At 36.2% G+C, this 72,089-nt stretch overlaps 3 protein-coding genes, 1 long non-coding RNA gene, 1 other non-coding gene and 1 pseudogene across 7 annotated transcripts; 4 read left to right on the forward strand and 2 right to left on the reverse strand.

Annotated features, from left to right (window-relative positions):
• Positions 1 to 8,401: 8,401 nt before the first annotated feature.
• Positions 8,402 to 29,446, forward strand: LOC132609495 (protein KAKU4). 3 transcript variants are annotated; one of them, XM_060323502.1, is made up of 11 exons: positions 8,402 to 8,774; positions 15,358 to 15,413; positions 16,512 to 16,588; positions 22,281 to 22,381; positions 22,476 to 22,591; positions 23,551 to 23,730; positions 26,437 to 26,686; positions 26,805 to 26,884; positions 26,994 to 27,096; positions 28,428 to 28,515; positions 28,592 to 29,446. In XM_060323502.1, the coding sequence occupies exons 1-11, from the start codon at positions 8,537 to 8,539 to the stop codon at positions 28,896 to 28,898; spliced, it is 1,596 nt and encodes a 531-aa protein (XP_060179485.1). In that variant the 5' UTR covers positions 8,402 to 8,536; the 3' UTR covers positions 28,899 to 29,446. The 3 variants fall into 3 exon arrangements, with proteins under 3 accessions (XP_060179485.1, XP_060179483.1, XP_060179484.1); XM_060323500.1 differs by lacking the exon at positions 8,402 to 8,774 and adding an exon at positions 10,750 to 11,212; XM_060323501.1 differs by lacking the exon at positions 8,402 to 8,774 and adding an exon at positions 10,760 to 11,212 and having other exon boundaries at positions 27,009 to 27,096.
• LOC132612491 (small nucleolar RNA Z279/snoR105/snoR108) lies at positions 17,570 to 17,677 on the reverse strand. The gene has a single exon (XR_009571846.1). It is a non-coding gene; the product is annotated as a small nucleolar RNA Z279/snoR105/snoR108 (small nucleolar RNA).
• A 250-nt stretch (positions 29,447 to 29,696) lies between the features above and the next one.
• On the reverse strand, positions 29,697 to 31,160 carry LOC132612196 (cytoplasmic 60S subunit biogenesis factor REI1 homolog 1-like; annotated as a pseudogene).
• A 5,672-nt stretch (positions 31,161 to 36,832) lies between these two features.
• LOC132612197 (uncharacterized) lies at positions 36,833 to 39,197 on the forward strand. The gene is made up of 2 exons (XM_060326517.1): positions 36,833 to 37,317; positions 37,400 to 39,197. Exons 1-2 carry the CDS (start codon positions 36,833 to 36,835, stop codon positions 39,195 to 39,197), a joined length of 2,283 nt encoding a protein of 760 aa, XP_060182500.1.
• Positions 39,198 to 58,213: 19,016 nt separating this feature from the next.
• Positions 58,214 to 61,425, forward strand: LOC132609496 (LEAF RUST 10 DISEASE-RESISTANCE LOCUS RECEPTOR-LIKE PROTEIN KINASE-like 2.1). Its single transcript, XM_060323503.1, has 3 exons — positions 58,214 to 58,853; positions 58,956 to 59,410; positions 59,523 to 61,425. The coding sequence occupies exons 1-3, from the start codon at positions 58,429 to 58,431 to the stop codon at positions 60,683 to 60,685; spliced, it is 2,043 nt and encodes a 680-aa protein (XP_060179486.1). The 5' UTR covers positions 58,214 to 58,428; the 3' UTR covers positions 60,686 to 61,425.
• Positions 61,426 to 70,356: 8,931 nt separating this feature from the next.
• Positions 70,357 to 71,251, forward strand: LOC132611490 (uncharacterized). The gene is made up of 2 exons (XR_009571696.1): positions 70,357 to 70,737; positions 71,064 to 71,251. It is a non-coding gene; the product is annotated as an uncharacterized LOC132611490 (long non-coding RNA).
• The last annotated feature ends 838 nt before the right edge of the window (positions 71,252 to 72,089 follow it).

The raw sequence follows: 72,089 nt of genomic DNA on the forward strand, positions 1-72,089 counted from the left end.
ATGATCCATGAAAAGTGTTACAGATTTGGGGATCAAAGTTTCAAATACTGTTTTTGGTCTTCTCCAGGAAGTTGGCACGCTGGTGTATCAAAGCAGAAATCTGCTAATTTTTCCAGTGATTGGCAAATCCTTTTAATTATAATAAAATAAAATAAAGGGAAGGATAATTTTGATGGGGCTGATGTTTTGATTTTGCTGGACCACTTGTGTTGATCTTGTGCGAAATGTTGGAATTCTAATTTCTTATGGTGGCAGAATCCTTTTTCACCATCAAGTCTTTTTTAATATTTCTTTTGTTTCTTGATTAAAATATTAAAAGGAATAGAATTGCGAAAGTTCTATGGTTTCAGCTTTTGTGTGCATATTAAAAGTAGACGACAGACTATTATGATGCTAACTAATTTGTCTTTTTCATAGAGACGAGAAGGTTGCAATTAGTACTACGGTAATGCTTTGGAACAAAGAAATTTTAGAAGACAAAACATTTGAAATCGTCTCTTTGACAGTTTCTTCTTTTATTTCAATTTTATTTTCCTCTATTTTTTTCAAAAGGATGGTTAGTTTAAGAGGGTGGCCGAGTGTTCAAAGTGGAGAACACCACGGTTCACTCGCTGCATTATGTTGCATTATGTTCTTTTGGTATAATTTGTGTGTACATCCATTTCTGCATATTTGTTTTAAGTTTATGCAATTTTAAAGTGTTATTTTAATTTAAGTTATTAATCTTTATTTGACGGGTTTTTTTAGATTAATATTTTAAAGGGCAAACAAAAATATATTAAAGGATAATTTAGTATCAATTTTTCTAGATTTAATCACATTTAGGACTTAGGAGTAGCCAAAGCACTCTAAGACCATAAAGTACTAAGGTCAGAAGATTTCATATGGTGCATGACGTTACATTTTGTGCATTTTTGCACCGTTTTCAGTAATTTTTGGCACATTATTCTGCAGAACTTTACGTAGATTTTTGTTATGCTTTTCGAATTTTCTAAAGCATTCTTGCATAAAGCGAATATTGATCTGCATTTTGAGATGTCGTTTTTGTTATTTTTTCGCTACGCATAAAAGAAATAGTTATTTGTACTAGAAATGGAATTATACCATGTGTGCTTCTTGTTTCAATGGAATAGATCAGTCTAATATGTTGCCAAAGTAACCTCTATTAGATAAAATTTATTTATTTTGAACATTAAACATGTTTTGTCTATACGAAATAATTATCCCAAAGGAAGATTATTTTGGCCAGATTATAGATAGTCATGAATATGTGATACATTTAGTAAGATCATGCTGGTAATGTGTCAGTCCAAAGAAAGACATATGACTATGCCGTTTTGGTAGTCATTATTCATGAACTATGTATAAGAGTACCACTTACAAGTTATTATTTACGTCCAAAGACTAAATAATAATGTTGTGTTAGGTATCTTGAGATGAGCCCTTTTAGGATATATATGTATTTGGAATATGTATATCCGAAGTTCGTCAAAACTTATACACATTAAATTTCATATTGTGTGAAGGAAAGAGTTCGGAGTCTTCTTGTGTCAGTAGAGTATATTAGTAAAATTCCATTGTAGCAGATCCGCTCATTAAAGGTTGCAACCTAAAGTTTTTTTTTTTTTTTTTTGTTTTGTGGACTGTAGCTTATATGGATGTCGTTCGACTCTATGATGAGTCACTTCAGTGGGAGTCTGTTGTTTTAGTTATGCTTTTGATATGTTTAAGTATATTTTCTGTACAGATTAAAGTTTTAAGAATTTTATGTTAAAAAATTTATGGTAAACTCTGAATATAAAGATATCGAATTTCTATTGTGGTTTTGCATAAGGTATAAGAAAGTGATTTTGGACTATCCAAGTCATAAGGTAGGACCAGTTGGAAGTAGACACGATTTTGATAGTTTTACATGTAATTTTCGTGTTTGATTTATGTTATTGGTTTGTTAATACATGTGACCATTGATGGGTTTAGTTTTGAATATATGTTACGAAAACCGCTTTGATCCGATATTGGTATTACCAATGGACCAGATTGTTTGAGATATTTCAATTAAGATAGCAAAAGTTTGTGCTCACTAAAGTTTTTTCTATGTATAATTTTTGAGAAATATATGTGGTCCAAGTGGGAGATTGTTGGAAATTCTCTATTTAGTGGACTCATATATTTAATATATTTATACAAGATACGCTATCATTAAAGGAGTCCATTTTAAGATCTAATAAAGTATTAAAATATTTGGACTTATATAGTAAATATCAATTAATATGGGGGTTACTTTAAATAAGTAGAAACCCATTAACCTTTTCTTGGTGTCTGATGGAGAATTATTAAAAAGATACCGTTTAGACCTGAAAAGACACTTAAACATACTATACAATCAGACCTCTCTATAACGGCACCCGCATATAACAACACCTCTCTACAGCAGTCAACTTTTTTCTGAACCGATTTGTTATGTTATATTTTACTTATCTATAACAACATTTCACCTATAACAGCAACAACCAACTTTATAACAGTACGATCTTTGTAAAATTACCCCCCATATAACAACTATCATTTTTTTTTTGTAATATAATAATTAACCATCTTTATAAAAATAGAATATCTATGATCACCAATAATAAGTATAGAGATTTTGACCAAATATTTGATCATTTAATACACTATTACAACAAAAAAAAAATTATATTAATATATATATTTTCATCATTTTCTTTCGTTATACAAAGTGTGATTAAGCTTAGAATTTGACAATTAAAAATAAAAATTAGATTTTATGCATCTTTTTTGCTTATAACAGCGAAATATTATTTAAATGTTAATGTTGTTATAGGTGTATAACAATCATTCTGTATAACAACTGAAAAATTTCGAACCCAACGATGTTGTTATAGAGAGGTTTGACTATATAAGGAGATGGTCCCTAAGTCATACACTACATTCTTTTCTTTTCAACCCCATCTATGAGAAGACAAAATAAAGATGTCACACTCCTACCAGGAGTATGATGGGCTCCGACCCGTAGGCCGGGAACCACCTGACTTATCCGTTACTTTGAATATTATAAACCATAACTCAAGTACACCTGCACGCAGAAAAGGCCCAAAATAGAAATATCTGCTCATTCAGCACATGTGTACATATGCGGACCGACCAGGTCGCCACAACATAACGTATATCATAAAGCCGGCAAGGCTAACAGTAAAGTACCAAGAGCTCACAATAAGGCCGACAAGGCCACTAATATATATACATATTATACAACATTATGAACCGGTAGAGCTATAAAACATCTAACTGTACACACACGTCTACGAGCCTCTACATGGAATACAAATGATCATCAGAACAATACCAAGTGGGCTGCAGCTTTGAAGAAAGTGGAGTGCTCCTGAGAATCCGCTGATAGAAGACCTACGGGTCTGATCCGTTTCCCTGCCTACCTGCAGACATGAGCGCATCGTCCACAAGAAGGGACGTCAGTACGAATAATGTACTGAGTATGTAAGGCATGAATAACAACATAATATAGAAATGAAAGGTAACATGGAATATGAGAGATAACCTGTACGTCTGGATGCCTCGTAAGGCGGATGCCATGCATGCTTAGCTTTAAAAAAAATATTTTTATACATATACATAGTACCATGCCCGGCCATTAAGGCTCGGTGTCATATATATAGTATCATGCCCGACCATTGAGGATCGGTGTTATCATCATTAGCCCGCGTCCGGGCCTCCCGCATCCGGGGCAATATCATAACATGCCCACTGCAGTGGTGTGCACATCTACGTGCCATGCCCGACCGACTATAGCGCAGCGCGGTGTGAAAAAATACATACATACATATAAAGCATGCATAAGAGCCCAAGCAAAAGCCACAACTATATCGGAGTGACGTAAGGTCGGTGGCCTCCGATTGTATTATGGATCAATCATCATCGTTTATCCCACCTTGAAGGAACAAGGGTCATAAGGTGAGATTACCAACAATGAAGGAAATTAAGAAATTGTAAAGTAAGCTCAATCACCTCAGAATAATGTAAATATCATGTACATGGAAATCTCTATCTTCTAGCATTTGTGAAACCAATGATATTATGGGTATGACACAAAGGTTTATAACGAAAGGATCATGCCTTTAGAAAGAAAGGGACTAGCCTTAACATACCTGGAAGACAATTTCTCGACTTCCAACTTACTTCCTGTCTTGCAATTCACTTAAGATCATTCGTAGCCTCGTAATCTACATATACAACCATTCATACTATTGTTGGGATCATCATCATACGCTCATCTTAAGCCCTTAATTAAAATCCCTTTTTGATTTTGTCGAAGTTCGGGCAGCATCTCCCCTGTTTATATGCCTAGCCCGAAATTCTAATTCAGCAACCAACAACATCAACAACAATATCCTCAAAATTCTACAAGATAAATATATGTATTTTCATTCAAAATTCTCTTCAAACCTCAATCCATAAGCCAATACATCAACACAACAAACTATAACTTTTATTCTTGTAAATATTCCTTAATCAATGTTGACAAAGAAAGAAATTCAATGATTCATACCTTGTATTTACTAAAGTAACAAGATCTTCAATATCTACTTGTTTCCAAGCTCACTCCAACACCAAACAAAATTATAATTGCGACTACACATTGTCCGGACCTCGATTAGTATTCCGTAGCTTGAAATTTGCTCGAAATCCTCACTTCTATGTGGTGCAAAAGCCCTCTTTGTTTGCTGAATTTTCTGGAACAATTTGGAGGGATTTGATGAAGAAAAATGGGGTTTTAACCCCTTTTATAGTGGCTAAGTCGGCAGTACTGTAGCAGTACTGTAGCGGCCATGTTCTGCTTTGTCAGCTCAGTTTGTAACGCCCATAATTCTCTACTCCGATGTCCTATCGACAAGCAGTTTGTTGCATTAAAAATTAGACTCGACGAACTTCATTTTAGGATTTCGTTTCACCTTAAAACTCCTAATATACTAGGAGATATGCCCCTCCAAAGTTGACTAAAAAAAATCTGCCCAACATTTCTCAAACTTTCGTCAAACTTATTTTCTTCAATTTGCTTGATCTCGAAATCTTCCGAAACTCTCCTTACATGATATTTATCATTTATTATACTTGATATTAGCCATGTTCTTGTGTTTCAAAATAGTCTTTCCCGATTACGACTTACGAGATCGTAATTCATCCTTTACTTCATTGTTACATACTTCCCATGGCTTGTACCTTCCAAAGCATCATGGGACGTCTTCGATACTCCATTACTACGGTGATGTACGTGTCATGCTCATGCTCTGAAAGTGCGGGGTGTAACAAAAGAGCAGTATCCAGACTTAGAAGATTGTGTCTCCTTCAATCTATTCTTGCAATAGAACGAGGTTAGTGCCTTTAGTGTTCTTCATCATCGTCTATTGATTTACTTGCGATCCTTGTGTTGTTAATTAAATTTTCCAACAATAAAAACTTATACAAGGCCTCTTTTATACATAAGAGGTGTTTATACACACTTCTACTTTATATAAATTGTATAGTAATGAAGATCTGGGTACAGTGGACAGGATGAAGGAGATCTGGTGGTACAAGGGAGAGGATGAAAGAGGCGACCTCACCGATGGACATTCGATAGAGATCCAATGGTACAACAGAGAGGATGAAGGAGACGACCTCTCCGCCGGCTATAGCGAGCAAAAGAAAGTAGTGGCAAAACCGGGTAATTATTTTACCCTAATTGATATAGAGTATAAAAACTTCTTTTTTGTTTGTTGATTTTGCCACATCACAGGCATGTGTAGTTCACGTTCTATATCTGTTTCAGTGGTTAATTATGAGGGGTTTAATAAGTACATTTTCAATCAAGTTGGAGTGTCAAAAAGGAACAAACTTTTAATTGAGGTGCCAAACTAAAAAATACACCCAAGTTTAAGGGGCTGTCTATGTATTTTGGCCAACTCCATAATTTTTCATGAAACTCCATCACAATGTTTGACGAGAAAAGCTCAAACAACATACACTAGTTCACACACAGAGAGTTTCTAACTCCGGGATATTGCGTAAAATTTCACTTGTAAAAGTTTGTAATTCTAGCACAGTATAATGGAATTTTCTGTATTTTATCTTACAAAGTTTTGTTCCAGATATAATTTTTGCATTAAAAAGTGGCTATTTTTTATACTTTGAAAACACTAGCTCTATTTTAATTACAAGTTTAGAAAATCGTCAATCCGAATTACAACAACAATATATCTAGCGTAATCCCATAAATGGAGTTTGAAAATAATAGAGTCTATGCAGATATTACCCCTAGGCAATCTACATTATTTTACATATTTGCCTTGGAATGAAGTGAGTTCAAGCTTTTCTTTTTCCAAACATTAAAGAAGATCATATTTGTTCTTTAATTTGGGAACAGTTCCAATTTGTCACTCATGGTATATTCTATCCGTTCACTTTTACTTGTCCATTTTTGACTATGCACACCCCTTAAGAAATAAATGAAGTGCGTAATTTACCAATGTACCCATATTAATTGGTGCATAGTTTTATTGGATTTGAAAAATGAATTAAAGTGAGTATTTAATATTATGGGTAAAATAGAAAAAAATAAATTGTCTTTTCTTGATATGCTAAAAGTGACAAGTAAAAGTGAAAATTTATTTTTGAAATACTGGACAAGTAAAAGTAAAGATTTATTTTTGAAATATTGGACAAGTAAAAATGAACGGAGGGAATAGTTGCTAAGCGTAAAGGAACTATCCATTTTAGTCGTTTGTCGAGCAATGGCAACGAACACGGCATTTGATCTGTTTATCAACAACAAACTAATTAAATTAATCAAGATCTTTAGAAACCATTGAGTCGAGTATGTTTAGAAGCCATTAAATTTACTATTTTTCATTTATTAATGGCCAAATTCATCGATACACACTAATGGTCGTTCGGTTATTTCACTTGAACATTTTAACTAAGTTTTGTTTCATTTAAACACCTGAGGTATGGTCTGACTGTGACATTTAAACACTTTTCGTTGACTTGGCAATTTGCATGATTTGCACACCAAACTGGCGCATGAAGAGCCCAAAAAACAATTTTTTTTAAAATTCTTTTTATTTCCTTCGTCTTCTTTTTCTCTCTCTTTCTTCTCCATTTAACAAACCTTCCACCATTGCTATCTTGTTCACCGGAAAAAATCCAGTCCGCCACCACCCCCTGTCTCTCTAAGCGTTTACAGGACAAGAAAGATGATTTTTCTTTGGATAAATTTATTTAATAAACAAAAGAAAAATAAAATTCCCAAAAAGTTTTTTTTTTTTTTTTTAAACTTGTCATTAATGGAGTTTTTAGAAAGCTTGAAGGTTTAAAATGAGTTAATTGATTTGATGAAAATTTTGAGAAATTAATCTTGGATTGTCTTTAGGTCTTCGTGGAGAATCTTTAACTGAAGTTATAGCAAATTTAGAGGAGTTTCTTTTGAAAATTTGGACTAAAATCGTGGTTGTAACAAGAATAACATAAAGATGGTGAAGAACACCAAGAACGACTATTCATTTCAAAATTTTCAATTTGTCATTTTTCTTTTGTTAATAATGTATCTTGTTTTGATTGGGTGTAAATCAAGTCTTTCTTTTTCTTTTTTAGAGTGTTATTTTGAACTTGTTATTAAATATTCTAAAGTAGTTTTTTAAGTTAAAAAAGACACATGTCCTCATTTTATTCGACATTTGCCACGTCAGCAGAAAGTGTACTGCACACACTTTATAAATTTAGCTAATTTAGCAAAAAATGACTAAACGGCACAGTCGGATTCTACCTTAGGAATCTAAATGAAACAAAGTTTAGTCGACATGTTCAAGTAAAAGAACCGAACGACCACAGATATCTATTAATGGGTTTTGGCCTTTATTAATTAAGCGAGCTGAAGAGTGGATGTAGATGCAGATAGCTCCAAAACGGTAAGGTGAGATGACATATTTGTCTTATGAGAAAATAACAAAAATAGACCCTTATATTTGAGTTTATATTTAAAATAATCCCTTAAATATATTATTGTACAATTTTAATCCTTCAATTTTATCTAATGTAAAACACTTTTGGTCCCCATAAAATATATTTGTGAGCTATTTTTCATGTATTGAGAATATTTTTGACCTGATAAAAAAATAGTGTAACCTAAATTGGAACATGGAATTTCAAAATCTAATGTTCCCCTATTTTCTAAGCTTTTGTTAAATTGTTGCAGGAATTAAAATAAAAGCTTTTGTTTAACTGTATATTGTTTCTAACATAATCTAACTTCCGAAAAGACAAACAAAAGAATAAAGAATCATTACAGAAACCAGAAAAACAATAAAAAGAAAACAAGGGAAAAAAAAAAAAAACAGCAACAGATAACCTTAAAATGCAACTCCTTTTTGAATAATCCCCTTAACTTCTCTCTCTTTCTCTTTTCTCAGACAAAATAAAAACCCATCAGAAAACCAGCAAAGACCCCTTTGTTCTTCAAAATACCGCTATGGATTTACGTTCTGGTGGAAAAATTGTGACGAATAAACGAAAGAGATACGCCGTTGGTCCTTACGACCGTCCACAACAACAACCACAGGTCGAAGAAGAACCGTTTCCAAAAAGCCCTAATTGGCTAACCGGACATGTAATTCCTGCCACACGTACGATTCTTTCCGGTGCCGCTAAGATTCTGACATCTGTCTTTAATTCCGACCACTCTTCGTCTGACAGCGATTCCATGTTCGGTACTTTTTTCCAAATCTCTTTTAACTTTTCTTTTTTCATCTAGAAAGTATTAAATTACGAAAATGCCACTCATTTTAAAGTAGTGGATAGTTTAGGCGTTTATGTGTTTTAAATAATTGATGTATGCTTGAGTATTAAGTAAAAAAGTAATTAGTCGAACAAACTCAGCTATTAAGATTTCGTGTTGCTTTCTCTATTTATGTGACATAGAGTCCGTTTGGCTAAACTGATTTAAAGTAGCTGATAAGTATTAATAGTTGATAAACATTTTTAAGTGCTTAAGCTGATTTGAAAATAAACATTTGCGCGTTTGGATAAAAGTGCTGAAATTTATAATAAGCTACTGCAGTGTTTGGCAAAAAATGCTTACATACTAAGAACACTATTAAATGTTAAAATGACCTAAATACCCTTAAAGTTGTTTACACTACTAAGAACGTTATTCTTATAAGTTTTTAAATGTCAAATTAATTCAATACGCAATAATTTATGCCTCATTTTATTTTTGAAACAAAATTGATTAGATAAAATTATTTCTTATGAATATAAATTTTTTTATGATAAGCTACATTACAATCATAAGCTATAATAAAATAGTTAATAATCATACTAAAGTTCGTTAGTATAACTTACTCAAATAGTACACAAGATATTTGAATAAAAAAATAAATACATCACAAGTACATAGATATTGGTATCTGATAATTCACAAGACAGAATTAATACTACCTATATGTATAAACACAAAGTTAAACACAACACTGCACACATACTGGACATTAAGGCAGAAAAAAAAAAACATGAAAAAGGATTAGAACAAAAGCATCAAAACTTTTAAGCAAAGCAATTACGCTCTTCCTTAATAAAAGAATGTAAACAAACTTTGTAAACTAAAGAAGATGAAGAGCTTCAGATTCTCGTATGTTTTTAACTCTGGTAGAGGAGTTGCTGAGTTTTAAAGACGTAGGGTGAGGAAGTGATGCGATGAAAATAGTTTAGGGTTTTATTAGAGTAAAGGTATTTCAGGGATTACCGAATAATATTAGGGATATAGTAATAAAAGTCTTGGTCAAACTAATAGTCTGTTTGGACAAGTTTATTTTTCCCCCCAAAAGTATTTATTTTTTCAATAAGTGCTTATTTTAAAAAAAGTGAGGTGTTTGATCAAGCTTTTGGGGGAAAATAAGTGTTTTTTTGGGAAGTAACAGAAATAGTTTTTCAAGAGCTAAAAAAATAGCTTTTGCTAAAAAACACTTTTTTGAAAAGTACTTTTGAGAAAAATACACATAGAAACACTTTTTAAAAGCTTGGCCAAACACTAATTACTGCTCAAAAATACTTTTTAAATTAATTGGCCAAACACAAATTGCTTTTAGCCAAAAGTACTTTTGAAAAAATTACTTTTTAAAATAAGTTGTTTTTAGAAGCTTGGCCAAACAGACTATAAAAATGCTTATAAGCTTAAAAATAATAAGTTGGGAAAGACCAACTTATCCTTATGGCTTATTTTTGGCTTATAAGCACGTGACTTATAAGCTCTTTTATGTTTGCCAAACGCGGAGATAAGCCGAAAAGTGCTTATAAGCTGGTCAAGTCAAACACTCTCATATTTTTCTTTTCAGTCAGTCCAACAAAAATATCACTTTTATATTTAGAAGTCATACTCCCTCTGTTTCAATTTATGTGAACCCATTTGACTTTTAAACTTGTGGTGTTAAATGAGTCACATAAATTTTGTGTGGCTATAAATTATTGCATAATTATTTTCATATATAGAAAGAAGTCATTCTTTTTAGCATGAACTAATAAAAAACAGAGAAAGTATAATTTTATTAATTGATTTACAGGCACACAATATATAAAGCTTGTTGGACCATAAATTTTACAAATCACCAATTTTTTTCGTGCCTAATCAAGTGCTATGTGACCGAGTAGGGACCCAAGTAGTATTTGTTTCTTACTTCTTTTGAAAAAACAAAATCGAAAAAAACAAAACAAAGAACCAGAAGAAACCAAAAAAAAGAAAACAAAAAAAAAAAAAGAAACTGGAAAACAGATAACAAGAAAGAAAGGAACCTGAAAATGCAACTTCTTTTTGAAAAATGCCCCTAACCTCTCTCTTTTCTCAAACAAAAAACCGACACTTTCTTTTTCATAGTATTAGAGCGACACTTTAATACGGCCATGGATTCTCGTATTGGAGGAAAAATTGTAATGAATAAACGAAAGAGATACGCTGTTGGTCCTTACGACCGTCCACAACAACAACCACAGGCCGAACAGGAACCGTTTCCAAAAAGCCCTAATTGGCTAACCGGACATGTATTTCCTGCCACACGTACGATTATCTCTGGAGCTGCTAAGATTTTGACATCTGTCTTTAATTCCGATGATTCTTCCCAATCTTCATCTGAGTCTGATACCGATTCCATGTTTGGTATGGTACTCCTTTTTCCTTTTCTTTTTGTGATCTAGAAAGTGGTAAATTACGAAAATGCCACTTAATTTTCATTTTTTTTTTAAAATTGTGTGTATTTTTTCCCGCAATTTTGGTTCCTTTGATTGATTTAAGTTTCTTTTTTTTTTTTTTTACTGTAAATTATAGTTTGTGTGTAGGGTTGGTTTTTTTTTTTTTTTGGGTGCTTGGATTGATGTTTGTTTGAGTATTAAGTAATACAGTTTCTCTTTTCCTTTTTTTTTTTACTGCAAATTGTTGTTTCTCTCTTTTTTTTTTTTTGGGATCTAGAAAGTGATAAATTACGAAATGCCACTTAATTTTCATTTTTTAAAGTAGTGTGTTGTTTTACCCGCAATTTTGGTGCCTTTGATTGATTTAAGTTTCTCTTTTCATAGTTTTATTGCTGTAAATTATAGTTTTTGTGTGTGTATAGGGTTGGCTTTCATTTTAAAGTGGTGTTTTTGGGGTATTTTGGTTCTTTTGGTTGATGTTTGTTTGAGTATTAAGTTAAAAAAAAAAAAATAATCATTTTTTCTTACTGTGATCTAGAAAGTGATAAATTACGAAAATGCCAATCAATTTTTATTTTAAAATAGTGTTTTTTTTTTCCCGCAATTTTGTTCCATGGTTTTTTTTAGTGTAAATTATAGTTTGTGTGTTAGGTTGGCTTTAATTTTTGTGATTTTTGTTCAGAATACTAACTTTTCTGGAAATGTTATATATTATGCACTAGATGATTTTATTTTTATTTTATTTTATTTTTTGTGATTGAGAAAGTGATAAATTATGATAATAGCACTTATTGTTCATCTTAAAGTAGTGTTTTTTTTTTTATTGTTATTTTTTTTTTGATTAAGCACCGGGTGTCCGGGTCTCTTTGAGCCCCGGCTAATCCCGGGGGTGCACAGGCCCTCGGCAAGGAGTTTCCCGCAAGTGCACCACGGGTAATTCAGGGTTTTACCCCAGTCCGATGGCCCTCAGAAATTGTTATTTTGGTGCCTTCGTTGATGTTTGTTCGAATATTAAGTAAAATGTTTCTGTTTCCATGGGTTTTTTCTGTAAATTGTAGTTTGTGTATAGTGTTGGCTTTAATTTTTCTGATTTTTGTTCAAAATACTAAACTTATTACTTATTCATTATAACATAGTGGATTTTTTTTTTTTGGCATTTTGCATTTTGGTGACTTTGATTGATGTTTGTTTGAGTATTAAGTAAAATGTTTCTCTTTCCATAGGATTTTGTAGTGTAAATTATAGTTTGCGCGTCAGGTTGTCTTTAATTTTTGTGTTTTTTTGTTCAAAAAACTAATTTTCTGGAAATGTTATAGTATGAAGTATGAACTAGATGATTTCAGTTTGGTACGCTTCTCCAAAACTCTTTTTTTTTTTTGGTGTGTGATCTAGAAAGTGATAAGTTATGAAAATGCCACTTGTTCGTCATCTTAAAATGGTGGAATTTTATTTATTTTTTGCATTTTGGTGCTTTTGATTGATGTTTGCTTGAGTATTAAGTAAAAAGTTTCTCTTTTCATGATTTTTGTACTGTAAATTATAGTTTGTATGTCAGGTTGGCTTTACTTATAGTAAAATGCCACTTATTGTTCATCTTAAAGTTGTGAATTTTTATTTTATTTTCTGCACTTTTGGTGCCTTTGATTGATGTTTTTGTTTGAGTATTAAGTAAATTGTTTCTCTTTTCATGGTTTTTTTTACTGTAAATTATAGTTTGTATGTAGGGCTGGCTTTAATTTTGTGACATTTGTTCAAAATACTAACTTTTCTGGAAATGCCACTTATTGTTCTTCTTAAAGTAGTGGATTTTTTTTTGGGCGTTTTAGTGCTTTTGATTGATACTTGTTTGAATATGAAGTAAAAGATTTGTCTTTTCGCGGTTTTTGTAGTGTAAATTGTAGTTTGTATGTCGGGTTGGCTTTAACTTTTGTTGAAAATACTAACTTTTCTAGAAATATTAAAGTATGCACTAGATGATTTCATTTTTTTTTTGTTTTTTTGGTGTGTGTGTGCGCGTGTGGCGCTGGAGTGTAGGAGATTTTAGTTCAGTAAGACATCTTTTTGAAATTCCAGAGGCAGAGAGAGAGAGAGAGAGAGAGAGAGAGAGAGAGAGAGCGCTTGAGAATTAAAGTTGGTTTCGTGGATGTAGTCTCTGGGAGATGCTATTTAATTTATAATTATTTTTGGTAAGTACTACTCCATCTGTTTCAATTTGTTTGTCTTACTTTCCTTTTTCTGTTTAAAAAAGAATGTCACTTTCTACATTTAGTAATTCTTTACCCCTTACATCCTACATGGCATATTTACATTTAAAGGGCATTTTGAGACATTACACGCATCTTTAGTTTAAAACCACAAGATTCAAAAGTCTTCTTTATTTTCTTAAACTCCATGCCCGGTCAAACTAAGAAAATCAAATTGAAATGGAGGGCATATGGAATTGATAATTACGGTTTTGGACTATAAAGGTTCCCTAACATAATTCTAAATGGAGGCTGAGCGATGAGCCCACTCTGGCCTCGTGGGGCGGGCCCCTGTGGTTGCGAGCTGGAGCTGCCATAGCTTATGGCTATAGAAATGGGAGGGCCCCAGTTATTTCCAGTTCTCCCCATCAAGTTGAAGAAGACTCGCCCTTTCGGTTTCCCGTGGAAATGATGGAATAAGCTTTTCTTCCTCTTAGCGACTATGAGCTCCCTTTTTTGGGCTGCTTCGAGTGCCGATCTTCGCTTGGGTCGGCTCCGAGGCTCTACCCTGGCTTTTCATTGCTTTCTACATTATTGAAGTATAAGTACCTCACGTACAATTAGGAGTCAGACTAGTTATGGTGAAGATTTGTTGAGCCTGTTATTGTGTATTTAGTTCTGATATAAATTTTGAAAGACCTGAACCTGACATAACGTCTTGAGCATTGTTTATCAGAGATCCTGTAACCTAGAGGAAGATGCATGTTTATTGAAGTGGGGAAGCCAACTGAACCGTCTTTTTGGGTGGAAAAATAGTATTTACGTATGTAATTTGTTTTTGACAAATATAAATATAGTATGTGTAGTAAAGGTTATGCCCACTTGATAGTTGATGTCACTTGGTGTAGTGCTTAAGTGGTATTACATGAATGAGGCTGCTTGTTTAAAAAATCCCGCCTTTTCCTTCTAGCATTTGATTTTAGTTTATGTTATGTTTCAGAAGGAAACCCATTGCTAATTGTAAAAGGGAAAGATAAGTTCAAACATATTGCAATTCAGGGGGGTGGTTTGGTAATGTGATTTCTAAATACCACTTCAGTGTTATAAACATATTGCAATTTATTTGAGTTTGGCGGATGCACATTCACTGAAGCTGGTTCAACTGAATTGGCTTTGCTTGGAACAAATTACTAGTTGCATACGTGGATTGTATTAAAAAATAAAGTTGCATTATGTTTTAAAACAAATAAAAAATGAAACAAAGAAAAAGTTGCATTATATGTAGTAAAGGTTGTAATCTTGAAATTGATGTCTGTCTAAATTTTTGCATAAAATATTAAAATTGTGTTGTGTTCTCAGAAAAAGCATGCAGTCTTAAAAAAACGTGTTATGCCCCCCTCTCCACACACATAAAGAAAAAAGTAGTAGGCAAATCTCGCCTATCATATTTGGTGCAGCCCTTAATGTTAGTGGTGATTAATTTAAAGTCACTAGTCAGTCCAATGGCACGAGTGCAAGTTATCACTAGTCAGTCCAACTGCACGAGTGCATCACTAGTCAGTCCAACTGCATGAGTGCAAGTGAAAGTAAGGCGTAGTGTTGGAATTGCTATGTCGACATGTAGCTTATAAAATATCCGGTGCTTGTCTAGTTGCATTGCTCTTCTTTGTAGGCTTCGACACTTGGAATTTGGAAACTCCCTTGGATTCATTATGTAGTCTTGACACGTGTAGCAAGAATACCTCATTCAAGCTTTAAATAAACAAAGCTCTCTTGTACCGATGCTATTAGCTATTTCTTTGACATTTTAATATTAATTTCATCTCGGTATGAACTCAAATACCATGGTGGTTAATGAAACTATCTTGTCATGGCATGCTCTCATTTTCTCTTTGTTTTTCAACTAGCTTACATCTGGGTTTTATTGTAGAGGATGATGCTAGAGAGGAGAACGATATTTGCTCAGAAGTGGATGAGTTAAACAAGGTAATATACCTCATCTGATTATGTTATTAATTTTCAATTATTAAAAATCAAGTGATTGCCTCTCTACCTCCACGAGGTAGGGGCAAGGTCTGCGTACACTCTACCCTCCCCAAACCCCGCTTTTTGGTATTACACTGGGTTTGTTGTTGTTGTTAAAAATCAAGTAATTTTTGGGAATACCATGATTCTCCCAGTGATACGAGTTTGTTCTTCTGAATATGAAAGTTATCAGTAGCATATCAGATAGGGCTTCCCTTCTATGGGATATAATTGGTCTGTGTTAAAGGAATAAAAGTGTGGTATCTCTAGAAACTTAAGCTTTTAGATGAGATGGTCACGCGCTTTAACATGTTATCAGAGTAGACAAGATAGAAGTCCTGAGTTCAAGTCTCATTGCCACCCATTATCAAAAAAGTTCACTTGTTATAAAAAAATTCAAGCCTGCATGTAAGGGTGAGTGTTGAAGATATAATTAAGTAAATAAAAGTGTGTTATGTCTTAAAGCTTAAGTTTGTGAGATGGTCACACAATTCAACAATTTGGATGTGTTAATGGTTGACCCTGTCATCTGCCCTATCTCCAAATGAAAAGGAGAAAGGAGCACTTTTCCACTTTTTCAATTTTGAACTGTGTTTATAAGGAGATTATTATGTCTCTTTTGGAAGACGGAAAGATCATAGTCATAATCCAATATTCCGACATACAACCTTTAATTATTTTGTATTCCATCATTAGTGGCAAAGATCTGAAAAACTAGTCATATATTTGCTATATGTAAGGTCTAGATGGAGACAAGGCAAGGAAGTGTGGGATCTAGTTGCAACATGTCCTTTTTGGTGAATTGGAAAGAGAGAAGAAATAGATGGGCTTATGAAGGAGTCCAGAGCACATCATGGACACCTGAAAAGGTCCCTTTGTCATCAGTGTATTGTTGTTCAAAAGGAATAAACCACTTCGTAAAGTTGGAATAGATACTTTGGAGCTCAAAATGAAAATATTTATAGTTTTGCAGCTCCAACTTGGTGTAATATGAATAAATTACTCTTGAAGTATCAAAAAAGAAAATTCTATAATCTATTGAACTTCCTTTTTGTGTAGCATCCTCAATTAAGTGGAGAGAGAAGTCAAATCAAGCACCTAATTGAGCAGCTACTTATGCAGGAGACATTTTCAAGGTTAGTTGCAAAAGTTTCATCTATTTAATATGCTGAAATTTCTGTTTTCGTAGTGTTAAGGTGATATCTCTTGTATGTGAGGAGAGTTGTGTCTTATCCATGCTGTGATTTTTCTCTTTCCCAGATCTCCTTTCTTTGTGGAAATTTAACTAGATTATTCTTAAGTCTTAACTTTATATTTTAGCATTTGCATGCTAGTGTGATATCTGCCTTGATTTGTTTGCATTTTATCAATTCATTGCCCTTGTCTGCTCCCTTTTGCGTCCTTGGTCCTTTCTAAGTTTTGCTAACATTTGACACTCTTCATGCTGATGTACTTTGTATCATTCTCTAGGAAAAGGACAATATGAAGTTCAGATTTGGACTGTTTCAGTGATTTACACTCATCACTAAAATTTTCTAGTTAATAATATCTTTAAGTCTTCTTTAGTGTTTTTAGCTCTTCAATACTCTTTAAAAGATAGAGAGAGGGAGACCATCTGTAACTTTTTTTGAGTTTTTTGCCAAGGTCTTTTTAAAAAAAAAATGCATGCAATTTGATGAAAATGCGAGGCGTCGTTTGTCTGTTTTTGGGATTGCGTTCATTGAGGAACAACATAATTTGTTTATTGATTAGCTATTTTAAATATTCTTTTTGTAGTTGGTATATGTTTTTTAATACATAAATGGCTTGCAATGCCTCAAATTCATAGGAATCTGTCAATACAGAATGTTTAAAGCTGAGTATATGTTGTTTAAATTGTCTATGCATAACTCTTTCACTTGACACTCAAGGGATCCAGCAGTGATTGAAAAATACACACACACGCACACGCTCGCGCTCAGTCAGTTACAACCTACCATCTATTGGATTTTTTTTTTTTGTTTTTTTTTTCTTATTCTTCTTCTTCTACACGCTCGCACTCAGTCAGTTACAACCTACCATCTATTAAATGTTTTTTTTTTTTTTTTTTTTTTTTTCCCCTTTTTAATTCAAGCATAGGGATCAGATTGGTATAAGTGTGAGCTCCCAGATTGCCGTAAGGCTTTGGGCTGGAACGCCCTTCTCGCATATTTTTAAATGCGAGCAATGACCACTTATCGCATCCCCTATTGAATGTTGACATTATCATGTACTGCTAATCCCGAAAGAATGAAGAAATATTTATGATCACTTAATGAAGTCTCAAGAAAAGACTGATTTATGATCACATAATGAAGAAGTTTCGAGTCTTACCGTCACCTATTATCAAAAAGAATATTCCCGTGCTTGCTCCATGTAAAAGAATCAGCCCGCACGTGAGGAGCCGTGTTGAAGGGATAATTAAGTAAAAAATGCTCTCTCTAACAATATAAGCTTCTAAATAAGATAGTCACACATTTCAATATGAGAAGAAACTAACATTGGGCCTAATACAACCCCAAAGCTAGCTCATGAGATGAAGATCTCCCAAGACCATATGAAGAGACCAATTTTCCTTCCCATTCCTGGTGTGGGACTTCAATACCCCTCGCACGCCTAGGATTGAACATCTGGGAGTGTGGATAATAATACCCATCATTGGGTAAACCAAGAATTGAGAGGGGTCTGGCTCTGATACCATGGGAAGAAATGGACATTGGTGCTAACTTAACCCGCTCATGAGGTGAGGATCGCCAGACCATATAAAGAGACAAATTTTTTCCTCCCACAACTGAGTGGGACTTCAACAAAGGCTTTAAAGTCGTCTAGGATATTACTATTTGGATGTCAAGCATTTAGGAGAAGTTCCACATAAATTGAAGGGAGTAAATATTGACCAGAAGAAAAAAATTGCCTAGCACATTTGGGAACTATTACCAAATGATAGCTTAAGTAGTAATAAAGGGTACAGATGTACTTGAGGTCGAGTGAACAGTGAATCTTTTTTTTGGTCAAGAACAGTAAGCTACTACCTCAGGAAATTAATTCTGCCTTCTTTTATATTTGTGCAAATTCTAAGGTTATCTTCACACATGCACAGAGAGAGAGAGAGAGAGAGGGAGGGAGGGAGGGAGGGAGAGAGAGAGAGACCATGAGTTAGAAGCAGGTTTTTGCTGCTAGCAATTTGGAAGAAAAGGTCTACACTTAATACTAGTAGGTGAGATGAGGAATTCATATTCAGTACATATGACAAGCACTCCAACTAGATAAAGTGGGTAAGCCTTACTCAATAGCCAACTGTGTCCGTCATATCAGATACAGAAACTATGTTCATGTAATCAGAGGAGGGTGATCAAATCTCTAATACTCGATTGGAGGGCTGACATATATTGTTTCCAGGAAACTAAAATGGAAGGGGATTATGGGGAAGTAGTTAAGCATTTATTCAGTAATAGATGGGCAGATTACGTGGGTTTGGAGGCCAATGGTAGAAGTGGAGGGATTCTTATCATGTGGGATAAAAAGGTTTGGACAGGGGAATTAATCAATTTTGGTTTTTCCTCTATTTCCTGTAAACTCTGTTCTAGATTGGACAATTGCAGCTGGGTGTTAACTGGGGTTTATGCTCCTAATTGCAGAAAAGAAAGAAAGGAGCTTTGGATGGAACTAGCAGGAACTAGAGGGGCATGTGAAGGAGCCTGGGTAGTGTGTGGGGATTTTAACACCACCAGGTTCCCTACTGAAAGAAGGAATTGCACTGTTGTATCTAGAGCTATGAAGGATTTCTTTAGAATCATTGAAGACCTTGAACTTGTGGATCCTCCTCTGCTAGGTGGAAAATACACTTGGTTCAGGGGTGATAATTATGAATGTTCCTCAAGAATTGATAGATTTTTGCATTCTGTGGAATGGGATGAAAATTTCAGCATGATTAAACAATTTGTTTTACCAAGGATTATCTCTGATCATTCCTCTATATCATTGAAATGTGGAGAATGGGATTTCTCAAAATCATATTTTAAATTTGAGAATTGGTGGATGGAGGTTGCAGGTTTCAAGGAAAGGGTGGAGGAATGGTGGACATCTTGTGAAGAATCAGGTAGACCAGATTATATTTTGGCCTGTAAACTGAGGTTCCTGAAATCAAAACTGAAGGAGTGGAGTGCTTTAAATGGGGGGAATCTGAAGGTCAAGAAAGTAGATATCCTATACAAAATCAACTCTATGGATTCCATACAGGAGCAAAGAACCTTAACAGAAGATGAACTACTTTTGAAAGCAAGTTTACAAATGGAGTATCATGAAGTGGCAAAAAAATGAGGAAATCTCATGGAGACAAAGATCTCGAATTCTATGGCTGAAGCAAGGGGATAAGAACACTAAGTTCTTTCAGAGGATGGCTAATTGCCATAAGAGGTACAACCACATTGACAGTCTAGAAGTGGAGGGAGATACCATCACTGATCCACAAATAATTAAGGGGCAAATTGTGGATTTCTATCGGAGACTTTACACTGAGACAGAATCCTGGAGACCTAGCTTCAATCTACAAGGAGAGTTCAGAGTTACTGAAGAGGAAAATGTTTGGCTACAGAGAGACTTTGAAGAACAAGAGGTGCTCGACTGTTTGAAATCGTGTGCAGCTGACAAAGCTCCGGGTTCAGATGGCTATTCTATGGGATTTTTTCCATTGCTGCTGGGAGATTGTGAAAGAGGATCTGATGAACACTGTTAGGAATTTCCATAGAAGTGAATTCTTTGAAAAGAGCTTTAATGCAACTTATATTGCATTAATCCCTAAGAAGAATGGTGCCAAGAGACTAAAAGACTTCAGACCCATTAGCCTGATTGGGAGTGTGTATAAAATCATCTCTAAGTTGCACACAGAGAGGCTTAAGAGAGTGATCAACAAGTTGGTAAATGGACACCAAATGGCTTTCATAAGAGGCAGACAAATTATGGATGCAGCTTTGTTAGCAAATGAATGTGTTGATTCTAGACTTAAAGGACAGAAAGCAGGCATATTATGCAAACTTGATATTGAGAAGGCATATGACCACGTTAATTGGAACTATCTACTTAAAGTTCTAAAAGACATGGGTTTTGGGGTGAAGTGGATTAAATGGATTTCTTTTTGCATAAAGATAGTAAAATTTTCAGTTTTGGTGAATGGTTCACCAGAAGTTTTTTTTGCCTCAGAAAGAGGTTTGAGGCAGGGAGACCCTCTTTCACCTTTCCTCTTTCTCATTGCCATGGAGGGTATAAATCAGATGTTTCAGGTAGCAAAGGACAGGAGTTTTGTGAAGGGGTTTAGAGCTGCAGTTGGGGGGAACAATGGCACTGAGATCACACATTTACTATATGCAGATGATTCACTGGTTTTTTGTGATGCAGATATCAGCCAGGTGGAATATTTGAGGTCTATTTTGGTGATTTTTGAAGCAGTATCAGGGCTACATGTTGACTGGAATAAGAGTATGTTGTTTCCAGTCAATAAAGTGGATAATATTCAAGTGCTAGCAGAAATTCTAGGGTGTGAGGTGGGAGCCTTACCCACCATTTACCTAGGACTCTCCTTGGGTGCAAAAAGTAAAGCTCTGGAAATTTGGAATGGTGTTTTGGAAAGGTGTGAAAAGAGGCTTGCTAGTTGGAAGGGGCAGTATTTATCATTGGGCGGCAGAGTCATTTTAGTCAACAGTGTACTGGATGCCCTCCCCACATATGTCATGTCTCTGTTTCCTATCCCATCTAATGTTCTGAAAAGAATAGATTCATTGAGGAGAAATTTCATTTGGCAAGGCAACAAAGAAAGGAAAGCAATCCATTTGGTTAAATGGGACTGCCTCATCACCAGTAAGAAGGATGGAGGACTAGGCTCCATAATCAAAGCTTACTTATGAAGTGGTTGTGGAGATATAACATGGAGGCCAATGCATTATGGAGGAGGTTTGTGCATGATAAATATGGCCAAGAAGAAGAGTGGTGCTCTAATACAGTTAATAGCCCCTTTGGAGTTGGTGTTTGGAAAGCTATTAGATCATTGTGGCCATCTCTGGCTGAAAAAATCAGTATAAAAGTGGGCAATGGAAGGAAAATTCTCTTGTGGCATGACAACTGGCTTGGGCATGGATCCTTAAAAGATTTGTTTCCTGAGTTCTATAATATTGTTACTCTACCAGATGCAAAACTTGAATCAGCTAAAGGAGTACATGGATGGAATATTACTTTCAGAAGATTACTGCATGACTGGGAATTGGAAAGAGCTGTGGAATTATTCAAGACCTTGGAACAATTTCAAGGTTTTAAAGAATCCGAGGATTCTTTGTACTGGAACCATGGCAATAATGGTGTTTTTACTGTCAAATCAGCATACAATTATTAGCTTAGGCAATATACACAGTCCGATCAGTGGCCATGGAAATCCATTTGGAAGACTAAGGCCCCGTATAAGGTTTCATGTTTCTCTTGGCTGGTAGCAAGAGAAGCATGTCTCACCCAGGAAAACTTAAGGAGAAGGGGTTTTCATCTATGTACTAGATGTAAAGTGGTGCAGTTAACTTATTTTTTGTGCTTGAACACTGATGTGAATTGATGAATCTTGAATAAAAATTGAGTACGGTGTCGACTCTTTGACAGCCAGATGACATGCATGTGTTTCATAAGAGCAAAATATGATGGGTGTCTGCAAGCTCGCGCACACACACACACACCCAAAAAAAAAAAAAGTGGGGTCAAAAGAAATATGTTTTTTTTTTTTTTTTTTTTGGGTTCTAGCTTTCTCTCAACCAAATTATACTATTAACTTCGCAGGGAGGAGCGTGATCGGTTAGTAACGATCATCAACTCAAGGGTTGTGGATTCTTCTTCATTACCAGAAGGGGAAGGCAGTTTGGGTTTGCACTCCACGGATGGTAATAATTTAAAGAATCTATCATATGGTTATTGCTAGTGTTCTTCCTGCGAAGTGTTTGCTTAAAGCTGAATTGTATTCTGTGTCTCATTCAGATACATTGGACCACAGCAGTCAAGCAATTATAGAAGCGAGGAAATGGTTAGAGGAAAAGAGAGACGGATTGCGTTCAGATGTTACTCTCGGAGGTTTAAGCTCTGTGCTTAAAGATGTAAGTAGCTCCTTTTATCTGTCTGTGGAATTCTCTAATTTTTTCACATGGTTTATGTTAATTTACAACATTATAATCTTCCCAGCTTTATCTTTTGAAGTTCTGTGCATGGTATTTTTGATTGTTTTTCCCTTCCTTGGCATGAATGCCTTCTTTTAATATCTTGACCAGGTATTTCTCCTCTCTTTCACATACCTAAGTTTTTCTTTTCCTCGAGTCTCCACTTGCTTTAAAGATTGGATCTCATTGTTAATTGACCACTTATCAGAGACGTGCCACCATTAGAAACCAGCCTGTCTAGGTGATTATGTTCTCGATGCGTTTTCTCCGTTTTCTGGAGAAACTTTGCATTGTTGTCACCCTGCTTAGGCCAATTGCTTCTTGATTTTTGGCTCCAAAATATTTCGTTGAGTTTAGAAGATCCTCCTTTGTATCAATTATATCTAATTTATGGGCCAAATTTGGGCCTGCTATTATACTGGATGAACTTTTTTGAGTTCTTTTGCTGAATACATACGATGTGGGATTTCACTGGGATGTTGTTGTTGTTTGCTGAATACATAAATGTCCTTGTTAGTTTCTTCATTTATGATGTGCTGCTTCTTTTAAAAAGTCATTTTAATGTTGAGTCTAATTTGATTTTGGAAACTTGAACAATGAGAGAGTGTTTTTCCCACTTAATCTGAATTAGTTGCCTCATTTATATGGTGTTTTTCCCACTTAATCTGAATTAGTTGCCTCATTTATATGTATTTTATCTATAATATTAATTCTACCTCGAACTTCCAATCTTTCTTTTTCTACAACGAGAGCTTAGTGGTGGTACTAGTGTTTCTCATGTAATATTTTGCCTGCACACACACATACATTTTACTGCTTTCAGCTATGTGATACCAAAGTGCAGCTATATAAGAATGTTTGTTGATGCTGCTTTTGATATCTTTCTTGTGAAAATATAGGTGGATGATACTTTTGGCTCACCTGTAGAAATGGCCAAGTCATATATGAAGGTTCGTCCACCATGGGCGTCTCCTGCTGTTGATCGTGGTGGACTTAGAACCCCCTCAAAAATGAAGGCAAAGCTCTTTGACGAAGAAACACCATATACTGTCAGTGGTGATTCTCTGTCTTCCTTGAAGGTATTTGAAGATTTCAACTTTGCTTTTATTACTGCCTTTTCACCTTCAGTTCGAGCCTTGGAGGATGTACAGTCCTATTTATGGACCGGTGGTTGAACCTAGTTTTCTAACATTAGGCAACAATGTCCTACTATTAACATTAGAAGCTTTGATGAGTCAGAGCCAGAGGCGAATCCTGGATTTCAAGAGGATGGATTCACCATTAGTTGCTAAGATTTTTTTTTTTTTTTTAAAAGGACGCAAAAGTGTATTTAGTTGGGTTCGATCCTGCGACCTTAAGGAGTTAAGCCCAACACTTAACCAGTGCTCCACTCAATCTTGTTTGACCATGTGTTCCTTCAATTAATATTAGATATATTTTAAGAATTATATACATAATATACCGAGTTTAGTTGGGTAACCATGTGTTCACTAGACCCATTTTTCCTACCTAAATTCGCCCCTGGTCAGAGCACCAAAATAGCTTTCAGATAGAAAGAACTTATTTGTAAAGCAATAAATTGGAGATCAGGCTACTTTCTTGTCAAAAAAATAAAAAGGTCGAAAGGGGAATACAGAGAAGAAATGATGCCTAGATGCATATCAGCTGTTGTACTTGCTATTCTCAAACTTTTATCTTTTTTGTGCCCTTGCTGTGTTTCAATCACACGAATGTGCTTCTTGACTCCACTTAACAGTGGTGCTTAAACTGCAAAATTTCTTACACTGAACCCTATTTATACCTTTACTTTACACAGTATGTCATGAACGTTTTCCAATGTGGGACAGTAAGTGTAATACTATATATATGAACTATCTAACCCTCCCCTTCAAGCCGGTACATTTAAGTCATGTGTACCGAGCTTGTTGCAGATTTAACAAATACCGTGACCAGTAAGGGACTTGGTGAAAATATCTACAAGTTTTTCATTTGACTTCACAACTTTTGTAACAATATCTCCTGAGAGTATCTTTTCTATGATGAAGTAATACTGTGACGATCAATCTCAATGTATTTAGTCTTCTTATGGAACACCGGGTTTTATGCAATATGAAGGGCTGTTTGATTATCACACACAAGTTTCATTTGACTGATTTCTCCAAATTTCAATTCTCTGAGCAACTATTTAATCCAAACTATCTCATTGCTCGATATTCTGCTTATGTACTAGATTGAGCAACCACCTTCAGGTTCTTGCGCTTTCAAGACACCAAATCATCTCCTACTAAAACACAATATCCAAACGTACGATCTTGTGCAATCAACATCTGTGTATCCAACGATTTGCTTATATATCGAAGGTTGCGGATAAGTTGATATGTTTGATGAAGTAAGATGTTTCATTACTAGTATCAAGATGCCGTAAAGATACTTAAGTAGCCAATGTTAGCTTCATTACAATGTGTTCAATCTACCAGTTAGGGAGGATGGCCCTCGATTTGTTTGAGATGCAATGGGTGATGCCGGGCACAGTGAGGGAGGTTTTGCAAAGTTGGATGCATAAGAGGGGGAAGAAAAGCCCAAGGGCATGGAGTGTTGCCCCTTTAGCAATCATGAGGGTAAATTGGAAAAGAGAAATAGGAGGGCTTTTGAAGGGGTGGAGCAAGATTTTGGAAAAATACAAAAAAGTCTTTTGTCTCTAGTTTCTTTTTGGTGTACTTTCGAGGTCCCTATTTGTATAGAGAATTGGATCTCTTTTGTTGAGAGCCATATTTTGACGTAGGTTCTCTACTTTTGGTATACGGCTTGTATACGGGGACTCCCCAATTGTTAATAAAATTATTTACCTTACCCAAAAAAAAAAAACAAAAAAAAACAAAAACAACAATGTGTTCCAATCAAAGCAGGGAGCTAACCAAAAATAAATCAACAAAAAGATATGGCTTAAGTCAAAGTAAGTGAACTGAACTTTGGAATTTGATATGTACAATTGAGTTGGCGGATAGTTAAGAAGGGATCTCATTGCCTTGCAATGGGTTGATAAATTTAGAACTTCTGAAAAAATTAAGCTCTTGGACTTAGGATCTACTTATAAGAAGTCTTTTTACATTAGATCGAATTGTTGTCAATCAAGTATTAAACAGCATTGCCAAAAGTGTGAACCAAAGGTTGTAAGCTAAAGAAATAAAAAAACATTCTTAAAGCAGTTCATCCATGTAGTCCGATATGTGCACGCGGTTTAGAGGACATTGATATAGGATCGATCGACTTGCATCCGGTTATAAACTTAGAACTATACAAAAAACAAGCTGGTTGATGCTTTGACTTAAGATCTAACCTTATAGCAACTTATTAACTTGAAATGCTATCATTCTGATAATAAAAATGGTTAGTGTTTGTGAAATTTTGTTAGTCTCAACTTGATTAATACAACTTCATAAAGAGACTAGATATATCACAGAGTTTCCTTAGTGACTAGTCCTTATCTTTGCATGTTTAATTGTTGCATCAACAAATTTATTTTTGGTGCATATAAAAAATTTTTGTTTACTCCTTACTCTCTCGGCAATTCCTCAGAATACTGAATTAAGTATTATGTCATAGCTGTACCTTTGATCACACTTCATCATGTTAGTGATTTGAAGGAGCTCCTTATTTTTGAACTTATAAGTTAGGTATGTCATGTGGTCAAGGATGATGAAACAGCTATTAAGTAGTACTAATTCCATTTACTTTATCAACATTATTTGCTGTCTTCTGATACGTGCTTTGCAACTGGATCACAGAAAAATTCTTATGCATCTGGCTCATGGAATATTCATGAGGAAATACGAAAAGTCCGGTCAAAAGCAACTGAAGATCTTTTACGTGCCCACCCTTTCAAGGAAACTAACTACCAATTACGTTCCGTAGAACGCAAAGCAGAACCAAAATCTGCAGTTGGTGATTTGACGGGAACCAGTACGGCAGAGAAGAGAAATGACTCAAGTTCTTTGAGACTTGCTAAACTGTCAGATGTACCCATTAAGTGGTCAGGTGTGTTGTGCTCTAATCATGGCCTTTTAGACTGGTCTTATGGTCTTGTCTTGGTTTTAGTTATGTCTTCTGCTTCAAATTACTAGCCTTTTTTAGAACCTCATTTCTTCCCTTTCAGATGTGGAAATAACACAAGATGGTGGAGAAAGTGAGAGTGGGCCTTTAAATCCTGCCTCTTCTATTCAACTGCAAGATCAGGTAACCGTTTGTTTTAGGGATTTAAGTACCTTATTCAGCATTTGGATATAAAAAGATAGTATCTCATATGGACAACAAGATGTTTACTTATGTACTTTTGTCCTTGTACTGTTCAAACTTACAGGCTATTGAGGCAATTCGGGTTGGTGAGCATGCTGCTTCTGAATCTTACAGGCCTAATGGTCCAGTTGTTTCCTCAGAGCACAATGATGGTACTTGAGGCCATTCTTTATGATTTTTCTGTTGGTTTTATGTTGTGAAGCTAATTGTCAGTAATGGGTTCAAAAGTCAACTTATTCCTACTTAGCCATGCAATATATGAAGTTGCCTGAGTGGCATCTAATTCGTATTAGATCATCTGTACAAGTCGAAATTGTTGCCTTCTCTTACCTGGTCAGATAGGAGTTCAAAATTAGCTTACTAGGCATGTGGGTTTAGTTTTGTGAATGGTCTGATGGAGATGTAAACGAAGATGGAGGCATCTTATACTTCCCTAGCGTTTGCCTTTACAAAAAAAAAAAAAAAAGATACTTCCCTATCGTCTCCCCTGATGGAAGTTGGTTTCTTGGTTAGTTATCTTGTATTCAGTTTTCAGGTCAGGTCAATGGTGGATTTTATCAGGGACCTCAAAAGCCATGGTAGTGACAGTAGTCTGTTGACCCGGGCGGGTGGGGGTGGGGGGGGGGTGGGGGAGTAAGTGAGGACATGTGATACAGAACCATTGTGACTGCAATAGTGCAACCAACGGTAAGGCCCAGGATGGCTGTGGAGGAGTACAAATTTGAATTCAACTTGTATCTTAAAGGAGCTACATGCAAAGCAAGAAAACTTGGGCTTGTGACCAATGTGGTGAAATGGATTTTGATATCTGGTTTAGTTTAGAGCAAGTTTTGAACTTTAAGGCCAACAAGTAATAACAAGAGAGGATGGAACCTGCGAAGACTTTAACTTGGTAATTATCCGATGCTTGTACCAGGGTGAAGGCTGCCAGAAAATTACCTTAAAGAAAATGCTCAGCTCTTAATTGCTCACTTCCAAATATCTAAACTAAATTGAATTTACTTCAACATATTGCATCCCAACATCACATATGATGTGAGTGAAACCAGCTTGTCCTGCACTGGTCGTCAAGTTTACAAGCTGTTTGATTGGCAGGCTCCACTAGCATTTGGCTACCACTGCTGGTCTAGGCTAAGACTACAAAACTTTAGCACTGTTCACGTAGTGGGAAGTGTAGTTCCAGATTTAGTATATCCTCTTGCAAAACATGTGCATTCAATGCTAAATTAGCTTGTGTATCGTGTCCAAGAGTAGTAATTAGTCTTATTCTCATCTGTTCCTCTACTGTTCTTGTGATTATGGAAGAGTTTGTAATTGGTTAATTATAAGTCCTGAAATTTGCAATTCAGTGGCTTTTGGTATATGCATTTTTCTGTCTTTCTTTTTTCCTTATGTTCTGCAGGGTGAGCTAACTGCTGATCTCTTTTTCTCCAATATGGTCAATTTAATTTCACTTGTATTTTACCCAATTTTACAAGTTCAGGTCTTCATATAACTGGCTCTGACGCACAGGAAGAGGCTCGACCAAATTTAGCGCAAAGTTCTAATGGCTATACATCATTAGAAGCTAGGTAAAAGAATGAATGATGTAGCTCTTTAATTTTTCTGGAGCTCGAATCCCAATAATGCTAGTTCTCTTGTCGATAGTTTGTCTGCAGGTCAAACTAGGGGACAAAATGACGTGCATGTTGGTGGTGAGAAGCCGAAACCAGGAACATCAAGTCAGGACAAGTCGACTAAATCTAACCAAGTGGAAGAGAAGTGTGAGCTTCTTAGCGAATCTGCTGTGGATGTTCCTGACATGAATGAAACAACCGAGAGTCCCGCTGTTTCCATCCCTAGTGAGGATTTATCGCAGGAGGAACCGGGTTTGGTACGTGACTTGGCAAAGAATGGGAAAGTTGTGAAAAAGAGACCGGTGAGAAATGCTCGAAAGACCAGAGCAAAGAGATAAATGATGAGATAAGTAGACCAGGCAGTCTGTAGACCTGAAGCTGTTGTATATTAGCTTAAAGGAGAAATTTAAGCTACTGTAGGAGGATCCTTGAGTCATTTTTCCTTTTTTTCTTTTTTAAGACCACGTGTGTAGTATTAATCGTAAGTTCATGTAGGACTCACCATTCTCTCTCGTCTTGAATACCCATTTCTAAATAGTAGAAATTGAGGTTCTTCTTAACTCGCCTATCACTTTCTTGAGTTGATATTTAACTTGCACCCGAGGGATTCAATCTTCCGTGAGGTTTTAGCGGGAGTTCCTTTTTGATGACCATTCGCGAGTGGCTCAAGGGATAAAGAAGTCCCCTATCTGATTCTCTTCGTTGACAATTTGAGAGAGATCTGAACCAGGAGGCAAGTCTACTAATCAAATAGCGATTTTCGTTGTCTTTTTCCCCCCTTAAGAGTGTATTTGTAACTTTGTGCTTATTCAGATGTTTTAGATTTTGATTTGACGTCCCAACACAATCAAGATTTGATCATTTAATGTATCTCTAGTACCTTCAAGCAGGCGTACCAAGAAACTTTCTGGAAGTTCCCTTTTTGATCTTTGGCTATCCCTGATTTAAAAATAGAAATTTTTAATTTTACATGTAAGCTTTTTAAGTCATTGTTGCAGGAAGTGATGCAAGCGCCCGAAAAGCTACAACCTTTGTTCCATTGTATGTGACGATATTTAGTTTCACACGGTGCTTGAGTAATTTAAAAGAACTTCTAACATCAAAGTCAATTATATACTAATATCAAAACTGTTCCATAAATAAATTGGGGTGGAATTGAACCCAGCAAGTCATGTCATTAAGAATAAAACAACGGCTAAAATTTAACTGTTTCGAGTTAGAGAACGATGTTCTTTTTTCAGAGGAATGATATAAAGTTCATGAATTATAAAACTTTTACAAATAAGCACGGGTTACAAAATAAACCACTAACATAAAAAGATGGAAAGAAGACAAGAAGGCGTGATGCTGTCAAAATCCACCACTTCCAAGTCCCGCAATGTTGTCAAAATCTTCAGATGAAACAAGATGCTTTCCAGCTGCATCCACATAGCTAGAACACGGGAAATAGAAGTCTTAGTAAAGAGACAAACACAAGAATGAAAACTACAAGCATGGTACTCTAATGCAGAGACGAATTATCCGTCCAATTCAACCTTCAAGACACTGAACGCGTTTTATTTTTGAACTTCTACATTCATAATTTAATATTTGTTGAAATTTTAGTAGATATACACACAAAAACACAATATATATTTACACATTGAAGATGTTGGCTTAAGTTGAATCCATTAAATCTAATGTTCGATCTAGTGTATTAGAAACTATCTTATCACCAAAGCATACCTGCTGCTATAGTCATAGAACTCTTCTAACTCCGCTTCTTCATTATCACCACCGTCACCATAATGCACTTTGCAATGATTTTTTGCTTCCATATGCATTCGAACTGCTTCTAGACCACCAAAAGGATGACATCTATCGTCGCAATACAGACACATATAGTCCCTTTTAACCTGAGAACACAAAAGATAAAAAGGTTAGGTAAATAAAACACACATAAGTATCTGAATAAACTTGAAGAATAAACAAGAAAAAGAAACCTATAGTATTACCTTGAGACAAAGATAAGTGAGGAAGCCTTTAGGATCTTTCGGATACTCAACATCCGGAATGACGAACCCATGCTTCTTGTGCATGTGGACCAGGCAGCTTTCTATCGTATCGTGTTTTAAATCACACATGAAACAACAACACGGGTCCAACTCCTCAACCTATTCATCAGCATCACTGTCTTCATTTATCTTTAATTGCCTCAATGAGTCGGTGGCTTCATTAACCGTCTCTTCCTCTGGATCGACCTCCTCCCACTCACTCTCATCACTTCCGCTAATATATTCATATGCCTTGTCGGAAGGTTCATTTGGAGGTTGGCGTGGTAGAGGCTTGATGATAACACTATCCTTGTTGTGATGACCTGGCGCTTGGGAAGTCTGTGCTAAGTGGCTTTTTGATTTTAGATGTTGAGCATGAGCCTCGGAACTTCTATATTCTTTGCCACAATGACCACAGCTATATAGCAAGGGAATTTCGGTTAATCTTTTCTTTTCTTCTGCAACTGCAGATTGTCTGGCTACAAAGAGTGCCTCTGTCAATCCAAGAACCCCGGCTACCTGAAATAAATACTGTTGGATATTGGTTATGGGTCGCGGGTCGCCCATGTGGACTGACCTGGCCCGGTTTTTTATTCTGAAGTGATAAGATGAAAATTAACTTCCCTTGAGAAGTTACCAACACAGTAAAAAGTCCTTGAGAAGTTACCAACACAAAAAAGAAACGTGATAGTGGGATAAGATTATGGGAATGTGCTGGTTGGTTTCTTTCACTTTATCAACCGTAAAAACATAACCTCCTCTTCTATATATGAAAAATACTCCAGCATTCTCCAGAGATACACAAAAATAGAATAATACATAGTAAAAAAAAAAAAAAAAGAGAAGTAAAAGACATCTAGTTCGTGAAAAAGTACTCCGTTTCCAAGCGAGACGAACTCAGATTTGGGGCAATTTTTGTGGTGATCTTGTGCAAAACTTCCGCTGCTAACAGGTACATCATCTTTGTTCTTGTTTCAAGATATGAAAACCATCAATGGTATCAGAGCTACTATTATTTGTTCAGAGTCTGAGTATTTTTTTTCTCTCTTGAAATATCTGTGCTGTTATTCTTTTCCTTCTTTCGATATAATAGAACGCTACAACAGATTTGCTAACAACAGAATCATTGTTGCAGTTTTTTTTTTGCTAATCTATCACGAACAAAGAGAGAGAAATAAATTGCTTTAAAATTGGTTCCCGTGTTTCTTTTTTGTTTGTTTGGGTGTGAAAAAGAAAGTGTTGCTCTTTAATATATTGTGACCTTTACTTTGTAAAAGAGTGAAGTTGCAGCACTTTATGGAAAAGGTGAGTGTTCAAAAAGTAAAATGTGTGGTTGTCATTGAATTACGTGTGGTTACCATTGAATTACTAAGGCCTATATGTCTATTGAGTATGACATAAACAAAAAAAAGGAAAAGAAAAGTACTTTATTGTACTAGTACTATTTGCAGAGACACACTTTAATAGTAATGTCTTTTTGACTTAGTGGTCCACTTGATTAATGTATTTCTTTATTGTGTACAAAGATACAACAGGTTTTTTTTGAAAAGTCATGTCATATTCTCAATACAAATTAGTGTAAGGATTTTTTCTACGATTGAGAAATCACCGGGCATTAACGTGACATCAGGGGCAAAGAACTTGCCTAAATATAATAAAATTATTTCCTTTATTCGATGAAGTTGCTAAAGACTAGAATGGTTGCTGTTTTAGTAATTTTTTTAACCTCCTAATAGCCATGCCATTATATTGGTATATGATCCTTGACGTATTTTTATCTTCTACGAGTAATGTGGCATGTGTTGTCATATTAAATGGTATGTCCATTCTTATTGTTTCATTGTTCTCATTTCAGACATCGCTGGACAGGGACAAGCTCGAAGTACTCCAAGTGAGAGTTCCCGAAATCGAGCGAGGAGACAATGTAGAAGAGTACGTCGTCGTGGCACACATTTCCATAGACGTGAAGTCATAAGGAATAATGTTCCAAGGGCGACCCAAAATCTACTAAGGGATCAAAGGGCTATGCGAAGGGAAGGAGAGAAGAAATTTAAAGAGTTTAAAGCTTTTAAGATGTCTCTTAATACTTCAGTGCCTGAACATATTGAACTTTTTCGGTTGCAACGAGAAGAACTGGATAATTTTATTGAAATCTAGGATTGGGAAGCTTTAGCAATTTTAGTAGATTCCCTCCGAGAGCCTTGGAGTGGTATTTTAGTTAATATTTATCACGATTTCTTTCTAAGTCAACCTTTTGAGGTGTATGTTTAAGAACTCTAATTCGAGTGGGAGATTATGAACTTGTAATTTAAATTGTGATTTTTTTTATATGGTTATGTTGTTTAAATTTCTTTTATATCCCGTTTATTTATTTATTATTAAATGGGTTGAGACTTAATTGAAAGTTATTAAATAAAATTCACGCTAAGATTTTTTTTTCATTTCTGATTAAACATTTAGACTGTAGATGATGATTGGAAACTTTGTGACCTTTCGATTTTATACTAAATGTGAAGTCATTTATGGAAATTAATTGCTTGAGTGTGAATATCACATGCATAAATTTATTAAAGTAAGTATTGATGAATAAGAACTTGCTTAATTGTCTCAATCAACAGATATGGCATCTAAGAGTATCATTGCTGACTTAAACAAAGGTGAAAAACTGAATGGCGAGAATTACGACATCTGGAGTCGTAAAATGTGGTATGTAATAGAAGAGAAAGATGCTCTAGAAGGTATTAACCATGTTTTGGTTCACCCAGAAGAGGGTAACACTGCTCAGCACAGAAGAGATCTGGAAACTTACAAAGCGTGGAAAAAGAAAGATTCTACTGCACGTAGAATTATTGTAAGTTCTGTCGTTGATGATCTCATTCACGAATGTGAACAATACCCTACTGCTCATGCTATGTGGGCACACTTACGAGAGATTTATAGGGGTACCACTGTGACCCGCCTTAGACAGCTGACTATCAAATTTGACACTTACAAGAAACGTCATGATCACAATTTCAAGCAACACCTTAGGGTGATGCCTAACATGATTGCTCAACTCAAAAGTGCTGGTCATGTTCTCTCTGATGAGCAGCAGGTTCAGGCAGTGATCCGGTCTCTTCCCAATAGTTGGGAACACTTGAAGGTTAACTTAACCCATAATGATAGCATCAAAACTTTTTCTGATGTTTCCCGTCATGTCGAGCTTGAAGACGAGCGTCTTGGTGCTGCCAAAACTGTATCTAATGCCTATGTGGCAGAATCAAGTGGCACAAAGTCTTCTGGCTTCAAGCGCAAGGAGAATTAGAAAAATGACGGAAAGGGTAAGGAGACCGGAGAAGGACCTTCCAAGAAAAGGAACAAGCCAAATCCCAAGAAGGGAAAACGTTTTTTCAAGAAGAAAGACAAGAGTAAGATGAAATGCTACAACTGCCATGTTCCAGGACATTTTGCTTGTGAGTGTTCCAAGCCGAAAAAGGTAGCATTTCAAAACGCATCTCTAAGTGCTACATATGTTTCTAGCACTGTTTTACTAACTGAATCTTATCTTGTGTGGATTGTAGACTCAGGGGCCACCGACCATGTGAGTCATGATCGAGAAGCGTTTGTAGAGTTTCGTCGAGTCTCACCTGGATCAAGGTGGATATATGTAGGAAATAATGCAAAGCTTGAAGTCAAAGGGATAGGCACTTGCAAAATGGACTTGCGTGGTGGCCGAAATTTGATGTGGCATGATGTCCTATATGCTCCAGAGGTCCGACGTAACTTAGTATCTGTGTCTGTTATTCTAGATCTAGGTTTCGATTTAATGTTTAGTCGCAATGGTGTTAGAATTACTCAATACAATGTTTTTTATGGTTTTGGACTTCGTTATGATGGTTTTATCGTTTTAGATTGTAATCTTTCAACTTATGACTATTATGTTGATCGTTGTGTAATGACATGTTATTCTAGTAACAGTGAAGTTGATGTTATTACATAGCATGCAAGATTAGGTCACATAGGGCAAGACCGGATGAATAGATTGGCAAAGGAAGGGCATTTAGGTCCTTTATTCAAAATTGAAATGCCAACTTGTGAAAATTGTCTTGCCGGAAAGATTACGCGTAAACCATTTGGGAAGGCTAAGAGAGAAGATTCCCTATTGCAATTAATCCATTCTGATATCTGTTTTCCAATGAATGTGAGGGCAAGGTCTGGTGCTTTGTATTTCATTACATTTATTGATGATTTCACGCGCTTTGGTTATGTCTATTGGATTTCTCATAAATCTGAAGCACTTGAATGTTTTAGAGAATATATGAATGAAGTTGAGAATCAATTAGATAAAAGTATAAAGACTTTAAGAATCGATAGAGGCCGTGAATATTTATCAAAACAGTTTAAAGAATTATGTAATGAAAAAGGCATTACGAGACAGTTAACTACTCCTTACACACCTCAACAGAATGGTGTAGCAGAAAGGAGGAATAGAACATTATTGGACATGACAAGATCTATGATAGCGCAGGAAAATTTACCTATCTCCTTCTAGGGAGATGCATTATCGATTGCAGCTTACATACTAAATAAAGTGCCTTCTAAATCAGTTACTTCCACCCCCTATGAGCTATGGACTGGTCGTAAACCGAACTTGAATGATCTACGACCTTGGGGTTGTGCTGCATATGTAAAGGATCGTTTTGGTAAGTTTGGAAAACTGAGTCCAAAAGGGAAGAAATGTATCTTCATAACATACTCAGAACACTCCAAAGGGTATGTGTTTGATATTTGGCACAAATATATAGATTTAGTGTCATTTACACTTTACTTCTTAGCGCTTTCATCGCAGTTTTGAATGCGAATGGTTTTATATGAGCTTATGTTGGTATGTTTATATGAATAGGTACAACAAGGACCAACGAAGGGTATTCCGGGCAGAAATAAGTGATTCCGAGGCTGTGTACGTCGATGGAACGCTGCGAAGGAAGTTCCAGAACTTGAAGGCAAAAATCTGACCACTGAAGGGTCTCATGCGCTGGCCATGCGCCGCACAGCCAGCGCACAAAAACACCATTCCTGAATCTCAGACAGACCATGCGTTGGTCATGCGCCGCACAAGAAGCACAAAAAGGAAGTCATGCGCTGGCCATGCGACGCACGGCCAACGCACAAGTGGCGTCAGTTATCCTATTCAGATCGGGATTGGGCCAACTTATCTCATATTTACCCTAGCATATAAATAGCCGTTTTAAACATTAGAATGGCAGCTGGGTCGACCTTTGGAGAATTGTGAAACTCTTTCTAGGTTTTATTCCTCTTCTCTTATTTTTCTTTACTTCAAAACCCTAAGTAATAATGAATTCTTCTTTCGCTTATCGAATCATGTGTAACTAAACACTTAAATTCTGGGGTTGTGGCGTAGCCATGAATATTGATGTTTGACAAGTCTTTCAATCTTAGTAGCTTGTTCGTATGCAATTGCTTCATTGCTTCTATGTTTAATCTCTTGATTGTCTGCGCAACAGTTGAGTTCTATCTACTCATTGATATACGTGCTTGGGAAAGACGTTGTTAGTTTGGAGAAGAAGTAATGAGATTGTGATCTGAATATCCCTAGAGTTGGGCTAGGATTTGTGACTAAGATAGGAATATACTTAGTTACCACAATCAATTATGTACCGTGCTCTTATTGCATTCTTGATAGGTCAATACCATAGGAATATAGGAGGAGATTTATCTTGAATCGGCGAGTAGTGGTTCGGAAGAATACTATGAGATTAATAATCCGGTTAATTAGCTATTGTGAACAAAGTTGCTAAGTTGTGATACTTGATTGACTCAATAGGATTGGTGAACCAACCACGACCCTGGAATACTTCTAAAATCTTGATTAAAGCCATTCTTAATTACGTTCTAAGCACAAGTTCTGTTTACATTATTAGTCAATTATATTACAGCATTTAGTTATAAAAGAACCAACACTTTTATTCTTCACTTGCATAGATAGTAAGCAATAGTTTATTCTCGTGAAATATTGGTCATAAGTCTTTGTGGGTTCGACATCCGATTTTACATAATCACTTTATTACTTGTACGACCACGTACACTTGCGTGTGCATTTGGACGCAACAAGTTTTTGGCGCCGTTGCCGGGGACTTAGAAATCAATTATTTTTGCCATAATAAATTTTATTGCTTCATTTTATCCAAGTGTTAACGTCTTGATCTTAGCTTTTTCCTGATTTCAGGTACTTTACTTGAATGCGAAGGACTGCGAGTCAAAACAATCTTGAGGAATTCGATCCTGAGCCTGAACGGACTTTCAATCGGCGTAGGAGAGATTTGAATTTATTGCAGAACCCACAGGTTGTCGCAGAAGTACCTGTGGTCATGGCTAATCATCAACCGGCGAAAGTGAGAGAGGTTTCAGTGCCTCGGGTGGCAGATGTCACTTCAAGCATTGTCAAGCCCACCATCGAAGGGCACTTTGAGCTGAAGCATCCTATGATTCAATTTCTTCACTCTAGTGGGCAATTCACAGGAATGTCACATGAGGATCCTCAGCGGCACATCCATACTTTTCTGCAGATTGTGGATACTTTTGCCACTGGAAGGGTCACGAAAGAATATGTTCGATTGACACTGTTCCCCTTCTCTCTTTTGGGGAATGCAAGTAACTGGTTATTAGCAGAGCCTGCCAATTCTATCACTACGTGGGATGACTTGGCAACGAAATTCTTGACAAGGTTCTTTCCACCAACAAAGACTGCCCGCCTCCGAAGAGAGATCATAGCATTCAGGCAGAAACAAGGAGAAAATTTGTATCAGGCCAGGGAGAGGTTTAAAGGTCTTCTCAGAGATTGCCCTCATCACCATCAGACGAATGAAGTTCTGGCACACATTTATTGAGAGTCTGGATACCCAACATAAGTCATCACTAGACACTGCTGTCGGAGGGCAGGCTCTTGATCTAAGCTATAAAGAACTATTCACACTATTGAACAGGTTTACTCAGAGCACTCCAGACTGGCAGGATGATGCAGCTAGCAGTTCAGTTAGGAAAGCACCGGGTGTCTATAAAGTAGACAATTTTACAACATTATCAGCACAGATTGATGCCATGCGCACCGAACTCAGGAAGTTAGATGTGGCACAAGCGCCACCACAGGTGCATGCAGTGCAGCAAGCCATAGCCTTTTGTGATATCTGCGGAGAGGGTCATAACAGTGATGAATGCCCTGCAAATCCCACATCCATATACTTTGTGGGTAATGCAGGCAAGGGGCAAGGAAATAAAAATCAGTATGGAAATTCCTACAACCCAAATTGGAGGAACCATCCGAATTTCAGGTGGAGTGACAACTCAGGTAATCAGAAGCAGAACTATCAGTCAGCACCTGCTCCTCAAGCTCCCACCAACAATATGGAAGAGATGATGAAAAAGATGATGGGTGACATGCAGAAGATGATGATAGATCAGCAGAAGTTGATACCAGATAATCAGAATCACGATTTGGCAGTACGGAATTTAGAGAGGCAGATGGGACAGATAGCTGGTGCACAAAATACTAGACCACCTGGAGGACTTCCAAGTGACACAAATGTGAATCCCAAGCCTTGGAATGCTGTAACTCTGCGAAATGGGCGAGAACTAGAGGAAGTAACTGCAAAGAAAGCTAGTCGAGAGGAGGCTGTAAAAGAGAAGATTGCCAAAGAAACGAGTGAAAAAGGGAAGGCTGTGGAAGAATCAGGGGCAAAGCAGCCACAGGCCGTGGTTGCAAATCCACCGCCTCCATTCCCTCAACGTCTGGCAAGACAGAAAGAAGAGGCTACTTATAAGAAGTTTCTTGATTTGCTTAAGCAGGTAAACGTGAACGTCCCCTTGGTCGATATGTTGCAGGGTATTCATAAGTATGCTAAGTACATCAAAGATATTGTTGCAAATAAGAGTCGTTTCACAGAGTATGCCACGGTTGCACTCACTGAGGAGTGCACTTCTCGTATTCAGAACAGGTTGCCCACAAAATTGAAGGATCCCGGAAGTTTCACTATTGAGATTTCTATTGGGACACAGGTTGTTGCTCGAGCACTTTGTGACCTAGGTGCAAGTATAAATCTGATGTCTTCGTCTATCTTTCGGAAGATAGGTTTGGGAGTGCCCAGACCAACCACTATAGTTCTTCTGTTAGCAGGCATATCGTTAGCAAGACCCGAAAGCATTATTGAAGATGTATTGGTACAAGTGGGGTCGTTGATAATTCCTGCTGACTTTGTGATACTGGATTTTGAGCCAGACCCGGAAGTCCCATTTATTTTGGGGCGTTCGTTCTTGGCCACAGGGAGAGCACTTATTGATGTAGCTGCTGGGCAGCTTACCATGCGAGTACATGATAAAGTAGAGGTATTCAATGTATACCAAGCTTTGAAGATGCCTGCAATATATGAGAAGCTGTCCGCCATCACTGTTCTGAATGATGATACCCGAAGACCATTCATCACCTCTCATGATCCATTGGAGAGAGCCTTGGTGGGGGATGATATTTTTGCTGACACTATGGCGTTTGAGATGGTGCAGAATCTGGATATGGAAAGTTTTTATATTCGGGGAGTCGAGTTTGAGCACTAGACAGGACAATGGGGGTAACTCCGAAGTTATCAATTGAAGAGCCTCCGAAGTTAGAATTGAAGCCCCTGCCCGCCTATCTTAAATATGCATTCTTAGGTGAGGAGGACACCTTGCCAGTAATATTGGCAGCAGAGTTGACCACTGAAGAGGTTAATATTTACCTCAAAGTATTGAAGTCCCATAAAAGAGCATTGGGGTGGCAGATATTTGATATTCAGGGAATTAGCCCCGCGCTATGCATGCACAAGATTCTCATGGAGGATGATCATAAGCCCAGCGCATAGCATCAACGGAGACTAAACCCTGTGATTAAGGAGGTTGTCAAGAAAGAGGTAATCAAGTGGTTATATTCAGGCATTTTTTTCCCATTTCAGACAGTACGTGGGTGAGCCCGGTGCAATGCGTCCCGAAGAAAGGAGGGATGACAGTTGTGACAAATGACAAAAACGAGTTCAATCCTACTAGAACAATCACTGGGTGAAGAATCTGCATGGATTATCGCAAGCTGAACGAGGCAACCAGAAAGGATCACTATCTTATTCCCTTCATAGATCAAATGCAAGACAGGTTAACCGGGCAAGAGTTTTATTGTTTTCTGGATGGTTACTCTGGATATAATCAGATAGCTATTGCTCCGGAGGATCAGGAGAAGACCACATTTACATGCCCATATAGCACATATGCTTTCAAACGCATGCCATTTGGGTTGTGTAATGCACCCGCGACTTTCCAGAGGTGCATGATGGCTATTTTTTCAGAGATGGTTGAGGACTTCGTCGAAGTGTTCATGGATGATTTTTCGGTATTCGGGAACTCTTTTGAGGTTTGCTTGCAGAAACTAGACCGAGTGCTGACAAGATGTGAAGAAACTAACCTGGTCTTGAATTGGGAAAAATGTCACTTTATGGTCCGAGAAGGCATAGTCCTTAGGCACAAGGTTTCAAAGAGAGGGCTGGAGGTTGATCGTGCAAAGGTGGAGGTCATTGAGAAGCTGCCACCCCCCATATCAGTTAAGGGTGTGCGCAGTTTCCTCGGGCATGCAGGATTCTACAGGCGCTTCATAAAGGATTTTTCAAAGATCTCAAGTCCGATGTGCAGATTACTTGAGAAGGATGTGAAATTCCTATTTGATGATACATGTATTAAGGCTTTTGAAGGTCTAAAGAAGAGATTGGTAACTGCACCAATAATCATTGCACCTTACTGGAACTTTCCATTCGAGTTACTGTGTGATGCAAGTGACAACGCTGTGGGGGCTGTGTTGGGACAACGACGAGAGAAAGTTTTTCATTCTATCTACTATGCCAGCAAGATGTTAGTTACTGCTCAATCAAATTACACTGTGACAGAGAAGGAGCTACTAGCTGTGTTTTATGCGTTTGATAAGTTTTGGTCCTATCTACTGGGAACACATGTTATTGTTTACACAAACCATGCAGCTATTCGCTACTTGTTCAGCAAGAAGGATGTTAAACCCAGGCTGATTCGGTGGATTCTTTTGTTGCAAGAATTTGATATTGAGATTAAAGATCGGAAGGGAGTGGAGAACCAAGTTGCAGACCACCTGTCCAGATTGGACAACCATAACCATTTTGTGGAAGATGTGCAAATTAGAGAGTGTTTCCTTGACGAGAAGCTATTTGCAATTCCTGTTGCTGAAGTCCCATGGTACGTTGATATTGGGAACTTGATCGTAAGTGGGGTGTACCCACCTGAAACCACTTCACAGCAGAGAAAGAAGCTATATCATGACTCACAGTTTTACATATGGGATGAGCCGTACTTGTTTAAGCAAGGAACCGATCAGCTAATGCGAAGATGCATTCCACAGACTGAGGTGGGTCAAGTGTTGGAGAGTTGTCATTCTTCCCCATATGGGGGACACTTTCAAGGTGATCGTACTGCGACTAAGGTATTACAGTCTGACTTCTATTGGCCCACTCTCTTCAAAGATGCCCATGTATTCGCTAGAAGTTGTGATCGATGTCAACGAACGGGAAACATCTCTAAGAGGCACGGGATTCCTCTGACGAACATATTAGAGGTAGAGATATTTGACGTTTGGGGCATCGACTTTATGGGGCCATTCCCACCATCCTTCGGTAACAGGTACATTCTGCTTGCTGTCGATTATGTTTCAAAATAGGTAGAGGCAGTCCCTCTTCCAACAAATGATGCAAAGGTGGTGGTGAATTTTGTGCGAAAGAATATATTCGCAAGGTTTGGAACTCCACGGGTTATGATCAGCGATGGGGGCGCTCACTTCTGCAACAGCTTGCTGAAGAACCTTCTGGCGAAATATAGGATAAAGCACAAGGTGTCTACAGCTCACCACCCACAGACATGCGGACAGGTAGAAGTCTCAAATAGAGAGGTAAAGAAAATTTTAGAGAAAACTGTGAACGCTCAGAGGAAGGATTGGGCAATGAAGTTGGATGACGCTTTATGGGCGTATCGCACTGCATATAAAACCCCCATCGACGCTTCTCCTTACAGGTTAGTCTATAGGAAGGCATGTCATCTTCCAGTTGAGCTAGAGCATAAAGCATATTGGGCAATTAAAAAGCTCAATCTTGATATGAGCTTGGCCGGAGAGAAGAGGTTGTTGCAGCTACACGAGCTTGATGAATTCAGACTGGGGCGTATGAGAATGCAAAGCTGTACAAGGAGAAAACTAAGCGATGGCATGACAAACATATACAACATCGTGAATTCGCCCCAGGGCAGCAGGTACTACTCTTCAACTCTAGGCTACGGTTGTTTTCGGGAAAGCTTAAGTCCCGGTGGTCTGGCCCATTTGTGGTATTGCAAGTCACACCCCATGGGGCCATTGAAATACAAACTATGGATGGGGTGGGCAAGTTCTTGGTCAATGGACAGTGCCTCAAGCGATATTGGGGCGGAAATTTTGATAAGGAAAAGGAGCAAGTGCTCCTCGATGACGAGTAAACAAGGAAGTGCGTCGTGCCGCGACGTTAACTCAGGCGCTTCTCGGGAGGCAACCCGAGTTTGTAATGTAACAATTCCAAAAAAAAATGTCGTGCCACGACCTTAACTAAGGCGCTGGTTGGGAGGCAACCCAACTTTGTAGCATATATGTCATGTGTGTGTTCAATGTGCAGGTCCAACTAACGAGCAGGAGAAAGAAACGCGCGAAGCAGTCAACGAAACAGTTCCAGGTTTGTATGTGCTATTCCCATGCGTCGCATGGCAATCACACAAGGGGTAAGCAGGCCAACATTTTGGCTAAGTATAAAGTTCAGAAAGGGGTGTATCGTGCGATAAAAATGCGCCGCATGGCCATCGCATGCTAAGCACTCAGAGCCCAAATTTTGGCTAAGTATAAAGTTCAGAAAGGGGTGTATCGTGCGATAGAAATGCGCTGCATAGCCATCGCATGATAAGCACTCAGAGCCCAAATTTTGGCTAGGTATAAAGTTCAGAAAGGGGTATGTCGTGCGCTAACCATGCGACGCATGGTGAGCGCATGATCAGCCATCAGAGGAAATTTTTTCTAAGTGTAAAGTTCAGAGTGGGGGATTTTGTGCGCTGACCATGCGATGCATGGCCAGCGCATAAAGGTAAATCAGAGCAAATTTTTTCTAAGTGTAAACTTCAGAAAAGGGGACTTTGTGCGTTGACCATGCGACGCATGCCCAACGCATGGGTCGGCCCAGTTCGATTCTTTAAAAAATAATAAGACACGGCCACCCCCTTTTATTCCTCACTTCTCACAAAACCCCCCCTCTCTCTAAACCCTAACCACCCGAACTCACACCCAAAATGCCCTTCTCCCAATCCCTTCCAACTCCAAGGAAAGTAGTGTCAATCATCTCCTCCACAACACAAGGTAAGAATTCGTGTGTTTTCTTCAACGAAATCCAATTCTTCTTTCCCGTGTTTGTTGGGTTGAGAGATTGCAAAATTAGGGTTTATGGGTTGGGTGAATTTGTATGGGTGATTTGGTATTGTGTTGTTTGAAAAGATTGTTGGACGCTAGAACAATGATTCCCAAACATGAGGGAGGGATTTACAACCCTCCATTGTTGCAAAACTTCAATGGATAGTTCTATGCCCACAAGTTGCTTGATAAAATTCCTCAATTAAGTGTCATGTGATTGTTGTGAAGTCTTGAGTAGCAAATAAACATAAAACAACATTCTCAGCCATAGGATACTGCCATGAACACTCATAAGTCATTCAACATGCTTTTTCATTGTTTTGTTGGGTAGTCTTTAATTCTGTGAGTTTGTCATTTTAGGCTAAAAAAAAACAAAAGAATAAAAAAAAAATTAGTTAACTTCTTCGTTTTGAGTTTTGTGTATCATAGTCGGAAGTAAGTGTGGAGAGTCATTAACAGCCATGAGCATACTCGAACATCAAGAAAGATGAGCATTCATTGCCCAAACACACGGCTTGCAATAAGTGTGGGGTCGTTTCATGACCCCACTTGGTTTAAAATTTGCTAACGAAGTTAGATGTTTGTGTTTTGAATCTCAACAGGTACGATGGTAAACAAAGGCAAGGGTAAAGTGGACGAGTCAGGCCCATCCCAAGGTTCCAAAAGAAATAGAGGTGGCAAGCACACCGCCACAAAGAAAGGGGCAACGACTCGTAGTGGAAAGCAACCAGTGGTCCTTATCCCTCGTGCCTCTTCCCAGAGGCCTCGACCTACCTTTTATGGGACTGGGTTGGCAGAAGAGTGGTACAAAGAGTTCCCCTTGGCCGATGGATATGTGCATGAATGGCCTGTCAATAAGGTGGCATTGAAGAAGAATTTCAGGGGAATTTACAATCAAATAGTCGGAATGGGCTGGAGCGCGGTATTTGATAACCCAGGGCCGGTAAATATTGATATGATTCTGGAGCTCTACTCCAACATTATTTTGGCCAGAACAGAGGGTGGCGAGCCTCATCATTCAGTGTAGTTAAGGGGTGAATGGGTGTCGTTGACAACCTCCACCTTGTGTGCACACTTGGGAGTTCCAGACCATCCTGTAGGCCCATTGCTCGAGTTCATAAAAAGGCCTGACTATAAGTCCATTCGGGAAACCTTGTGCGGCCCTGACTCCATGGCGAAGTGGGAAAGATACCGAGATGATCCGAGGAAGCACAAAACGATGCTAATGGGTGATTTTCTGAAGGAGGCACGCGTGTGGCTGCGGCTCCTAAATTACTGCATTATGTCTCTTGACCACTTCACCATTGTGCTGAAAGAGAGAGTGGCAATAATGTACTTCTTCCTGACTGGACAACCGGTCAACATTGGATACTGGATGCTTCAGGATATGATCCGCATCAGAGAGGGCAAATCCCTTAAGCTCAGCTTTGGAAATACACTCACAGCATATTTGAGAAAGTTGGTCCCGCACTTGGAGAGCAGGTATGACAGGGTGCTTGACTGCCCAGATAACCCGATCGACATCTCTAATGTCAAAGGCCCCGAGCAGAGCAAGTTCAACCTGACTCCAGCACAAGAAATATCGGCTCAATCTACCGTGCTAACACAACTATACAAGATAGCGTTACTCGCGAGTGAGCTAGATATCTCAAGTGTGTTTGCGGAGTGTCCTCATACCACTTACTCAAGAGTGCTCATTGGAGAGGAGAGCAGACTGCCCGCTGATGAGGATTTGTGTTCTGCGGATCTCATAGCCGCTGAGATGGAGAAGGGTAGTGAAGAAGAATCCGAGGCACAGGATGCTGAGGATGATGAAGAAAAAGATGCTGAGCCGTCTGGTGGCGAGGCTGAGGATGATGACTAGGCCCTAGTGGGCCTCAGGGAGTATTTCTTGCTTTACTTTGTTTTTCCATCTATATGCTTCGAGGGCAAAGCATGATTTAAGTGTGGGGTGGGAAATACGTCCCTTGTAACAACATTTTGAGGTTAAGGATGGTGATCAAGTTGCCATAGGTTTCCTTTTTGTTAGTGTTTGAGTCTTTAAAAAAAAAAAAGATTTCTAATTTTTTGGTAGCTTCTTGAGTCCTTCGTAGTGGCACACACCATCCACCGCCTTGGGTTTTCTTATGACCTCGGTTCTTTCCTAAGTTCCTTTGAATCGGGTTAGATTTTTTAGATTTTGTAGCAGAGTCGTAGGAGTCAAGCCTGTCAGACCACTCGAATGCTAGGTGCTCAAGTTAGGTGGAATGTGTAAACCATGAGTTTTTCTTGGAGATCTTTAAAAAGCATGCTTAAAAAAATAGGCTACCTACCTCGAAATATTGCTGTAGTAGACTGCATTGACTCATTATGACCCACTTGGCATGATCTGTGATAGTTGCTTGATTGGATGGTTGTATGAATCTGGTTTGTGTTAATTATGTGCTATGTGTGATGTGAGGGAACTCTGGTATGATCCATGCTTGATAATGATGACTAGAACTTGCCCGGTGTGTTGGTGAAGCGAAATTGAGTGAGAAGTTTAGGAAGTGATCTAGGAATTTCTTTGTTGGCCAAAGTTTTGAAACGTTGCTTGCCTACCCTTTGTGTATGTATATCCCTAGTCAACCCCGTTGAGCCTTTAGCCTTTCTTTCCATAACAGCCAAGTAGCCTACCCCCATTGTTCTTATTGACCTATTTGGATCCCTGTTTTACTCCTTAGGCACTTTTAATGGTTATTTATTGAATTGGAGTTAGGAGGTGAAGTTAAGGGAAGGTGATGGTTAGTGGGAAGTAAAAAAAAAAAAAAAAAAAAAACTGCAACATAGGAACTGTTTAGTTTGTCATCTGCGTTTTTAATATCGTTTCCCACTAGGCTGCCGAAAGCAAGAGGATGCTTAAACTTAATGAAAATAAATGGGTGTGGATAAGATAGAATGGGTAGCATGTGGATGAATGCTTTGGTTGATGAAGGATGGTGCAAAAATTGAACTATGATTGTAAGGTATTAAAAGTGCTTAGGGAGGTTAGTCACTATCTTCCAAAATATATCCTACCCGTCCCTAAAGCCTACATTACACCCATACAAGTCCTAAGTGATCCTAAATTCACCTCACTCTAAGTTGCTGAACGGTTACACTAAGGGCAAGCCTATGGTTCGTCATGTTTTGAGCATTGGATATTCTTTGTGAGAGTGAGCGATATTGGTGCATCTTATGTCCATTGAAAGAAGTCGTTTACCTTGTGTGAGAGATGGACAACTCTCTTTTGGGTGAGGGCACATAATTAATAGGAGATGGATGAAGTACTCCCGTTCGGTCAGGTAGCAGGTTCGTTATGTTTTGAGTGGTGTCTGGAGTCATATGCATGTTTTGAACGTATCGTTTCTAGAGAGGTTTGGTTGCTGAAATTTTGAAGCATAAGAAAATGATGGTTTTGAAACAATGGCATGACTTTCAAGAATTGGCTCAATGTGTATGTTAATGCAATTTCGAAACTTGCATATCCACCGAATCTTGATGTAGACCTGTTTGAGTGGCATGGCTAAGTAAAGTACTAGGGAATGTAGGATAAGTGGTTGCTCGAGGGCGAGCAAAGTCTAAGTGGGGGGTGTTGATATTTGGCACAAATATCTAGATTTAGTGTCATTTACACTTTACTTCTTAGCGCTTTCATCGCAGTTTTGAATGCGAATTGTTGTATATGAGCTTATGTTGGTATGTTTATCTGAATAGGTACAACAAGGACCAACGAAGGGTATTCCGGGCAGAAATAAGTGATTCCGAGGCTGTGTACGTCGATGGAACGCTGCGAAGGAAGTTCCAGAACTTGAAGGCAAAAATCTGACCACTGAAGGGTCTCATGCGCTGGCCATGCGCCGCACAGCCAGCGCACAAAAACACCATTCCTGAATCTCAGACAGACCATGCATTGGTCATTCCCCGCACAAGAAGCACAGAAAGGAAGTCATGCGCTGGCCATGCGACGCACGGCCAACGCATAAGTGGCGTCAGTTATCCTATTCAGATCGGGATTGGGCCAACTTATCTCATATTTACCCTAGCATATAAATAGCTGTTTTTAACATTAGAATGGCGGCTGGGACGACTTTTGGAGAATTGTGAAACTCTTTCTAGGTTTTATTCCTCTTCTCTTATTTTTCTTTACATCAAAACCCTAAGTAATGATGAATTCTTCTTTCGCTTATCGAATCATGTGTAGCTAAACACTTAAATTATGGGGTTGTGGTGTAGCCATAAATATTGATGTTTGACAAGTATTTCAATCTTAGTAGCTTGTTCGTATGCAATTGCTTCATTGCTTCTGTGGTTAATCTCTTGATTGTCTGCGCAACTGTTGAGTTCTATCTACTCATTGATATACGTGCTTGGGAAAAACGTTGTTAGTTTGGAGAAGAAGTAATGAGATTGTGATCTAAATATCCCTAGAGTTGGGCTAGGATTTGTGACTAAGATAGGAATATACTTAGTTACCACAATCAATTATATACCGTGCTCTTATTGCATTCTTGATAAGTCAATACCATAGGAATATAGGAGGAGATTTATCTTGAATCGGCGAGTAGTGGTTCGGAAGAATACTACGATATTAATAATCCGGTTAATTAGCTATTGTGAACAAAGTTGCTAAGTTGTGATACTTGATTGACTCAATAGGATTGGTGAACCAACCACGACCCTGGAATACTTCTAAAATCTTGATTAAAGCCATTCTTAATTACGTTCTAAGCACAAGTTCTATTTACATTATTAGTCAATTACATTACAACATTTAGTTATAAAAGAACCAACACTTTTATTCTTCACTTGCATAGATAGTAAGCAATAGTTTATTCTCGTGAAATATTAGTCATAAGTCTCTGTGGGTTCGACATCTGATTTTACATAATCACTTTATTACTTGTACGACCACGTACACTTGCGTGTACATTTGGACGTAACAGTGTTCATTGGTGAATTAGAAGATGGAAGTATAACTGAAATTGAATCATGAGATATCACTTTTTTAGAAAATAATTTTCCCAAAAAGGGCGAAATAAAAGAAGGAGAGCCTATTTACGAAATGTTAAATTCAGATGATCAAACAATGTCTTCGAACATGTTTAATAGTCAAATAGATCAAGGATCGGTTCCTGGTCCAAGTGGGAGTTTTAAATCCCAAAATCCTTTAGAGGAATCTGAATTTCAACAACGTAAGAGTACCAGAAAAAGTGTACCTAAACGATCTTGTGAGATTGAAGATTACGTTTTCCTGGTGTCTCCCACAGAATTGGATGAGCCTAATTCTATGACTGAGGCTTTGGCAAGTCCTGGAAAAGATAAATGGATGAAAGGAATGAAAGAAGAATTGGAGTCCATGAGAACCAACAAAGTCTGGGATCTGGTTGACCTACCTTCTGGGCGTAGAGCCATTGGGAACAAATGGGTTCTCAAGGTTAAACGTAAAGCGGACGGGTCAATAGAAAGATACAAGGCGCGATTGGTCGCAAAAGATTTTACCCAACAAGCTGGAATAGATTATGAGGAAACCTTTTCACCAGTTGTGAAGTTTACCTCAATTCGGTTACTTTTGGCTATTGTTGCACGTTTGGATCTAGAGTTACACCAAATGGACGTGAAGATAGCTTTTCTCAATGGAGAATTAAACGAGGAAATCTACACGGAACAACCTATAGGTTTCATCGTTAAAGCCCAAGAAAAGAAAGTTTGCAAATTAAAAAGAACTATTTATGGCCTGAAGCAGTCTTCAAGGCAGTGGTATTCGAGATTTCACAAAGAGGTGATTTCATATGATTTCACCATGATCGATGAAGACCATTGCATCTATGTGAAGAAGTCCAATGGAATGTTTGTAATTCTTTCCCTTTACGTGGATGATATTTTATTAGCCGGAAATAATTTGGAGTATGTGAAAACTATCAAGTCATGGCTTTCAAAGTCATTCGACATGAAAGACATGGGTGAAGCAGACTATATATTGGGTGTTAAGATCCAAAGAGAACATTCCAAGAAGGTTTTGAGTCTATCTCAAGAAACTTATATAAGGAAAATTTTGGAACGCTTCCGAGTGAATAGTTGCAAACCCATGGATACTCCAATAGCAAGAGGTGAAACTTTAAGCCTTGAAATGTGTCCAGAGACTGAAAAAGAAAAGGAAGACATGTCTCGAGTTCCTTATTCTAGCGCTGTCGGGAGCTTGATGTACGCTAAGATGTGTACTCGTCCGGACATTTGTTATGCCATAGGTCTGGTTAGCAGGTATCAGTCCAATCCTCGAAGAGATCATTGGAAAGCTGTGAAGAGGATCTTCCGATACTTGAAAGGAACTGTTGATTATTCACTATGTTATAGTGGAAATGATTTACACTTGAGAGGATACACATATGCTGATTGGGGTGGTGATCGGACCGATAGAAAATTGACATCCGGTTATGATTTCTTACTTAATGGTGGTGCTATTTCATGGAAAAGTAAGAAACACACTTGCAAGGCTCTTTCAACTATGGAAGCTGAGTTTGTGGCTTGTGCATCTGTAGTACAAGAAGCTGTTTGGTTAAAAAGATTCTTTGAGCATTTGGACGTAGCAAAGAATTCTCAAGGATCAATGATTTTACATTGTGATAGTCAAGCGGCTATTGCATACGCAAAGGATCCTAAGTATCACAGCAAAACCAAACACATTGACATCAAGTATAACTTTGTAAGAGACACAATAGCAAGTAGAGAAGTAACTTTACAATACATACCTACGCGAGAAATGATAGCTGATCACAAAGGCGATATCTAGAGACCTATTTGAGAAACATATTATGGCTCTAGGTTTGCGTAGGATATGATTATATTTTTGTATTGTAAAATGACTTGGTTGTTAAAATATTTTCATCAACATTTGACTCTTGAATATGTGTTCATACCTTATATGCATGTGATAATGTAATTTTATTGATGAAGTGTGTCGAACAAGTCGTGAGATTGGCTCTCTCACATGAGCAATCACCTCTTACTTTGAGTAACGTGAAGAGATAAGTTCCACCACCATGTTATGACTTGTTTTGTAAGCCAGATATGAGTTTCTCTAAGAAGATGGATTTGAGGATCATTGAAGAGAGAAACTTGGGTTAGACATTTTGGAGATGTCTAGATCAAGATTTGTACGGTGTTGAATGAGTAAAAGAATGAGACACACGTGCCAATATAAGGTGAGAACGCCGTAGCACGTGTTTCATACCACGTGTGCTAAGCGACCAATGGGTTAATGGAGAATGGATCCCTGCTTCTTCATTGTGTGAGACGCGAAAAGTTACATTAACTTTTCAATGGAATACCCTTTGACCTTTGATTGTTTCTTGAAGTTTCAATCAGTGTTGCTACTTTAGCATGTTACTAATAGCCATGAGTGATTCGGCAATGCAGTGCATGTCTAGGAAAGCAGTTGATTTGAAACATACAGATTCGAGTAGAAAGGGAAGACAATTAAAATTATTAATTTAACTTCTATTCATAGGCCAGCCATTACATGAACTCGAGTTCACCTCTTTAGAGGCTGAGGGATCGGATAATTAGCTACTGGAGTAGCGAATGATGTCTGGGGTATTGCGACTAATAAGATCCTTGTGTTAGTAGTGAATCCCTTCCGTATGTGATTGGATTTCTATGTGGAGCTCTTGTACAACCTTAATAGGTTTGGAATGCTATAGCTCTTGAAGCTCGCAGGTCGCACGAACTATTTGTCAGTATGAGTTATGTGTGTTATTGACATGGTATTGATTTGAGTCCAGTCCACCATGTGCGAAGTGGGAGATGTTGGATATTGGTTATGGGTCGCGGGTCGCCCATGTGGATTGACCCGGCCCGTTTTTTTATTCTGAAGTGATAAGATGAAAATTAACTTCCCTTGAGAAGTTACCAACACAGTAAAAAGTCCTTGAGAAGTTACCAACACAAAAAAGAAACGTGATAGTGGGATAAGATTATGGGAATGTGCTGGTGTTGGTTTCTTTCACTTTATCAACCGTAAAAACATAACCTCCTCTTCTATATATGAAAAATACTCCAGCATTCTCCAGAGATACACAAAACTAGAATAACACACAGTAAAAAAAAAAAGAGAAGTAAAAGATATCTAGTTCGTGAAAAAGTACTCTGTTTCCAAGTGAGACGAAGTCAGATTTGGGGCAATTTTTGTGGTGATCTTGTGCAAAACTTCCGCTGCTAACAGGTACATCATCTTTGTTCTTGTTTCAAGATATGAAAACCTTCAAATACAAAGAAACAGAACAATGAGTTCTCGTCTATTCCGTAATCAACACGGACGACACAGAGCAGTCCTAAATTCTAGCTGTTAATGAATGATATAAATTCTAGCTCATCGAACTTGCATCAACAAGTTCTTGCAAATTACAAGGATGTGAGGAATCCTGGAAAATTAAACAATTTAATCAAATCTTATCATTTCTTGGTAAAATTCAATTCGTTAATCATCATTGCTTTCCTTTGCTCGTCGAGCTTGCATCAATAAAGTCTTACAAATTACAGGGGATCAAGAAATCATTAGAAGATTAAACAATGTATAATCAAATCTATATGATCTTTAACCGACCAATGAACTCTAAAATTATTCTAATTTGGCAAAATATAATTCGTCAAATATCATTGTGTTCAATTTCTCATCGAGCGTGCAACAACAAATTCTTAAGAACTGTAAAAGTAATCGAGGAATTCTGGAAGAACAAACAAGGTAATCGTATCACATATTTTCTTTACTCCACCACTAAACTCTTGATTATGCTAATTTGGTAAAATGTAATTTGCTAACCATCATTGCTTACAATTACTCACTGAACTTGCATCAATAGGAACAAGTGAAGGCCGCATCCAACATACGTAATTCTGAACTGTCAATTGTGTGAATTAACTCTCATTTAAGAACTGCATTTCTGCATTGACTAGGTTTATTTTGAGACGAGTGTCTATCAGAAACAACCTCTCTACCCCATAAAGGTAGATGTAAGAGGTACGAGATAAGGTCTGCGTACATCCTACCCTCCCCACCCCAGACCCCACTTGCGGGATCACCCTGAGTATGTTGTTGTAACTCATCTAAGAACTCAATCACACAAAATCCCATCAAATACACCAGAAAAGAAAATATTTAAGCAACAAGCTCTTTCTAAATGAAAAAAAAAAAAGGATAATTCAGAGCAAAAATGAAAAGAAGACAAATTAAACCACCTATATTTCAAGTGATCAACAAAAATTAAAGCACAAGCAAACATGATAGGAGTATAATCAGCCATAAATAATAGCCAAACAAAGAAAATAACAAATTCCATCAAATATACAAAAAACTAAAAGGAAACAATCTTTATGCAAGTAAAATAATTCTACTTTTCAGAAACGCTAAAAAAAGTGTTAGCAGTTAGTTACCTTTCCTTTAAGGTTGTAACGGTGCCATTCAGTTTTGAAATGAATTTTTTGTTCATTTTCGTCAATAAACTCCTTGTTACAAGTTAAGCCCCTCATTTCAAATCTTTCTTTTTTCTTCTTTGTTGGATTCAAAGTTTGAGTTAGGATTCTTTATAAATTTTATTCCATGAGGGTGTACGAACACAGCTTTAACAAATTGTACATAGAGCATTCGATATTGTACACTATTTCACTAGTTAAGGACACGTGGATTCCACATCTCTTTTTAGAGAACCACGTGGAACACTTCACATATAACAACTGTTTAACAGTACTTAGGTTTAGTCTTTGTATGGTGAGTTGAAAAGCTTTCTATTTTGAGCCTGTCTTCTTTCTTCAATCTAACCGTGCAGATCTATATGGTCTGCTGAGTTACTTCTCTCTATTCAGTGTGATTTTTTTTGTTTTGATGGTCTTTGATGGCCTGAGAAAGGTAGGTTATGAGGCTCTCGAAATTATGCATGTGTTCATTTAGACTTTTGTTATTAGTTTTTTTGGGGCTTATTTTACACATTTCTTTCTTAATCAAACTTTATTATAATCACTGCTTGCTGGTTATTGTTAACTTCCACTTCGTTTGACGAAATCTGTTAGTTTCGTCTCAAGCATTTTAGTATGATTTCAATTTAGTTTCGTCTCAAGCATTTTAGTATGATTTCAATTTAATGTCACTGATGACAGTTGTAGCTCAACATCTTGATAGGAACTAGAACAAAAAATTTAATCACTTTAATATTGTCAATGTTTTTTAGCACCTTTGCTGTAATTTTCAACTGAAATCTGAGTAAATTTACTATTTTCCTCCATAGCTCAGTGATTCTTTAATTTGTTCCAATGTAAATGGTTGTGGATTAGATTTATGTGTCTTACAAGTAAACGTGCATCTTTTCTTGAAGCACAAGCACCATAATTTAGCTAAGTTTTGATTGAATTAAGTTCCGTTCCCTCATTTTTCATACTTTTATATGCTATTGATCTCTTCAATCTGCCCTAAAGGACCCCAGTATCCACGCATTAATGAGGCAAGAATCTACATACAATATAAAGCTAGGCATAAACAAGGTGACGTGACACCTCTATATGGCCAGCATTGGTATTTATATTTTTTCTCCATTTTTTAACTTTTTTCTCATCTATTTCCCTTATTTTCTAATTAAAGTATTAAATGATTAATCATATACTACTACAATATTTATTGAGAACCAATACACATTAAGTCAATTGATTCTATATCAGTTACATGAGTACGTTTAAGTTACAAACATATTTAAATTCTCTCCTTATTTAAAGCTTTTATATAAAATTTCAGTTATAAAATTAATTCTCACCCTTTACAATGAAGGACTTTTTATCTTACAAAATTCTTTCAGTTACAACTTTATGCATGGATTAGTTAGTTACAGAAGTTGAAAGAATTCTTGCATCAATTAGGAATTTAATAGGTTTCTTCATCATTAAATTATGAACACCACTTTATAAACAGATATACAATATGAATCACCATGTGCCTTTGTAAAAGAATCTATGCATGTGGATATGCAGAAATAGGTAAAATATAAAGAGTGAGGTTAGGGGACCAAGGCCATTTTCTACTTTCGAAAGGCATCAATATCTTGTGCTCCTATTGAATCGACCAATATGAATAACTCTTCCTTCATTCTTCGAAACACCATACATCAGTCATAAGGCACAACAAAAAGAGGTCCAAGGCTTCTACCAAGCTATTAAAATCTCATCGATACGTAGGGTGAAGCAAGAAGAAGATAAAGGAAGTAGCAGTTAGAACTTTTGCAAAAGTTCTGGCCTGCAGCTACCACCAATTTGATGCATTTTCCAATATACATTCATGTATGAATGTGATTATTTTTTCCTTCTGTCATGGCTACCTTTTTTTTTTCTTTTTCTTTGAAGCACTTCGAATTTATAGGAGAAAATAATAGTGTTTTAGGGAAAAACTGATTTTCCGGTAATGTGCATAAAATTAGGAGATAATGAAAACATAGTTATGGGAAAAAACAAAAGGAAAATGAAAACAAACAAAGGGGAATAAGGGGGGAAAACAGTGGCGGAGCCAGAGTTTTCGGTAAGGGTGTTCAAACTTCGAAGAGGTATATACATATAAAAAAAAAATCTACCGATGGGTGCACCGAGAAATTTAAGTCAAACTATATATAATATTAAGTCAACTCATAAAAGTACTTGTTATAAAATTAACAATAGTACAAATCAAAACTAATGTAAAAGTCAACAAACGAAATTCTTTTAGTGAAAGTATAATTTGAATATGTTATTCAAATCGTTTGAGAAGGTAAATAATTAATACTAGATACTTTTATTTATATAAGCCACTACAGAATCCCAAAAAATTCATTATTCATGTAGTGCATTTTATTTAGAAGACTAAAATTCTGTAGTATTTAAAAATATTTTCCTATTGAAATTTCAAACTGTATCACAAGGTATTTTAATTCGAAAAGATATAATCCAACAAAAAAAAAATTGGAAAATAGAGCTAGGCAACTGTGTTATTATCACCAGGATATTCACAGACAATGAAAAGGGCGTTTTTACTTTGCACCTAATCTTTTTATGCATATAAATCAATTTTAGTGCAAAGACAATAAATTAATTCTCTTCTTTAAATAATAACAAATTATTATTCTCATCAAAATTTTAGTGTTCTTCCAATAATAATAGAAAGAGCCCTTACAAGAATTATATTATACGAGGGAATCATGTTGTTAAAATAAATAAAAAATATAAAGGAGGAGAGAATATTTCAAAAGATAAAATTAGTAAACAATAAAAATAAGATGCTCCATTTGAAATTAAATTGTTGATGTCAAAGATGGGCCTTAGTATGCAGCCCAAGCAGCCCAGCTAGCAGAACACTACTTCGTTTTGGAAAACTGTAAAATCAAAGGCGAGACGAAAGGAATCAAACTCGTGACCCTGGGGTAAATTTGAACACCCTTGACCGCTGAGCCATCACGGTTGGTATTATCAAGGGTGTTCAACAGTTTGCATTTATCCGATATATACAATATATTAACTATATATACAATGTAATTTTCCGGCGAAGGGTGTTCGGCTGAACACCCTTCCACTAGTGTAGCTCCGCCCCTGGGGGAAAAGGAAAGGAAAAATCCCATACAATATGGGTGAAAATAGAGTTTATTAGCAAATAATGATTCATTTAGTTCGTTCCATATATAGTGTTAGTTTATTCCATATATAGTCTCCTTAAATTTATAGAGAACATTAATGTGTTGATCTAATGGTAGGGAATATTATTTAAGGAAAAAAAAAAAACTAAGATATTCTTAAAATGTTATGAGGAGAATAAGGGGGGAGTTGTCTTCTGATTTAAGATGAAGTTTTGGGTAAGAAAGGAAGCTGCCAACGGTATTGATTGAAATGGAAAAGAGATGTATAAAGAAAAAAAATGAGAAAAATCATTTCCTTTTTGGGATTTCTATTTTATTACATTTAGGTCATTTTTTTTAGGAGTATATATACACAAAATTCATATAAAAGAAAAATAAAACGGAATGCATAAAAAGTATTGGTAGAGACTGAAATTCCTAAAAATCATCTTCGCAAAACTGGGTACTATGTATTATTATAAATAATTGTAAAAGAAAATATTTCTACTTGTAATTTTGGATGCATATGTGTGAAAAATTATCACTTATCTATAGGATAAATTTACGAAAGAATTTATTTTGTTGATATTATTTAGTAAATTCATTGATGCTTTACGCGACCACGCAAAGCGCAGGTAAAATTACTATTGTAACCGAAAATATTTATATTTGTAATTTTGGATGCATATATGTGAAAAATTATCACTTATATTTTGAATAAGTTTACGATAGAATTTATTTTGTTGGTATTATTTCGTAAACTCATTGATGCTTTACACGACGGAGCGAAGCACGGTTAAATTTACTAGTATATACTAATTAATCATCCTTTCATTCCCTTTTATCCGCAGGCACATAAGTGAGCAACATCCCATTCTCTCCCAGATCAGTTTTCTGTATGTTTCTCTAGTAAGCTCACTGGAAAAGTGACTCTTAAGGTTACCATTTTCTATCATTTGAGTGAGGGTATGATTTAATAATTTTTTCATCAGAATTTCCACAGATTTATTTGCTGATATTTCATTGGATAACTGCTGTAGTTTTTGATCACATAGATTTTGTATTTAACATCCAGTGTGTTGTAGGCTCATTCCCCACTTTATTTTTCCTCTCAAGTTCTCTGTCACCTAATATTTGATATACTTGTGAATATACAACTTTAATTTATTTTCTCCGGATATACCTTTGCAATGATAAATTATAATTGGTATTGCAGGTGTTGCAACTGGAGAATAATCTCCAAAAGCAATTGTAGTGATCTTATTTTTTCCGTAACTTGGATTATATACCCCAAATCTGGAACTAATAGAATTAATTATTACTTTTGTTTCTTCTGCTTCATGTCTACTCCCACTATTATTTCAAAGTTACATCTCTCTAAATTGTCATATTTAAACTTGTGTTGTCATCGTGAGCTCAAACCTGTAAGACGTGTTAGGCCCGTGCTCAGCACAGACATCCCCCTCTAGTACATAAATAAAGGAAAGTGTGCTACAATTGAACCAAAGTTAGTTACTTGAGAGGTAGAGAAGAGATCAAGAGATCACACCGACTGCGCCTGGCTATATTGTTTCAATTGTAGCACACTTTCCTTTATTTATGTATCATAATTTTCTCATTAATATATATATATATATATATATATATATATATATATATATATATATGCTATGAAGAGTCAAACTAGTGACTAGACAAGTTTATATATCAATTTATATATATATATATATTATGCTATGAAGAGTCAAACTAGTGACTAGACAAGTTTATATATTAATTTGGTTGGTCAAAAGTCCTAAGAGTTTGTCTCAGACGCGGATTTATGCAGATACTATGAAGCTTCTTCATCTCAAAGTGGGGTAGCATCAAGCATGACCTAGTCATAATAATTAAGGGCGGGCTACTAATGATCCATTTTTTTGCATGACGACTTCTCAAAAGTTATACTTATAATCCGGGTTGCGCATTGTAGGGGTCCATTTTTGGACGCGCCGCTCCCAACATAATTTTTTTCATTTCCAGGGGCTCAAACTGAGACCGATGGTTAAGGGTGAAGGGATCCCAACCATCTCATCACACCTCATGGTTGTATAATTCTCTCGTTATTATGTCACTAATAATATATATATATATAGTTTCGAAATGTCAAACCTTTAGTGAGGAGGTTCCGGTGACATAAACTTTACTCATACTTAATTAATATGCATTTTTACCTCTATTTGCAATTTCAAAAGAGGGAAAAAGAATTAAATCCATGGAACGAAATATTGGTACCGTTTTAATGATAGCAGGTCAAATTCTTGGTTAAGAGAGCTGTTCAATGTTGACAATTTCTGAGCGCATTAAAGAAATATTTTCAGAAACGTTTAATTTTTCGAGAGTCAAACTGCATAAACTTTGACCAACATTTTAAGATGTATATTTTCATCTTATTAATGTGAGAATATTTGCAACATATAGTATTTTTCGTATAGTTTCCGAACATCTAAATTATAGTTTTAAAATATTGAATTAATCTAATTTAATTAGCTCCGAGGATCGAGAAGCAAAACGTGACAAGTAAAAGTGGACGGAGGGAGTACATGTTTCTTACTCGATTCACCTGTTTCCATTGACTTAGATTTGGATTCAGCTCTTTAACAAGACTGAGAGAGAGTTTGATCGGTTTGCTATGTAACTTTGAAAGTTGAAGTATTGATCATATGTTCCAGAGCCAGCAATGATTATGTTATCCTTATATCACCTCACAACTACTTTTTTCCTCCTAATCTTGGTCACTATTCCATCATCTAACAGCTTTTTGTTTGAAGGGGAGAGTATAAACTGTGAAGGTACTTACAACTGTGGAAGTATACATGGTGTTAAGTATCCTTTCTGGGGAGGTGGTGTGAGATCAAGATTATGTGGCCGAGACGATTACTTACTTGAGTGCAAAAATAATGTGTCGTCCACTTTGCCTGGTCCTTACTTCTTTAGAAAACACACAAATGGCTATCAACCTTCAAAATTTCGTATACTGACTATTAATGAATCCTCAACTCGAATGAGGATTGTGCACGATAAACTTTGGCATAATGTTTGTCCAAAATCTCCTTCCTTTTTCAATCTCTACGGGTACAATACCACCTTAATCAATGGTCTTAGGTTAGTATTGGTGGATCAAGTTATTGGTTCGATTGTTTGGTCTGAAAAGTAGTAATTATATATTTTAGAACTAACTTCTAAATTCTGGATCCATTACTGCAGGTACGTCCCAAGAACTACATTTATTAACATATACTACGGCTGCAATCCTGAGGTCCTTTCACACGTACAGCTGCCTAGTAATATTAATTGTTCTGTAAGAGGAACAACCAGCACTGGTGTTTTCTTTGCCGATGAAATTGTTGGAAATTACGTTCGAGGATGTTCTTTCAGCATAGTGGTTCCTCTTGTTTCTACTGCTTATCAGCAACTCTGGGACACAACTCTAAGGCTGCAGGAAGCTGTGAATGAGGGGTTTGAAGTGGATTACAGTGATGCCTCAGGTGGCTGTTTGGCATGTCAGGATTCAGGAGGTACATGTGAATTTGATCAAGCGTTTCGTTGTCGTTGTGGAGACACAGTTCTTCCTTTTACCTGCCCAACAAATGGTAAGCCAGCTTTGATGCAACCAAACACTAATTTTGCAAGAAAGATTCATTTACTCAAGTTGGCAACAGGTATGACTCCCTTACTCCTACTTCATGCTCATATTTAATAAAACAATTGCAGCCTACATGGAATTCAATATTTCTTCACCCCCACAAAAACTTTTCCTTCCTCTGGTAATAGGAGTATCAGTTGCTGGAATTGGGATGTTAATGTGCTTTGGAATCTGGTACACACAGTATAGAAAATCATTCTACAAGTGCATAAGATTAATTAACGGCAAAACCAAAGATCAGAGTCTAGAGGGCTTACTTAAGCAATATGGATCTCTGGCACCAAAGAGATACAGCTATTGGGAAATCAAGAAAATGACATCTGGATTCAAAGATAAGCTTGGTGAAGGAGGTTATGGAGGGGTCTACAAAGGTGAACTTTTTGATGGCCGCGTGGTTGCAGTGAAGATTCTAAAAGCATCTAAAGGTGATGGAGAAGAATTTATCAATGAAGTTGCAAGCATCACCCAAACTTCTCATGTGAATGTCGTATCTCTTTTAGGATATTGTCTTGATGGGAGAAAAAGAGCTCTTATTTATGACTTCATGCCAAATGGATCCTTGGAGAAATACATATATGGTGATGGTTCTCTCTTGGGGCTGCAGAAGTTGTATCAAATTGCAGTTGGAATTGCTAAAGGATTGGAGTATCTTCACCGCGGATGCAACACAAGAATTTTGCATTTTGACATAAAGCCTCATAACATACTCCTTGATGAGGAATTCTGTCCTAAGATATCAGATTTTGGTTTGGCAAAACTATGCACCAGGAAAGAAAGCGTTATATCCATGTTAGGAGCACGAGGGACGATTGGTTATATTGCTCCTGAAGTAATCAGCAGGAGTTTTGGAGGAGTCTCACACAAGTCTGATGTCTATAGTTATGGAATGATGGTTCTAGAAATGGTTGGAGGAAGAAAAAATGTCAATGAAAAAGTGAGCCATGCAAGTGAGATATATTTTCCTTACTGGGCATATCAGCACGTTCAGCTAGATGATGACCTGAAGCTGCGTGGGATTATAAATAAAGAAGAAGAAGTAACTGCAAGGAAGATGATATTAGTAGGTCTGTGGTGCATCCAAACCGATCCAGCACAAAGGCCATCAATGAGCAAGGTTATTGACATGTTAGAAGGGAGCCTGATCTTAGAAATCCCGCCAAAACCTTTATTATGTACTCCTTATTGTTCAGGAAGACATTCTTTGACCACACAGGGATTGCCGCTGAAAGCCTCCTTAATTTCTCCATCCAGTTCATCACTTTGTTCTCCTGAAGCATCAGCTATTTCATAGGCATATATGTATTTTCACGGCTGCATGCCTAAGACGAAACTTTCCAAAAGGGTCGTAATGAACTTCAATTTGTGTCTGTAATAGTCAGTTTGATTGAAATATCTCGGTTTATGATTTATGAAGATAGTCATTAATCCTCTTCAGAATTTGAACCGCTTCTCCATCAAGAGAAGAAACATTTCTAATTATATGTAATGTGGATAGTTTCATTAGAATAATTTAGAACAGGCTCTCAAACTGCCACAGAAGTACAAAACCAGCTTGTATGGATAGTGAGATGAATGAGCTGCTCTACTTCTTCAGATTTACGCCTCATCACCCCCTCCCCCAACCAAAAAGAAAATAAAAGGTTATTATTTGGATGTACTCTTGATGAAAGAGCATTGTGCTGAAAGCAGCTCTTGAGTAAAAGAAAACTACAGCTAGATCAATAGCAAGGATCGAGCACGCAGAATCTGGATTCTAAAAAGTAAAAGCTCTCTGTCTTGCTTAAGATTACTGAACTTTTATTTTACATTCCAAACCAGTCAGTAGGTATACTACACTATACAGATAATGTACTCTTATTCCTTTGTAAAACTAATCCTACTATTCTACTGCCTAATAAACATGTACTGCTATAAAAATTAATCAGTAAACTTAAGAAGATCAAAGGGAAGAAAGAATACTTGAGGAGATCAAATTGAATTAGAATAGTCAAATAAACGAGCTGCACTGACATATATGCATTCTCTTTTACAGAGAAAACCAAGTTAATATAAGTGTGTGTAATTCAGGTTTCATCAACCAACATTGCAGGTGCTCAAGAGAAAGCTGGCAATGTGAACCAAAAACTAGGTACTGGCATTGGATGTTGTTGCAGTAACCAAATCATCAGGTCAGACTACTGACGTGGTATTCCTTCTGTGGATCAATTTCGCCCTTTTCCTTGTTCCGCTGCTACTTGTGTTTCCCAGTGCTGCTGCGACATTTAGGGATGGGTCCATAGCTAGGACCTATCGTAATTCTTACATTATTAGAGGAGCAAAACTAGATGAGATACGCTCGGGTAGGAGGAGACAGGGGCGGAGCTACAGTGCAATAGGGGGGTTCAGACGAACCCAGTCGCTTTTGCGTAGACCCTATATTGGTACTAGAAAATCCAGTGAATGTGTATAAATATATTACAAGCAAAACCACTAACAAAAATAGCAGATGGTTCAGTGCAGCGGAATAGACTAGCAAAGTCTTCTGTTTCATATGATACATTGGTTCGAAACCAACTCCAGTATTTTTCTTTTGTTTTTTGCTATGTCCTCTCTGTATATGGAGTTCAGTTTAAATAAAACTATTAGAAAGGAAATGAAAAGAAACCCGAATTATCTAACTGAAAAGAAACCAGAATTATCTAAATGAAAAGAAACAAGAATTATCTTCAATAAAACAAGAGCATTAAACAATTCAGAGAAAAGAAAATTGGGATTTGGATAAATTAGATGTTAGAAAAGTCGAACGGAACTTGAAAAAAAATCGAACGGTGTTGAGTAAATACATTCGAATAACCAAAGAAGCGAACGCCCACTAGTACTTGTTCGTTAGTTTGGCAGTTATACATTAGCTTGGGGTTTCTATCCCGACCTAGAATTTCGAACCCACAAACGTCAAATCCTAGCTTCGCCTCTGGCAGAGAAAAGAAATATCCTTGCACTGGAAGTTGAAAAACTGTCATTGGTACTAGTGATGAGAACATTATAATTGGTGGTTGTTTTTCTTCTTTTGACTAATTCTTCGCACATCGTCTTCTTAAGATTCGTGGTAACTAAGAGTAGTTAATTAATTCGTCACATAGAGTTCTCTTTAAAGGAGAAACTTATTGTCCTTAAGCAACAACAATCAAATACAGTGCCGGAGGAGAGATAATCAACGTTGACTATAACTTTTGTTTCAATTTATCTATCTTACTTTCTGTTTTGATTCGTTTTAAAAAAAAAAGTCTCTTTCATTTTTTGACAATTTTTTAATTCCAGTTTTCTACATGACATATTTAAGATCACAAGATTAAAGGGCATTTGATACATTCTACATTTTTTGAATCTAAGACCACAAGATTCAAAAGCCTTTTCGATTTTTTTAAAGTCCTTGCCGAAAGTCAAAACCAAATAAACAAATTGAAATGAAGAGAGTATAAAAATTTCAAAGTGAAAACATGGAATTTTGATAATTATCCAAAATATTTTTGCCTCCAACGGCTTTACACTTCTTAGACCAGAACGAGGAAAAGGTACTAGTACAGGCAAAGAGAGTGAGTCCGGAGCTAAAATGACTTATTTTTGTAGCCATTAGCTCAAAATAGTATGTTTTTTTTAGACTAAACGAAATACCCACACTGTTCCGGTGCCGAATGAATTCTTGCATTTCGCTACACATGTAGCGAAATGCAACAATTTTTTTTTTTTGCAGTTCGTTGTGCAATTCACGAAATGCAACAAATAATTTTTTTTTTTTTTGCAATTCGTAAAAGAAACTGTTGTTTTTTTTTTTTTTTTTTTTTTTTTTTGCATTTCGTTGTGCAATTCACGAAATGCAACAATTTTTTTTTTTTTTTGCAATTCGTGAAACTAATGAATTTTTTTTTTTTTTTTTTTTTGCATTTCATGAAATTAATGAAAGAAACTGTTTTTTTTTTTTGCATTTCGTGAATCAATGAATGAAATAGTTTTTTCGAAATAGTTTTTATTTTTATTTTATTTCGTTCATCTAAAAACGAAATTGGAAAATATATATATATATATATATTTGTATTTCGTTGATATACCAACGAAATAGGAAATTATAATTATTATTTTTTTGCATTTCGTGTATTAAAAAATGAAATAGGATAAAAAAAAAATTAGTTTTATCCTATATGTTGAGAAAATTAGTCAGCTTTATTTTCAAAAATTGAAACCACATAAGTGAAATTGACATTCACAGCTACATTACTCTGAAATTTTTATGTTGAAGTCTATTGTGCATCATCATATTATAAGTAAAGAAAACTAAAAATTTCCCGCCAATTTGGGGGAAAATTAAAATTGGAAGGGAAAAAAGAGGTTTTCTAGAAAATTGGCCCGGCCTTATGGCGGTTTGCGTTGCTAGATCTCGGAAAAATATGCAAAATCAATTTTTTTTTTGCATAAATCGGATATCCGAGCGCAAAGTTATGACTGTTTAAAGTTTGACCAATTTACAACTACTCTTTCACCAATTTACAACTACTCTTTCTCCTATATTTTTTAACTATGTTTTTATCTAATTGAATTAGATTTATATTCAAAATAAAGTTATGTTTTGATTAAAAGTTTAAGTGTTTTATTTTTTAAAAAGTAACACGCTTGTTTGTTTGGAAACTTTAGGTTTAAGTGTTTTATTTTTTAATCAAAACATAACTTTATTTTAAATATAAATCTAATTCAACAACAACAACAACAACAACAACCCAGTGAAATCCCACAACGTGAGGTCTGGGGAGGGTAGAGTGTACGCAGACCTTACTCCTACCAAGGTAGGATGGCTGTTTCCGAGAGACCCTCGACTCAATAAAAACATAGTTAAAAAATATAGGAGAAAGAGTAGTTGTAAATTGGTGAAAGAGTAGTTGTAAATTAGTCAAACTTTAAACAGTCATAACTTTGCGCTCGGATATCCGATTTATGCAATTTTTTTTATTTTGCATATTTTTCCGAGATCTAGCAGCGCAAACCGCCCCGGGCCGATTTTTTAGAAAACCTCTTTTTTCCCTTCCAATTTTAATTTTCCCCCAAATTGGCGGGAAATTTTTAGTTTTCTTTACTTATAATATGATGATGCGCAATAGACTTCAACATAAAAATTTCGGAGTAATGTAGCTGTGAATGTCAATTTCACTTATGTGGTTTCAATTTTTGAAAATAAAGCTGACTAATTTTCTCAACATATAGGATAAAACTAATTTTTTTTATCCTATTTTGTTTTTTAATACACGAAATGCAAAAAAATAATAATTATAATTTCCTATTTCGTTGGTATATCAACGAAATACAATATATATATATATATATATATATATATATATATATATATTCCAATTTCGTTTTTAGATGAACGAAATAAAAAAAAAAAAACTATTTCGAAAAAACTATTTCATTCATTGATTCACGAAATGCAAAAAAAAAAAAAAACAGTTTCTTTCATTAATTTCATGAAATGCAAAAAAAAAAAAAAACAAATTTTTTCATTAGTTTCACGAATTGCAAAAAAAAATAAAAAAAATTGTTGCATTTCGTGAATTGCACAACGAAATGCAAAAAAAAAAAAAAAAGTTGCATTTCGCTACATGTGTAGCGAAATGCAAGAATTCATTTGGCACCGGAACAGTGTGAGTGTGGATATTTCGTTGGTTATCTAACGAAATACCCATTTTGATCTAAAAAAAAAAATACTATTTTGAGCTAATGGCTGTAAAAATAAGTCATTTTGGCTCCGGACTCCAAAGAGAGTAATAACTTGTTAGAGTTATTGGCTTTAAGTATGTAACAAATGGAAGAGTTTAATGTACAGTATGTTACTTGGTAAAGATGATCTCGTGGTATAAAATTACTTATATTGATAACATATTTATCTATCTATATATATAATATAAAGCTAAGCATAGATAAGGTGATGTGACACCTTTTTATGGTCATTATTCTTATTTATCTTTTTTTTCTTTTTTTTTTTTGCAATTTTTTCCTCATTCATCCTATTAATTTAGCTTTTATTAAAAAGTCACAATCATTTTATTCTTTAATTTAACTGAACATTTAATATATATTCATGTTTGTCTTTTCATTTCATCCGTTTTGCACATTCTTTTCGTTCATGGGCCAAAGTTCAACAACCATTAATCTCCAATAAAATTGAGCAATTAATACATAGTAATGTCTAAGCTATTTATTTTCTTTTCCATATTAGTTGCTCCTCAATTTTCCTTTCACGTCTTATTGTGAATTGTGATGCTCCAGCTTTGTAGTTTGTAGCTTATGCCTAGAAGTTCAATTTTAACAATTGTTTTGGTTTGTTTTCTCACTCTATATATTATGTATGGTGAAATTTATGTAGTTGTTTAGATAGATTATTTGTTTTCTTTAATTATTTTGTATTAAATTGTGATAAGATTTTGTATTACGTGGAAGACAGAGAAGCCAAGGTAGTATTTCGTTTTTTCACATAATCACAAGTTTTCTTGTGAGATTCATGTGTTATTGGATATACCATTTTAGTTAAATTTATTTATATGCGCCTATCTTTCCCGCATATTCAAAAGGACGCGTTTTATTACAGTGGAAGGTATGTAATGATTTCGTTGAAAACTTGACAATTTTAAATGCCATAATTGATCGTACTCAGAATTTGCTAAATTTTAGTAAATTTGTGATATGCCATCTACATCGAAGTGTCTGGTACGTTCGGTGGTATCTACCTCAACGTTGGATTCATTTCTTCTAAGTTAATTATATACTCTCTGAATACATCATTATGTTCGGGCCAACTTAATATTGAAAAATAGATACCAAACCTAATTTCTTGACATGAAATGATGATTTACCTAACATTTGTTGTGAAATTGAAGTTTATAAATGATTTATCTTCATTGTTTCACTCGACAAGCATCAACCAAACATAAATCACAATATGCATAGAAATTAAAAGGACCAAAAGCATTGGTAGATCGAAAATTGAAAAGGACGGAAGCGGCTACCATCATGAAGAAGACCTTCGGATTAATATTAGGATTTTAAGAAAATTTGTTAAATTAAATATTTAATTATTAAAAAATAAAATTTATTAAAATAATTTCTAATATTTTGTTGCACTCTTTTCGTATTCCTAATGACTTGTTCACCATTTTTTTTTTTTTTCGTTCCTTACTATATCAGTTATTTTCATATTCTCTAATTAAATTGAATAAATATTGTGTAATAATATATATGTGATTCTTCAAATTATATAATATGTTTTTAATGCATGTTTCTTTAATATCTTCTTTTATAATTATGTTGACCTGATATTGTGTTTTTGATTACTTATTTTTTATCATTACAAAATTAAAGGAGGAAGAAAAATAAAATTTTGATATTCTTAAAACAAAATGAGGAAAGAAAAAAAAAAGTTAAAGATCAAAAGGTTAAAAAGGGGAAAAAGAAAAGGAGAAAAATAAGATAAAAATTACATAAGAATTCAATCATTTAGGATATACATATGACAAACGTACAAGGAAATAAATGTATTTTAAAGTTTGAATAAACGAACAAAAATAGATCGATTTTTCTTGAAATACTTTTGTTTTTTACTTTATTTTAAGAAAAAAATTTGTTTCACTTGTACGTAAACCATACAAGTATTTATAAAATATTAAAGACGCTAGTGATGGAAAATCATAGGAAAGTATATAAATTAAGTGTTAATAATCTAATTGGTTTTAACTTAAAATATTTTACTTTGAAAACTAAAATTCCGTTTTAAACAAATTTAATATTTGAAAGTCTAATTCGCGCGAAGCATGAATATATTCACTAGTATTAATATAATTTCACGTTTGAGAAAGAGACTTGTTTTGACGGAAATCTTCAAATTGACTCAAATAACCCGATTTTACAAAAAATAACCCGCTCCCTTATTTTATCCCCCAACCCACCTCGTAATATAACCCATTCTTCTTCTTTCTTTCTTTCTCGATTCTTGATAATTTGCTGGTGAACATGTTGGAGGTTACTGCTTATTTTGCTAGGAGTCCTCTCTGTGTCATGGTAGAATGTTTTCAGGCGAAATCTCAGAAGTTTGCTAATATAAGTAGTACAAATGTGCTCAACCAGTGCATTTAGTTTTAATTGATGTGCTGGGACACAAATTGGTGCTATTTACTGTAGTTTTCTTCTGATTGACAAAACTCGTTATTTCAATCGGTCATCCCTAGTGCATGAACTCCTATTACGAGTTTTGGAACTAAAATTAAATACCCAACAAGCAGTAGCCTCCAACATGGTCACCAGCAAATTATCAAAAATCAGAGAAAGAGAGAAGAAGAAGAATGGGTAACATTAGGAAGTGGGTCGGAGCGGGTTATTTTTTGTGAAACTGGGTCAATTTGGAAATTTCCGTCAAATAAGGGGTATATTTGAATACTTTACTAACGGGAGGGGTATAAATGACCCAAAATTGTAACGAAAAATATTTTTAGTCTTTAAAACAAAATATGAGGATATTTTTTACCGTTTTCCCTTTGTAAAATTGTAGTTCTGTCTGAGAACTAAGGAAGACGCCTTGCAATTTCTCCCTTTCGTTTTTCTTTGCTCCTGTCAATGATGTTTCGACTCTTCCCCTACACGATGTTGACTATCTTTTTTCTTGTCTAACTTGATTAAAGTTTATGGTCAATTTGGACATTAAAAGTTATTTTTGCATTTCATATAGTACTGAATTTCCGAATCTGTAAATATTAAAGTTCAGTAATTAAAACAGTGTCAAATATTGAAACTAATTTGAGGAATATTTTATGTGAAATGATGATTTATATTCACAAAGCTTTAACTTTTACAAAATGGTCTCTTTCAATTTATATTCAAATATTTTCATTCTTCAATTTCAACTATATAAATATTTTCCTCACGCCTACTAAGTGCTTGTTGTTATAAACTGCTTGTAAATATTGTCCGCTTTGGCGCACCTCACGGCTTTAAAACGCGTATACGAAGGAGGAGGGCCACCAGGCACCATAGCTCACTTGTATAAACTGTCCGCTTTGGGAACTTCAGGCCCCTCACGGTTTTCAAACGCGTATATAAGTAAAGGCTTCAGGCCCAGCTTATAAGCACGCACACAATCCCGTGTGCGAGCGATGTGGGAACTTCAAGTTCACAACACACCCCCTCATCGCGAGCATCGTGCTGATAACGTGTTATAAACTGCTTGTAAATATTGTCCGCTTTGGCGCACCTCACGGCTTTAAAACGCGTATACGAAGGAGGAGGGCCACCAGGCACCATAGCTCACTTGTATAAACTGTCCGCTTTGGGAACTTCAGGCCCCTCACGGTTTTCAAACGCGTATACAAGTAAAGGCTTCAGGCCCAGCTTATAAGCACGCACACAATCCCGTGTGCGAGCGATGTGGGAACTTCAAGTTCACAGCATGTCACTTTCTTCTCCATTTTAACTTCTCTATATTGGACTGCATAAATTACAGAAATCACAATCAGACCAAATTGCCTGGTTGTCTTGACTGTAACGTATGGAAGAGAAATTTAGGTACCAAATTCCAAGTTTCCTACTAATTCCTCCATGACCAAGTCAAATATAATAAATGTATAATAATTTGGCTGTCTACCTATAGTACTACTACACGTAAACCACAATTAGTTTTTTCAATTCTTCAAAGGGCAATTCACAGAATTGCCCTTCTTTTGGGGTGGTATTTAAATTTTGTCCCTCATATTTGAGGTCTTTAAATTTTGCCCTTCGGCTAAAACCCATAGGTTCCTGGTTCGAACCCCCGCTCAGTCAAAAATTTTAAAAAAAATTGCAAAACAGAGTTTAAATTTCGCTATGCCCCCTCCGGCAGACTTTGCCTTGAAGCATATATATGTATTTTTTTTTAACTTTTCAAGGTAAACTTTTAGTAATGCCTTAATTAAAAGTGTGCCCCATAAAACATAACTAAAAGTATGCCCCATAAGACGTAAGTTTTCCTTAAGGCATAACTAAAAGTTTGTCTTATAAGACAAAGTTTAAATTTTGCTATGCCCCCTCCGGCAGACTTTTAGTTAAGCATAACTAAAAGTTTGTCTTATAAGGCAAAGTTTAAATTTTGCTATGCCCCCTCCGGCAGACTTTTAGTTATGTTTAACTAAAAGTCTGCCGGAGGGGTTAGACTTTGCCTTGAAGCATATATATGTATTTTTTTTTAACTTTTCAAGGTAAACTTTTAGTAATGCCTTAACTAAAAGTGTGCTCCATAAAACATAACTAAAAGTATGCCCCATAAGGCGTAATTTTTCCTTAAGACATAACTAAAAGTTTACCTTAAAAGGCAAAGTTTAAATTTTGCTATGCCCCTTCCGGCAGACTTTTAGTTATGTTTAACTAAAAGTCTGCCGGAGGGGGCAGACTTTGCCTTGAGGCATATATACATATATTTTTTTTTCTTTTACTTTTCAAGGTAAACTTTTAGTTATGCCTTAACTAAAAAGTGTGTCCCAAAGACATAACTAAAAGTATGCCTATAAGGCGGAACTTTTCCTTAAGGCATAACTTAAACTTTGCCTTATAAGGCTAAGTTTATGCCTTAAGAAAAGTTCTTGCCTTATGGGGCATAATTTTGTTATGCCTTAACTAAAATTCTGCCCCATAAGGCATAACTAAACTATGTCTTAGGAAAAATTCTGCCTTATGGGGCAGACTTTTAGTTATGCCGGATCCGGCATAACTTTAGCTTTTCCTTAAAGATTGTATGCTGGATCCGGCATACACTCCCCCAGTCCTGTCTTGCGAAATTATTTTTTTATTTTATGCCTGAGCGAGGGTTCGAACCCAAAACTTCATGTATTCGCCCACCTTTTCCAAGCAAAGGGCAAAACTTAAAGACCACAAATATGAGGGGCAAAATTTAAAGACCACAAATTTGAGGGGCAAAATTTAAAGACCACCCCAAAAGAAGGGCAATCCGCGCAAAAAAATGTTCTTCAAACATCATCTAACAATGTGTCCAACTCAATTATTCTCCTTCTTCTTCGTCTCTTTCCTTCTTCCTTTGTTCTCCTTTTTCATCAACTCAACTAGAGCTGATAATAATACGCCATTTACAAGTTGCCCTTCAGGCTGGGTTCGTTTCTTCCTGAAAGAGGCCACAATAGTGAGATATACTTTCCATGTTGGGCTTATCAACGAATTTTGCTAGATGAAGACTTAAATATAAGAGATATGATGACCAATGAAGAAGAAGAGATTGCGGAGAAAATGATATTAGTTGGTTTGTGGTGCATCCAAACAGATCCCTCGCAAAGGCCAGCCATCTATAAGGTAATTGAAATGTTAGAAAGTAACTTGGAGGCCTTGCAAATCCCACCAAAACCTTTCATATGTTCTCCATCACAATCAGAAGGATCGCCATTGAACACTTTGGAGCAACCAGCTAAGCCATTCTTATTTTCTACTTTGAGTTCGACGCTGGAGTCTACTGTCTCAACAATTGTATAATTTGCTCAAGAAGTTTTTAGACAATATTTTTGTACAACATTGGGATATAGCGATCAAATATTAGTGAAAGTTATAAATATGTGGTCAATTCCACTTAAAGGTGAAAACTTGTCTATTTATTTTCTTATTTAACTGTTTTGCTTTTGCAGGAGAGAAATGAGGAGAAGGGCGTTATGTAGTCTGAGTTGAGGCTTAATTTATTTCACTAAAATGTATATGCTATTTCTTGAACTTGAGAAGGAACTAAATGGAAGACTACTTCTGAACTACCCTAAGAACAGAGTACCTTCTTTTACATTATGCTTGCAACCTATGCCTCATTTTTCTTTCTCACAGTTACTGTATGAAAATCTGCATTAAGCTGCTTTTAAATCTTTCTGATCTCCCTCTTCAATGCGTAAGCGATATCTTCAACTTCCTCCTCAAATTTCTCATAATAAAATGGAGGATTCCATGCATAGCTGACCTTACAGCACATTAAAACAAAATTTTGCAAATATTGAGGCGAAAAAAAGAAGATACTAAGAAATTCAATGAAATGAAGAGTCCATTTGGTGAATTCAGGATTTGAAGTTTATGTGTTCCTACAATGACTTGACATTAATATAAATAACATTAATATACATTAAATAACTAGATTCACAAAATATATGAGCAGAATTAGCTATTGGGTTTCTGTAAACTCGTAGCTAACACACTGGATCCGCACTGAAGGATGTCGTTAAATGTACCTCTTAAGAAGAAACGGATAGTCTTTCCATTCGTTGGAAGCCAAGTTATAGATAGATATTGCAAACCAATTATGATGATGAATGGTGATGGAGGCATGACAAAAGGAAAGTCCTAAAGGTGTAGTCCACTATGCCTCAAAAAGAAACCAAATTCTACAATTGCAATTAGTCATGTAGTAGAAAATATTTTGCCCTTCCATCACAACACGTCCGAACTAGACTTAGAATTCAATAATTTATGAATAAATTTTTTTACCCGCAAAATGGTACAATTGAATTGTATGGACACGCAAATCGAGATGAGTAAATAGATTAAACAAGAGACAACTTACAGCAATATGAACTATGCAAAGATAGGCAATTTAAAAGAAAGAACGAAAGTAGTTTGAGTTATGGCGTTGTGATGCGTCAAAGCCGCCGGAGAAGACTCCTTGCGATTAAACT

The sequence above is a fragment of the Lycium barbarum genome, chromosome 9 (genome assembly GCF_019175385.1).
Source record: "Lycium barbarum isolate Lr01 chromosome 9, ASM1917538v2, whole genome shotgun sequence".
Classification (NCBI taxonomy): Eukaryota; Viridiplantae; Streptophyta; class Magnoliopsida; order Solanales; family Solanaceae; genus Lycium; species Lycium barbarum.

Excerpts from the sequence above, each read along its gene's own strand:
- LOC132609495 (XM_060323500.1), top strand. The coding sequence starts at position 10,960 with ATGGATTCTCGTATTGGAGGAAAAATTGTAATGAATAAACGAAAGAGA. Across the intron at positions 16,589-22,280 it reads ATGCAGGAGACATTTTCAAG|GGAGGAGCGTGATCGGTTAG; the intron begins GTTAGTTGCAAA and ends TTAACTTCGCAG. Across the intron at positions 26,687-26,804 it reads TGTACCCATTAAGTGGTCAG|ATGTGGAAATAACACAAGAT; the intron begins GTGTGTTGTGCT and ends CTTCCCTTTCAG.
- LOC132612197 (XM_060326517.1), top strand. The coding sequence starts at position 36,833 with ATGCGAAGGACTGCGAGTCAAAACAATCTTGAGGAATTCGATCCTGAG. Across the intron at positions 37,318-37,399 it reads GCAACGAAATTCTTGACAAG|GCCAGGGAGAGGTTTAAAGG; the intron begins GTTCTTTCCACC and ends AATTTGTATCAG.
- LOC132609496 (XM_060323503.1), top strand. The coding sequence starts at position 58,429 with ATGATTATGTTATCCTTATATCACCTCACAACTACTTTTTTCCTCCTA. Across the intron at positions 58,854-58,955 it reads ACCTTAATCAATGGTCTTAG|GTACGTCCCAAGAACTACAT; the intron begins GTTAGTATTGGT and ends CCATTACTGCAG. Across the intron at positions 59,411-59,522 it reads TTTACTCAAGTTGGCAACAG|GAGTATCAGTTGCTGGAATT; the intron begins GTATGACTCCCT and ends CTCTGGTAATAG.